The 70,151-nt window shown below is 54.6% G+C and overlaps 1 protein-coding gene and 1 long non-coding RNA gene across 33 annotated transcripts; one reads left to right on the top strand and one right to left on the bottom strand.

The window, feature by feature from the left end:
- Window positions 1–14,766: 14,766 nt before the first annotated feature.
- Window positions 14,767–67,535, bottom strand: BIN1 (bridging integrator 1). 32 transcript variants are annotated; one of them, XM_072788789.1, is made up of 21 exons: window positions 67,377–67,512; window positions 46,381–46,459; window positions 39,628–39,708; window positions 35,996–36,050; window positions 35,671–35,765; window positions 35,190–35,285; window positions 34,174–34,281; window positions 33,295–33,387; window positions 29,483–29,568; window positions 29,213–29,288; window positions 28,073–28,155; window positions 26,718–26,762; window positions 25,001–25,142; window positions 23,633–23,761; window positions 20,299–20,406; window positions 19,809–19,832; window positions 18,741–18,848; window positions 17,743–17,832; window positions 17,388–17,498; window positions 16,965–17,066; window positions 14,767–15,395 (listed from the first exon to the last, which is right to left on the bottom strand). In XM_072788789.1, exons 5-21 carry the CDS (start codon window positions 35,761–35,763, stop codon window positions 15,288–15,290), a joined length of 1,602 nt encoding a protein of 533 aa, XP_072644890.1. In that variant the 5' UTR covers window positions 35,764–35,765; window positions 35,996–36,050; window positions 39,628–39,708; window positions 46,381–46,459; window positions 67,377–67,512; the 3' UTR covers window positions 14,767–15,287. The 32 variants fall into 32 exon arrangements, with proteins under 32 accessions (XP_072644890.1, XP_072644878.1, XP_072644883.1 ...); XM_072788777.1 differs by lacking the exon at window positions 46,381–46,459 and having other exon boundaries at window positions 67,377–67,535; XM_072788782.1 differs by lacking the exons at window positions 46,381–46,459; window positions 67,377–67,512 and adding an exon at window positions 45,134–45,196.
- Window positions 35,700–48,688, top strand: LOC140611827 (uncharacterized). Its single transcript, XR_012013074.1, has 3 exons — window positions 35,700–35,835; window positions 43,094–43,298; window positions 48,463–48,688. It is a non-coding gene; the product is annotated as an uncharacterized lncRNA (long non-coding RNA).
- Window positions 67,536–70,151: the final 2,616 nt, after the last annotated feature.

The raw sequence follows: 70,151 nt of genomic DNA, 5'->3' as shown, positions 1-70,151 counted from the left end.
TAATCTCTGTAAATCCAGTTATCATTTGAACTGGCTCCCTTGTTCACTAGTAGCTAAATAAAATCTTCAGCGTGTTTATATTTGTATGATCATAATTTTAACTCTTTGCAAATTATCCTTTAATAGTTTCAGAGATCCCATGAGATACCCCATGGACTCACTGGACAAAGCCAGGTAAACAGCACGCTGGAGAGGATACTTCCCAGGCTGCAGAGCTCTCATATAGCCCTTCAAGGCACCCAGAGTGAGCCCCAACCAGCAACAGAACTTAGGCTTTGCTCACCCTCTGCTCTTCTGGTTCTGTTTTACTAATCTTTACTGAATTTGTGTTTGTGTTTTTAGTTCTGGTTCTTAGACGACTGTTAAGTTATTCTCCTTTCTTGGGAATGGTGGTTAAAAAATTGGTTTTACAGTTTGACCATGTGGTAATCTCTGTAGGCAGATGATCTATCCCCTTCTACATGGGAAACAACAGAAAACACAGCTTGTTAGTCTTCGATTGTCTATTTGTTATTCAAGTCAATTAGTCTTTGTGTATCTATTTGGGGCTCAAATCCATTAAGAATTTAGTGCCCTGGGAAGAATATCTCTTTGAGATCTAGGACTGGTCGTATTTTGTGTTTATTTTTGGCCTGTGGCTGAAACTGTGGAACTGAAGTCAAAATCTCTTGATATATCTGTGCATTCATGTGGGCATGAGTCTACTGTGAGAAAGGCCTTTACCTCTTGGTGTATGAGTGTAAAATACATTAGGTTATTAAATCTCTTAAATCAAAGGAACCCTATTCTAATTAGTGTAGAGGAAAAAAAGCACTTAATAAATCTAATATTCCTAACTTGTAATACTTACAAGTGTTAGGCTTTTAAAAAACTATTCTTCATAAAGAAACTGCTAACTTAAAAAATGTTTTAAAAATCCAAGTTCACATGTGTACACATGTGTAATGTGTAAAATCACATTAGCTTAATAATTTTGGTTTTAAAAAAAGAGATATGTCTTTTCTTCAATTTGTCATTGTCAAATTGTGCAAATACACATTTCTTTTGGTATGCTTTATCATGAAGAAAATAGTTCCTTTGAACTTCCTAAATAGTTTACCGATGAAAGATTAAAAAGCTAGCCTTACTCTTACATTATACAATGAAAACCATAAGTTGATGTTCTTCTAAATTGAATTATCATTCAGACAAACTTACCATATGTTTTGCAGTGCATCCAGTTGAGTAAATTTCCAGTATCTTCAGATAACTGAAAACCCTAAACTGATATTGAATGTATCTAATTAATGGATAATCATTGGCTACCTAGGTAATTTCTATGATACTAAAACATAATTACTAAACATAACTTTGTTTATATTACTTTGTTCTTATTGTTATATGCTACAGAAAGACTATTTAGGTCATGTTGATAAATGTATTCACGTTTGCTGATGCATGTGGCTGCACAAATGTGTGCATGTGTATTTGTGCACACTGCTCATCTGCTCATAGGCTGGCCAGAGATGGTTCTCAATTTTCCACCCACATCCTGGATTTTTTCCATATAATAGAAGTTGGTTACTTTGGATAAAAGTTACCACTAATATGGGTAGTTGATGCTATTCATGGAAAAAAAGAAATATAACAAAGAAATATACAAAGAAAATATAACAAAGAAATATACAAAGAAATATAACTGTGTATGTGCTTTTGTTTTGTGAGGCAGTAAAGAACAGTTTTGTTCCTGAATGTAAGAGAGAACAGTGAAGGACAAAACTGAAAAAGTATGTTTTATTTACCTTGGTTTATAATACCTGAGTCTGAAATGAAACCATGAAATACGTTAAAGATCTGGCAAAACTCATTCATTGTTGATGGGTTTGCTGCCTTGGTTTATTGGTAAGTACCTTTGTCTACAATGAGGAGGTGATTTTTCACTTGTGTGTAATCTGTCCCCATCGTGGATAGTTTGTGTCCTACTATAAAAATTTCTGTGCTTTATGTTGACTTTATTACATTCCCTGATTATTAAATGACAAAATACACACAAAACCTCACTTGTGAAAGAGATGATGGTCTTCAAAATCATATTACCTTCTACATTCACTATAATTTTCATTTTTCTTTTTGTATTTTTTTTAAGTTTTTGTTTCAATTCCAGTTAGTTAACATAAGGTGTTATATTAGTTTCAGGTGTGCAACATAGTGATTCAACACTTGCATACATCACCAGGTGCTCATCACAGCAAGTGCCCTCCTTAGTACCCATCACCTATTTCACCCATCCCCCACCCACCCACTTTCCCTTTGGTAACCATCAGTGGATTTTCTTTTCTTTTTTTTTTTAGATTTTCTTTATTTATTTGAGAGAGAGCGCGCGCACACAAGTGGGGGGAAGGGTAGAGGGAGAGGGAGAAGCAGGCTCCTTACGGAGAAGGGAGCCCAACACAAGGCTCAATTCCAGGACCCTGGGATCACGACCTGAGACAAAGGAAGATGCTTAACAGACTAAGCCATCCAGGTGCCCCCACCGGTGTGTTTTCTATAGTTAAGAGTCTGTTTCTTGGTTTCTCTCTCTCTCTCTCTTATTTTTTCTGCTTGTTTTTTTTTTTTTTCTTAAATTCCACATATGAGTGATATATGGCATTTGTCTTTCTCTGACTTATTTTGCTTAGTGATATACTTTATCTCCATCCATGTCATTGACATGAAAATGATTTCATTCTTTTTTATAGCTAAGTAAGATTCTATTGTATTTATGTCCTACGTCTTCTTTATCCATTCATCAGTTGATGAACACTTGGGCTGCTTCCATATTGTGGCTATTGTAAATAATGCTGCTATAAACATAGGGTTGCATGTATCACTTTGAATTGATGCTCTTCTATTCTTCGGTTAAATACCCAGTAGTGTGATTGCTGGATCAAAAGGTAGTTCTATTCTAACTCTTTGAGGAACTGCCAAACTGTTTTCCCCACTTCCCACCAATGGGAAGGGTTCCTTTTACTCCATATCCTCATCAACACTTATTGTTTCTTATGTTTTTTGTTTTATCCATTCTGATAGGTGTCAGGTGATATCTCATTGTAGTTTTGATTTGTATTTCCCTGATGATAAGTGATGATGAGCAGCTTTGCATGTGTCTGTTGGCCATCTGGATGGCCAACAAGAGTTTAGATAAATGTTCATGTCTTCTGTTCATTTTTAAGCGTATTATTTGTTTTGGGGGTGTTGAGTTTGATAAATTCTTTATATATTTTGGAAACTAACCCTTTATCAGATATGTCATTTGCAAATATCTTCTCCCATTCCATAGGTTCTCTTTTAGTTTTGCTGTTTCCTTCACTGTGCAGAAGGTTTTTATCTTGATGAAGTCCCAATAGTTCATTTTTGCTTTTGTTTTCCTTGCTTTCTTTGTCTTACAAGAAGTTGGTGCCGCTGAGGTCAAAAAGGTTGCTGCCTTTGTTTTCCTCTAGGATTTTCATGGTTTCCTGTCTCACATTTAGGTCTTTCATACATTTTGAATTTATTTATGTGTATGGTGTAAGAAAGTGGTCCTGTTTCATTCCTCTGCATATTGCTGTCCAGTTTTCCCAACACCATTTGTTGACGAGACTGCCTTTTATTCATTGAATATTCTTTCCTGCTTTGTCAAAGATTAGTTGACCATATAATTGCGGGTTCACTTCTGGGATTTCTATGGTGCTGCATTGATTTACGTGTCTGTTTTTGTGCCAATACCATATGGTTTTGATGATTACAGCTTTGTAATATAACTTGAAGTCTGGAATTGTGATGTCTCCAGCTTTGATTTTCTTCTTCAAGATTGCCTTGGTTATTTGGAGTCCTTTGTGGTTCCACACAGAATTTTAGGATTGTTCTGATTCTCTGAAAAATGCTGTTGGCATTTTTTTTTTTTTTTTTTTTTTTGCCAACAAAGATTGCTTTGGGTAGTATAGACATTGTAACAATATTTGTTCTTCCAATCCATGAGCATGAAATGTCTTTCCATTTCTCTGCGTTGTCTTTAATTTCTTTCATTAGTGTTTCATAGCTTTCAGAGTACAAGTCTTTCACCTCTTTGGTTAGGTTTATTCCTAAGTATCTTACTGTTTTTGATGTGACTGTAGATGGGATTGTTTTCTTAATTTCTCTTTCTGCTGCTTCATTATTGGTGTATAAGAATGCAACAGATTTCTACACATCGATTTTATATCTTGCAACTTTACTGAATTCATTTATCAGTTCTAGCAGTTTTTTGGTGTAGTCTTTCAGGTTTTCTACAGATAGTATCATGTCATCTGCAGATAGTGAAAGTTTTACTTCTTCCTTGCCAATTTGGATGCTTTCTATTTCTTTTTGTTATCTGACTTCTATGGTTAGGACTTCCAAGACTATGTTGAATAAAAGTGGGGAGATGGGGCATCCTTGTCTTGTTCCTGATCTTAGGGGGAAATCTCTTGGTTTTTCCCCATTGAGGATGATGTTTGGTGTAGGTTTTTCATAATGGTCTTTGTTATGTTGGAGTATGTTCCCTCCAGATCTACTTTACTGAGGATTTTTATCATGAATGGATGTTGTACTTTGTCAAATACTTTTTCTGCATCTATTGAGAGGATCCTATGGTCCTTATCCTTTCTTTTATTAACACGATATAACACATTGATTGATTTGCAAATACTGTACCACCCTTGTGACTCTACAACAATTTCCTTTAGTACTAAATAGTACTAAAAAGTACTAAATAGGTGAGCCAGGATTGTTTCTGGGGACCCATGATACTTTCTTTCTTTTTTTTTTTTTTTTTTAAGATCTTATTTATTTATTCATGAGAGACACGAGAGAGAGGCAGAGACACAGGCAGAGAGGGAGAAGCAGGCTCCAGGCAGGGAGCCCGATGTGGGACTCAATCCCAGGTCTCCAGGATCACACCCTGGACCAAAGGCAAGCGCTAAACCACTGAGCCACCCAGGCTGCCCCCATAATACTTTCTTAATCAAGCACCCAAATATTCTCTGATAGCTCTTTTGATTTCTCCTTAAGACCAGATCCTAAACACAGAAACAGTAAAAAACCTTTTCAGATATCTTCAACTAAAACATTCTTTGAAACTTCCCAGAAAGCCCCTAGAAACTCACAAAGATTTGTTCCTTTACCTTATAAAATGAGGATGAGAGATGCTAAGTCATTATGTTTGTTTAATGGGTTCCATCTTCTTTCATCAGAGCTGCATTGGAAGCATCACATCAGAAGAAACCCTCAGCCTTCCCTGGGTTAAGTTTGTCCCTGTAAATGTCATCAGTATGACTATTACAGATGCTGTGTGCTTTATGGAAAGGCACTGAAGGTGTGTCAGTGCCTCGAGGTCCATCATATCCTTTATCCTTGGGGGAAGTCTCATCAAAACTCTAGTAAAATAGTTATTTCCAGTAGAGTATTTTACTCTCTTCCATCTTTGTATCTATCATGGGCTGCTGTAATAAATTAACCAAAGTTTTGTCACCAGTTGTTCTTGGTTAACTCTGTTGGTCTGGAAGCATTGCTATCAGCTGTAGGCCAGGCACTGTGTCCAGCACAGAAAGGAAGCCTGAGATCCTCATGAAGAGACTGTATCAGTAGCTCTGACCACCAACACTTGAGTGAGTCACCTCTGGGAACAGACTGCCTAGCTGACCTCACCTGGACAAACTTCAGACCACATCAACAGACAGATTAGGATTTCTAGGACACAGTTCAGGCAGAAGCTTTCTGAAAGCCAACAATGAATGAGAATTAATGACTTCAGATTGAAAAAGGTCATTTTACTATGATTATTATTTTTTAGAACATTCTTGATGTTGTGTTATCTTTCATAGATCTGTGAGGAAGCCCTTTCTCTTCCTTCTTAACCTACAATTTAATAGACTTTGCTTTTGTAAATTGAAAAAAAATCCTTGTTTTTTTTTCCCCCCAGAAATGACTTAAGTCTCTGGGTGCTTTTTCTCTCATGTACCTCCCTCCTCAGAGGTGACTACTCCTCTAAATTTGATATATATTATCCCCATGCATTTTAAAACACTTTGTTATATATAGCTTTCCATCAGTGATATATGGCATAGTTTTCAAGCTCTTAATCTTCATAAAATGGGAAGCATGTTATAACTCTCCCTCTGCAGTTTTCTCTTCTGGGGAGTTTTTTAGATTTGTCCGTATTGATATATGTAGTTCTCACTCATTCATTCTCCCATTGTGTGACTATACTTTGTCCATTTCCTGTCAGCGGACATTTAGGTTTTTGCCATTGTTTGTCTATACAAATGGTGATGCACTAAACATTTTGTACAGGTCCGATGACCTATTTACTGAGTAGAAGAACCTCCAGTAGAAAACTGGCACTGTTTCAAACAGCTGATAGCCGGGTATGAAAAGAAACACTTTCATGTGATTCCCACTGATCCCCAGAACTCAGCTCTTAGTTCTTTCAACTTTTCATGGAAGTGTAGGTTCAATGAGAAACTGTCCTCCTTTTTACTGAAATATAATTGGATTGTGCATTAGGGATGCACCTGGGGATAATTCTCATTTAGCCAGGTATGATCAGCAACTTTATGTACAGAATCAATGCTGCAAGGCCCTCCCCAGAGAGCACACCCAGTGCCAGCCTCACGAGTGGCAAATAAGGTAGCTTCCTGCAGGCCAGGAGCATGCCCCAGTCTCAGGAACTTTGAAAAGAGAGGAAATCATCTAGTCACCTGGTGTTGACAGCTACTTGGGCTCCATTTCCTAGCAAATAATAGAAATGTTCCTAAATCCAGGCTGAGAGCCCTTATGAAAACTTCCAGACAGACAATAATTCCAGGGCCTTTGCAGTTGCTTGATGCTGCATGGTTCTCTAGATTTGAAAGCGAACTCAAGGGGGCCTGTAAATTAATGGACATTAATTTACTTACTACACCTGTGTAAATAATCATGCCAAGCCTGATTAGACCCATTGTTTGGGGAACAAGAATACATTTTGAAGATTATTATGACCCTGGAGGGATTGGAGACTGCTTATAAAAAATGTGAAAGACTTTAAATAGGCAAAAGAATGACCGTGTGTCTCTTTGCTGGAAATTTGGCATGACCTAGTGGACCTCAGGCTTGTCTGATTTTGTGGGGTACACATCTTTGACTGTCTGGGGCTGGGCTGTTTTGTAGCTCTGTAGAGGAAACAGAGTTAGCTCCTGGAGGCTAGCAGAGATGCACATATGTCTTGTTCAGGAGAAACTATAAATCTCTATAAATCCAGTTCTCATGTAGACTGCCTGTAACAGCTCACTGACTCCTCATTAATTAAATAAAATGTGTTGCATTTCTATTTGCATAAGACATATGTGGATACATATGCATGGTTTTACTTTTTTAATATATTTGGTGCCTGGGTGGCTCAATGGGCTAAGCATCTGACTTTGGCTCAGGTCATGATCTCAGGGTCCTGCGATTAAGCCCTGGCTCCTGCTCTCTGCTCAGCGGGAAATCTGCTTGTTCCCCCACCCCTCCTGCTGCTCATGCTCCTGCTCTCTTTCCCTTTTTCTCTCTCTCAAATAAATACAATTTAAATAAATAAATAAAATATTCTGTAATACTTATTAATTCCCACAACCACTCTGTGAATTAAGTGTTGTCACTACTATTTGATAGGAAACAAACTGAGACCCAAGGCTGGGCCACACCATCAAGACTTGATGCCTCCAGTTCCAGAGCCCAGTTCTCAAGCAGCCCCACACCTGCTTACAGATGCCTGGACACAGTCCAGACATCTACCTTGTCAGTGCCCTGCACCCCTGTTCTCTCTAGGATCACCATTTCCTCTGCTTCTGAGGCAAACAACTTACTGTCCCTTCCCTGCCCTATCTCCTATGGCTTCCTCTGGGCTGTGGGCAAGTGGTTTTTTTTCCATGCACTGCTCTGTCCATCCTCTGCTCTGAGCAAGTCCTCTGTCCCTGGCTGTTCCCCTCTCAGCTGTGGGTCAGTTCTTTTTTTTTTTTTTTTCCTTTAGAGATTTTATTTATTTATTTATTTATTTATTCATGAGAGACACAGAAAAAGAGGCAGAGACATAGGGAGAAGGAGAAGCAGGCTCCCTGCAGGCAGCCCAATGCAGGACTTAATCCCAGGACCCTGGGATCACAACCTGAGCCCAAGGCAAATAGGCATTCAACCACTGAGCCACCCAGGTGCCACCTAGGTCAGTTCTTGCATGCAACTCAGCTCTGCTCCCTGGTTTCCTCAAAGCAACATTGACCCAACCAAAGATATAGGACTGGGCACCTGGGTGGCTCAGTGGTTGTGATCCTGGAGTCCTAGGATCGAGTTCCACGTCAGGTTCCCTGCAGGGACCTGCTTCTCCCTTTGCCTATGTCTCTGCCTCTCTCTGTTATCTCTCATGAATAAATAAAATATGTAAAAAAAAAAAAAAGGTATAAGATTAAAGGTGGGATTTTCAGCCCACCACAGAATTAAAAACAACTTAAACTGAGTATTAGTCTTTAATTCTTACAAATACAGGTGTTTGCCTCTGAAGCTCTTTCTTGGCCATTGGTCCTTCCTCAGGACTGTCTCATTGCCACCTCCTCAGGCCCCTGTCTTCTTCTAGACTCCTCATTCTCTCCCCACCCTGCCCCTCATGGGCTCCTCACACCCTCCTTGCTAATCCCCCACAGGCAGAGGCAAAATTACTTTATTAAGAAGAACAACTCACCTCTCTGGCTTCCGCTATCCAGGCCATGTGGGAAAGAGAGGAAGAATCATATTTCAGAAGGAAATATGATCTTAGGGCTGTTCCCACACACACACACACACACAAATGACCTTTTGACTCTGTTGGAGGAATTTATGGTTTCCTGCTGGCCCAATCCGTTTCAACTTCAAACTGTAGGCAACTTTTCTAATAGAAATTGTTTTCTCCCTATTACACAAAAATCGAATTCCCCGACAGAAGGTGATAATCTGTCAGCATGGAATGCACCCAAACGTTGCCACTGGCCTGCAGATGCTTCCCAGAGAGGAAATTCTAGAATGTGCTGAGCAACTGCAGTCTTTTGTTCAAATAAGGACACATTTACACAGCACATGGGTTCACAAGGTGATGTTCGTTTGCATGAATTGTTGGCTGGAAAACTTATAGATACACATCTTAAATGTAAATCTTGCCTATGGTCTCCCCAAAAATTCTTGTGAACAAAATAAAGATTTGCCGCTCACAGGACAATGGGGCAGGGGTCAAACTGGGGAAACCAACATTTTAAAAGAGAACACGTGAGCAAGCATGAGTCTATAGTGATGGGCCTCAAGGCTCTGCAGGTAGTGGTTCTGTGGAGTTCAGTGATTTTATTACAACTGATCGTGTCATCAACCTCCTTATTTAAAGATGGGGAAGCTGGGTTTGGGCCTCTAAGTTGACTGTGGGAGGTCCCACAGAGGGCTCTGAGCAGAGTCGGGACTTGTTCTCCTACTCATCGGTCAACCACCCTGGGTGCTGGGCTTCACCCAAGTTAGGAGGACACAGGCTGAGATGGAAGCTGGCTGTGACACACTCAGAGCCTACAGACTGCTGACAAGGCTCCATTGTTGGGTCAAACTGATCAGGTAAAGTGCAGCCGGGAGAAGTGCCAGTCTACCTTAAGTATGTAAAAACCACAGTTCAAAATAGGCAAAAACTAACCAGGTTACTGCATAGGGGTGATGGGATTGGCACTCCTTTGTTCCAGTTTTTAGCGAACAATGCCCCCAGGCTTCTGCAATAAGGTTTGGTGGCCACACGGCGGGGCCAAAGCAGAGCATGGTGGCCTACAGCACTCTCAGCGCCCGAAGCAGGACCTTGACGCCGATGGAGGCAGGGGACACAGAAGGCTCCTGCTGTTGGGTGGGGGGAAGATCTGTGGAGGGAGCAGATAATCTCAGCCCACTGCACGCAGCACAACAAATGCCAGGACAGACAGATGGACTAGTGGGAGTGCGCTCAGAAGAGGTGGCCGACTCCTGGGGCTGGGCACTTGGGTCTGAAGAGGATGGGTGTCAGTAGGATCTCTGAGGACACTTGGCCACAGCACAGCAGAGAATAGTGGGACAGTAGGAAGGGGCCAGGCAGCTCAGGTATGTCATAGAGACAGTAGATTCAAGGCAGGGAGTGGAGGAAGACGGAGTAGAGAGATGGTCAGGGCCCAGCTCCTGAAGGGTCTGGATGAGGGATTTGGGCTTGTGTGGGAAACAGGACCGTCTGGTCAGGAATGAGCCTCTGAAGATTTGCCTTGGCAGCCACGGTACACTCCAGGGATGGACAGGAGGGAGATGGCACAACACTGTCATGTTAGTGCAGGAGGAGAGGACAGGACCTGAACCAGGAGGAAGAGAAAATGGGTAGAAAGAAACCAATTCAGAACTCCTTAGGAGGCCCATCAGAGGACTCTGTGACAGACAGGGACGTGGAACCATGGAGAACACTCAGGTCACAAAAACCCCCACAGATGTGATGGGCTCATTTGTTTCACAGGCAAAGTTAGGAGATGGCAAGCAGGTGGGAATGAACACAGCTCTGGGATGCTATCCTGCCACCTTTCCACTCTGCCCTGCTCAGTGAGTGGTTTTCTGTGCTAAAGTCCTTACGAGGCCTCAGGGTCACAAGACAGCCACTGTACCTCCAGCCTTCATTCCAGGCAGGGAAGGTGGCAAGGACCTTTCTCTTGAAAAGGCTTTGAGTTTTCCTTTGGGATGCCCTCCTTCATCTCATTGGCCAGGACTCTGTCATAAAGCCACCCTAATTGCAAGGAAGGCTGAGTGATTTTAGTGGAGTTCATTGGTTCCCTGAACAAAATCAGAGTTTGGTCAGGGAAGAGAAACAGATGAGTATTGGCTGGGTACCAAGCAGTGTCTGCCCCAGGGGGATGTGGGAGATGGGGATGTCTCGGAAATACCCCAAGTCTGACAAGCCCAGCTTAGAGTCATAAACAGTTTGAGGTGCCCACTGGCCTCCAGAGAAGATGGGCAATTAGATACACCCACTGAAGTTCCAGTGAGGACACTCACCTGAAGCCAGAGATTTGGAGTCGTCAGCTCATAATGAAGGATAACCTTCCAGAAGTTCCCAGCCCGTTCCAGAACTCTGCTCTACAGAGAGCACACAGCCTCCAGAACCACTAAGTACGAACGGCGGTGCTGTATCAGGCTTCCAGAGGAAAGCATCCCGTTGCCTGAGCTCTGGGATGGTTTCTGCGTATGAACCTTGGCCCACCGCGAGCTCAGCATCTCCTTGGGGAAGAACCGCGCCTTCTCCCTGGTCGTTGCACACGCACAGAGGGCGGGAGCGTGGAGGGCAGGAGCTAGACAGGCCGGGCCGGACGTCGGCCGTCCTGGGACTCTAACAAAGCAGTTCCTTAAGCAAGACTCAGTGTCCCTCTTTGCCACCGTGTGTCGACCTTGGCTGACTGGGACAAGGGACTTTTCGCCCCTCTCCCGCCGCAGCTGGGTCCTCATCCGTAACCAGGAGCTTCAGGAGGCTGCGAGGAAGCCCGTTAATTATCCTCCGTGTGCTGAGAGGGGCCCGTCCTCAGGGATTTGCAGGGATTTGCTCTTCCGCATCCAGAGCCAGGCCTGCCCACCGGGGCCATCGTCGTCGTGTCCCAACAATCCCCGCCTGAGAGCAGGAGGAGCCCCCGAGGGAGGAGCTTTTCCGAAAGTCCGGGGTCTCTCGCCACCTCAGCAGTCCTGCCTCCAAATCCTGCCTCCCCGACGTCGGCGGTCAAGCTGCCCCGAGGCCGACCTCTGCCCCCGCCACAAATCCCGCAAGTGCCCGCATCCCCTCCCCACCCTCAGCGTCGACCTCAGAGCCCCTCAGCCTCAACCTGGAGACGCCTGTCGCCTCCACAGGCTCCTCCCTTGTGAAGGCAGGGTACTGACTCTTTTTTTTTTTTTTAAGATTTTTTTTTTATTTATTCATGAGAGACACAGAGAGAGAGAGGCAGAGACACAGGCAGGGGAGAAGCAGGCTCCATGCAGGGAGCCCGACGCGGGACTCGATCCCTGGACTCCAGGATCACGCCCTGGGCGCCTTAGGCACTAAACCGCTGAGCCGCTGAGCCACCCCGGTGTCCCACTGGCTCCGTTGGTCTGTAGAGCCTTGAACACACAACCATGATAGGTCCTGCTGTGCCTTTCTTGCCCGCTCTCCCCCAACTGTGAGTGCATCAGGGGTAGGAACCATACCTGAATCTTCTCTGTCATCGCAGGGATTCTGTGGGAGATGCCTGGTGAGTGAATGAATGAATGAATGAATGAGCAAGTGAATGAATGCCTAGGGGACTGGAACTGTGCAGACCCAGTGTACCCCCAACCACACAGGATGAGGAAGATAGCACACTGTCTATACTCGCTCTCGTGGTGGGACAAGTTCTGGGGGGAGGGGGGTATCAGATGACCATTCCTCCTAGAACACAGAGCCCTACATGGGTTATGTTCCCTGGTCACACACCAATCCTCTTGAGATGAGTAAAATAAGAGTCTCACACACACTCGTACTCACAAACACCTACTTGTAGCCTCCATCCAGTCACATTCTCTGGTCACATGGCCCCTCTGGAAGACACCATGCAGTGCACATTCACTGGTGTGAGCTCCTAGAACCCATCCCCCATTTCTGTGGAAGCCACGCCCTAATTTGTGTTCAGATGTCCACCCTCCTCCTCTCGGCCTAGCCCCACCTCCAGCTCAGGGCCTTGTAATTTTGGGACAATCAGAGGTCCCCACCCCCAGCCACAGAAACTGACTGGGCACTGGGGACTCAGGCCAATGAGACAAAGGAGATTTGCTGAAGGGCTTCTGCGAAGGAAGACTTATGTCCCTCTGCAGAAGTTTCTTTCCGCACAGTGCAGAGCACAGATGTCAAACCTGAAACTGATGGGAACCCTGTCCAAAGATGAAGCTAACACCCAGGGAACAGGGGGCCAAGAACATCATGGAAGGCCTGAGCTCTAGCTTGAGTGCCCATCTACTTTAGATGCTAAGAACGCCCAGCCAAGGCTTGATGAGCAAAGGAACCCAATGTTTGGTCACAATGTCCCAGTTCATACCCAGTGTTTGGGAGTGGGTGACACTTAGAGGTGTGAATACTTAAATTCCCAGAGTGTCAGGGCCAGTGGGACCAAGAGAAGCAATGCCAGTGTGGTTTCCAAATCCAACCAAGGATGAAGAACAAGAGGCCAGACAGGGCTGGCTAGTATCAGAGTCACCGTGGAAGGGCTTGGGAGCGAACAGAAGGGAGGGGAGCTGGCTGGAGGGAAGGGGAGTTCCCAGAGATGGGCTGGGGCCTTCTGAAATAGTCTGGTCACTGCTTGTGCAGAGTCTATGGCTTTGGGCAAGGAGAGGGAGGGACCATTAGCACTGACAAGGTATGTTCCGCTCACCTCTGAATTTCAATTTCCCTCAGACAGACAAGAACCTGGTAGTGTCCCAGCTCCCAGACACTACCCAGCTCAGGCTGCCGGCCAACTGCCTACCCTCTTGAGCAGGGGCGCTACACCCAGGCTCCCTACCTCTGGGGGCCCTCTGCGTAGGGTCAGCTCCCTCCCACTGCCTGCATGGAACTCCCTGCAGGCCCCACCCTGTGACACACAGCAGAGCTTTTCCTCCAAATTTAGCCCCACTGTAAAGCAGGACCTCCTTGAGGGTCAGAGGGTACAGCTCAAAGCCACCATTCAATACATCCATGAATCTCACATTGTGATTAAGCCTAAGGCAAATAAATGTTTCCTTAGGAAAATGTATTTACATTTTCCATCCCGAAATAAAAGTGAGGATTCTCATGGCACACCCCCATAGCCCAGGGCACACACCCGAGGTTCTAAAGCACAGTGGAGCTGACCAAGTCTGGGCTTCAAGCCCAGCCCCAGCAGCAATTAACTGTCACTGTGGAATGAATGAATGAACGAACGAACGAATGAAAAGCTAAAGCTTTCAAAGCAGAGGTAAGTGGAAATGAGCTCCGCGTGCCTCCATGTGCTCAAGGAAAGTGTGGTTGGCAGAGCCAATGCTGTCACAGCCAGACAAGGCAGGGCCACAGCAGTGGCCGTTCTGCCACCTGAAGCAAAGCCCAGGGGTTTTACAAAAAAATAAAGCTAAGATTCTGACATTCACCTCCTTCACCAGCTTTTTACCACTTTTTACCACTGTACAGAGTTATGTGGAGACAAGTTATGTGGAGACAAGGAGCTGCCTGCAGTGGGGACCTTCCTGCTGGAAAAGGAGGGAAAAGACAGGCCAGCTGAGCCCATCCCTCCTGGCACCAGGTCAGGCCTTCCCAGGCACCCGAGGGCAAACATTCAGGTTCAAAAGCCTGTCCCGAGAATCACCAGCAAGCCACTGACCCTCCTTGGGCCTCGGGTTCCTCATCTGGGAAATGGAGTCCTGGCTCCTGACCCTGGAGTTTTCACCCATATTAAATAATGTCACTTAGGCGGCACCTAGCTGGCTGGCACCCTTCCCTTCCCATCACTCACCCCCCATCACCTGAACCCCAACCAACCATCAGTCAGAACACCAGGGGGCTGGGGCTGAAGCTATCAATCGGATCCAGAGGAGCTCAAGAGGAGGTGGCCAGCACACCACAGCTGGTGGGGAAACTGCAAGAGTGTAGTCTACTGACCAGCAGCACCTGTCCTGGCAGGTCCGGGGGTGGACTGTCTCCATAGAAGTGCCGCAGATAATCACAGTGTACTCATACTGCGGACAGAGGTGGAGTGAGAGCAAATAAATGAACATAGGCTTTCTGAGTGGTTTCGCCAGTTTGTTTCATTTTGCTTGGAACACTAAGATTTATTTTCAAACGGCACACAGACGGTCTGCAGGGTGGGGCCAGGCCGGGCTGATGTCTGGGCCCTGAGCTCTCTGGAGAGACCCAACCCCACCCACAGCAGCTGCCAGGAGAGAGGACCCTCACCCAGGCTGCTCGGCCAAAGCTTCAGGCAAGCAAGGTGGCTTGGCAGCCCCTAGCCCCGCCCTGTGGCCAGGCACACATGCGGGGCGCAGGGTGGGTGGCCAGAACCTAACTAGGGGACACAGCAGCTTCAGGAACACTGGTGATTCCACTGGACTTGCTGAAACCAGGCTCTTTGGAAAACCACCTAATCTTTGGGAGAACACCTCGTGGCTTAGGCCTCTCCTCTCAGTTTCCCTTTGCTTTTCAAAAGTTTAAAAACAAAAATCAAAAAAAAAAAAAAAAAAAAAACCAAAACACACATTTTTCGGGAAAAGGTGTTCTTCACACGCCCAGAGAGCTGCACCAGCCGTGGCCCTCACTGAACCCGCTCTGTGAAGTTCTCAGGGAAGACGCCCCGGCATTTCTCCAGCTCCTTGTGCTGGTTCCAGTCACTCTCCTTCACGCCCATGAGCCAGCCTTCATCCTGAGAGTGAAGCAGAGCACCCAGGTCACACAGGGATGGGGGCAGAGGGCACTGGAACCCTGCAGGGCATGGGTCTTAAGGGAGATCTGCTGGAAAGATGTCCCCTCCTTGGTCTTGATCAGTTCCTCCAGCCCATCACACCCACTTAAAGAATGCCTCCTCCAGGCAGCATTCCCTGCTACCCCAGACCCAAACCTGCCCAAGCTAGGAGCCATCTGCCCTTCACCAGTGGATTTAACTCTGGCATTTGTGTGATTCCTCCTCTCTCTAGAAAGGCAGCCAAACTGCTGCACTGGTCTGAATGTGTCTAAACGCCATCCCAGGCCAGGAGCTTCCCACTATCAGGTGCCCACAGAGCATATCAGTTGTCCTTCCAGACTTCTACAAACAATACCAGAAATTTCTGGTGAGCACTGACCAGTTAAAGTTTCTCAGTGACTCAAAGCCCCTCATGAAGCCCTCCAGCTCAAATCCAGCCTTTGCTTTCACCCTGACAGTTCACCAGGACCACCCACCCAAGCCCTGACAAAGTCCTTAGCCCCAGACCCTGACCCCTGGGCCTGCAAGGCTCATTCATCCCTGCCCACAGTGGAGGCCATCACTGACCCTGCTATGCCTGGGATCTCCCTCAGTCCGTCACAGAGCCTACGTATGTCCTCTCTGACCCAAGTCCACCCACCTACATGACTCCCCCTGGTAGCCCGCCCAGTCCAGGGCTGGCCGAGGGAGGATGTGAGTAGAGACCCAGGGGTTGACAGGAATCTGCCAATTTAGCACCAGGCTCAGGAAATCCTTGTTATTGAAACCTCCCAGACCTGTGGCCTCAGTCCATCCCTGCTGCCCTCAAGTCTCAGCTCACTCAGCACCCCCAGCAAGCCTGCTGCTAAGAAGCCTTAGAGACCTGAACCAGGCAGCCTGTCAGGATTTGGGGGTGCAGTCCCCACTCTACACCAGCCCCAGGCTCCATGGGGAGCTCACGGTGAGACCAACTGACATGGAGAAGCCACAGCAGGGGGTGCTCTAGGAGGTATCTGGCCTGGGGAACAGCTGGGGACACAGCTGGGATGTTGGGGGTCCTGCCAGAAGCCATACTCTGTCCCTGTGGGCAGGGCGCAAGGGCAGCCTGGAGGAGGCAGCCCAATGGGAGGCCGCAGAGTGGGCATCTTGCCCTCTCACTGCCGGGCAGGAGGGCTCATGGAGAGGTGGCCAGGGATCCTGTCCTAGGAGGAAGGATGCCTTGAGGGGCAGCGAAGGGAGGAGGGGAGAAAGACCTTTAGCTGCAAAAAACTGAGAGAAAGGCAGTGCCAAGAAAGGAGGAAAGCTGACAGTCCGCGGAAGCAGACAGAGGGGACACGGGGACAGGGAGAGAGACTCAGGGAGATGGGATGGCATAAAGGGAAGGGGGAGAGGTGAATGGAGGGAAAATGCGTGAGGGAAGCAGGGTACAGAGACAGAAGAGCAAAGAGGAGGAGGTGGGGAGCGCATCTTCACGCCCGGCTGTGGGTCCGCAGCTGGTGGGGCTCTGCTGCCCCCTGCTGCCTCCTCCCGCCACAGCGGCCAGGGCCTCACCTGCTCCTCCGGGTTCTGGAAGGGGATCACCAGCACCACGTCACCCGCCTTGAGCTGCAGCTCATCGGTGTCGGTGGCCACGTAGTCGTGCTGGGCCTGCACCTATGGAAGTTTGGGGAGAGCTCAACCCCCCCGCCCTCATAGGCTCCGGTCCCACCCGCAGCCAAGCATGGTGCACCAGGCTTTGTAGGGCTTCAGGCTGCCCTGGCAGCATGGTGACTGGGAGCCCGCCAAGGCAGCAGGACCAGCGCTCGAGCCGCCACCCTGCCCGCTGGGCAGCCAGGGGAGTGGGGGCCAGGGGCCGGGGGGCCGGGGTGCTTTGGGCCAACCCACACAGCTTCGCAGCTCAGTGTCCTCGTCTGTAAAAGGGCAACGTCGGCTCAGATAGCAGCCCAGGCTGTGGGGCCAGCAGCCCATGCTTACCTTGAACATGAAGCCTGGGGGCAGGTCCAAGCGTCCCGCCCCACCGCCACCCTCCACGGTGCCATTCACAGTTGCTGAGAAGGTCTCTACCACCACCGCAGGGAGAGAGCTCTGCAAGGAGGAAGCACAGTCAGCGTGGGCAGGGAGCTGGTCCCGGGAGGGCAGGGGCCATGAGGGCAAGGGGAGGGGAAGGTCTCTGTGACGGATGCCAGACTGGTCTGCCTCCCCTGTGGAACTGCCACCTGGACCAGCACAGAGCAAGGAGCACAGGCAAGACGGGGCTGGGGAGCCATGAGTGGGAGGGCAGGTGGACAGCAGGAAAGAAAAGACAGGGCCTTGGTCCCTGTCATCTTACGGAGGCCGCTTCACTTGCTGCTGTTTCCCCGGGCTCCTGGGCTCCAGCCGCAGGTGGGGTCCCACCCGCCACCTCCGAGGCCTCCGCTGGCTGCAACATAAATGCCGGCATGGGGTCAGACACGGGACAGACACCGTTCCCAAGACAAGGAGAGAGGCCATGGACGGCAGCACTGAAGGGGCATCTAGAGCCCACCAGTGCCTCTGAGGGTACAGGAAGCCCCTAAAAGAAAGGTCAGGTCCCTGCAATGGGAAGCAGCTGGAGAAGCACCTGGAAAAGGTGCTGGCAGCACAGAGATGCCAAGTGACATGCTGCACAGGCCTCTGGGTGCCACCAGGACCCTCCCCCATAGGCCCTATCTTCTAGGCCCAAAACCTGACCAAGCCTCAGCTTCTTCTCACCTGCCTGGCCTGGTGGCTGAGCCAGCAGACCCCATGCTTGGGGACAGCAGCCAGCCCCTGTCCCAGTCCAAACAACTCAAGGCAGGCCCAGCAGCCCCTGCCTGGCCCTGGACACCTGCTCTCCAAGGAGGGGGCAGCACAGTGCTGGGCACCATGGTAGGGGCCTGGCCGAGGCAGAGTGCACACGGCCCAGACTCAGTGAGGCTGACCTGGCCAGCACTCACTCAGCCACTTCCGAGCTCTGGGAGCAATCACTCAAGCTTCCTAGCCCCTACTTCCTCGCCTGTAAAAAGAGCAAATGTCTAGGTTAGAGTGAAAATTAAATGAGAAGATTCTGGAACGTGCCTGCCATAAACCAGGAGATGCCCTGACCACTCCTCCCTCCCTCTGCAGGAAGCCTGAGCTGGGAGGCTGGGGTAGGGCTGGCGAGGTGGGAGGGGCCTATCTGGCCTGAATCACGGCAGGCAGGAGCGGCCTGGCCTCACCCTCAGGCTCACAGCAGCTTTGTCCATCCTGTGCCCCCTCCTCCGGGCTCTTCCTTTGCTGCTACACCCCCAGAGACTGGGGACAGGTGGGGGCTGGCAGGTGGACACTTACTTGGGCAGGCCCCGGCTCGGCCGTCTGGCTGGGCCAGGCCACAGCAAAGGTGCCCTCGGTAGCGCTGGGCTCCCCGGGAGGCAGGCTGCCAGCTGGACTCTCTGTGGGCTAGTGATGGGCCACCAGGGAGAACGGGGCGGAAGGGATGGGAGGCCAGGGAGGAAAGGGTGTCGGGCAAGGGCACGAGACAAGAGAAGAGAGTTGTGAGCAGCCTGGTGTCGGCAGAACAGAGAGCGGGTGCCTGCAGCAGGCAGCCTGGCCCAGGGGGGACAGAACCCTTAAAGGGAAAGCCACTCCCACCTCCTGGCTCCTACCACTGCCAAAGGGATGAGCAGGTGCAAATGAGCCACACACAGCTCAGCACCCACAGTCCACTCAACAAACTGGTGGCCCACACCAGGCTTTCACTGGCCTCCTCCAGAGTAAGACTATCCGGAGCTTCGAGCTCCCAGGAGGATATGCTGCCAGCACTTCCACACCAACTGCTGCTGCTGCTCCTCCTGCTGCTGCTCCTGCTCCTGCTCCTGCTCCTGCAGAAGCTACACTGTGGTTGTTGATGAAGTCCCACGCCCTCCCTGAGCCTCATGCCCCAGCCACCAGGTGGTGCTGACACCTGCCCGGCATGCTCACATTAGGGCACCTGGCCTCACCCTGCTTCCTCTGTCCCAACAGCTCCCTGATGCCACTACCCTGTAGGGCCCCCACAGACAGAAAACTCCTCAAGGACGAAGACCCTCCACCCCACGGGCCCCCTTGCAGGCCTCAGCAGGGGACCACTCACAGAGCCTGACAACTGAGCCGAACCACAGAGGACCCTCTTCTCTGGCTAAACTGAGGAGCCCCCTCCCGACAGGGCCTGCTGAGGGGCAGATTCTCCACAGACGGGAAGCAGTGGGACAGCTGGGGACAAGCAGTAACAACCAGCTCCCTGTGTGCATGAGCACCGGCCCATGCGTGCAAGTGCATGCACCTGTGAACAGGCTAGGTGCAGGAACAGGCAGGGTGGGCCGGGACCACGCAGAGGAGCAGCTCCCCCCCGGGGGTGGGCACAGAGCAAACACGGCTTACCTCCCAGAGGTCCCACGGAATTGACTAAGCGCAGCAGAGAGGGAGAAGGACAGAGTTAGTACAGAGGTTAGTGACAGGGTTGGGCGAGCAGTCCCCAGCGACCCCCATCCTAGGGCCCCAGAGCCCCCCAGGCACTGGGCAGCACAGAGCCAGGCTCCAGGGTCTCCAGAGAGCCAAGTCCTGGACATCTGCCAGGGCGCTGAGGCCACAGCTGCTGCCAGGAGAGGGCAGGATGCTGATGGGGGGCCTTATTTTTACCGAGTGGGTATTCAGCTGACCCTCCTCCTGAGGGTCTTCACCCTGACCTGTGTCTGCTCCTCCCTTCCTCACGTTCAGGGCTAGAGGAGGTGACAAGAGCTGGGGCCAGGGGGCTGACAGCCTGGTGACCCCAGAGGCCCGGCGTAGGTGGGCACACATGGCCAGACGTGAGCCCATGCCCCGGTGCCCCAGAGACCCACGGGCCTGCAGGCGGTGGTGGGCCCAGACCAACCTGACCAGAGGGCGTGGGTGCCTTCACTGGGCTCGCCACAGGCGGGAGGGGGTCAAAGTCCAGGTCCAGCAGACTGGCCTGCTCCGAGAAAGGCCCCGGGACCTCAAACTTTGCAGCAGTGGCAGAGGAGGAAGGCAGTTAGTGACAGGCCGGGAACATTCCGCAGGGTGCACACACTCACAGACACGTCCGCCTCACTAACAAGGGAGCACTGCCCACGCCACAAGCCCGGCATAAGTTCCACGCATACAAAGACAGCCCCTGCCACCCACCTCAGACACCAGCGGCAGGCTCACCGGGGCAACCACCCAGCGGCCCAACGCCAGCCCCGACTGCCTGCTGTCCCTGCCCCCCAGGCCGCAGGTCTCCCAGGGCCTGCTCCTCCTCCCTGCACCCCGCTCTCCTAGCCGCCCGCTCCGCCCACCCCTCAGAAGCAGCACAGTCCATCGCCCAGGCTGACAAGAGCACACGCACTCCCTCTAACCAAGAGGGCCCTAGGACAGGCACTGACCTCACCTCGCCACCCCACAGACACGCCTGTGGTGACACCCAACCAGCAGCCAGCGCCACTGGGTTAAGGACAGGCTGAGGTGGCACACACCACCCAGGAGCTCAATCTTAAGTGTGGGTCCCCCAACACCAGGGCTCAAGTGCAGGTCCCACCCCAGCCACCCCAAGATTCCCCTTCAGTGGGCCTGAGTGCTTGTGACAGGCATGACCCCAGGAGACTGTCCACACTGTAGGAAGCCAGCCCCGTGGTACACTGGGCCAGACAGTCAAAGGAGAGCTGCCCTTGAGGATGAGCTGGGTATGTGCCAGCACTAAGGACTCCCTACCCTCTGAGGAGGTGGGGCTTGCTCAGTGGCACCTCCAACTCACACACAGAGTTTCCCTTTGGGGGCCAGGGAACACTTCGCTGGAGAGGAAAGGCCCTGGCTTGGCCCTGGGTCCTCCTGCCCTCCTTCATGCAGTGCTAGGAGGGCCATAGCCCCAGCAGCCCACGCCAGCCTCTCATGTCTACTTGCTCCTGATGGCACCTAATGCTGACCTATATCCACCTAGTCTTCCATCAAGAAGGACCCAAGGCTTGGGTCCTGGGGAGTGGTCTCCCCAGAAAGGACTTTATAGCTGCACCTATCAAGAGAGACTCAAGACTCAATTCTGAGAAGACGAGGTGCCAGCTGTCTCACAGCTCAGAGGACAAAGTATCCACTCTGGGCAAGCCACAGACTTCAGAGAGCCCCAGCCAAGTGGTCTCACTTCCTGGACACTGCCCCAATGCTCAAGCCCCTGCCTCAGGCTCATCCTCAGCCACTAACTTTCACTGCTCTGTCCCCATAACCCTGCCTCTCAGCGAGGGAGTGCTCAAGACACCAGGGGTGCATGGCTTTTAGGCTCCCTGCCAGCAGCTCGCAGCAGCATTTCTCTCCCCCAGGTAGCTTCCCCACCATCAGAAGTCCATCAAGCCCAGACAGCCACCCTCTCATGCTCCAAGGGCACAGGGTCACCAGGCCAAAGGGCAGACCACGTCCTCCCTCCCTGCCTCCCAGCAGGCCAGCCTCCCCACCATGCAGGATCAGAACTGTGCTTTGGTGCAGGGACGCAGGCTACTCACCTCAGCCCTGCAGAGCAGCCCTGTTAGCACAGCATCACGGACAGCCCACCCCAGCCCTGGCAACAGCACCCACGGAGTACGCTTCCCACCCTCGGGGCAGAGACCTGGCTCCCTGGAGTGGGCAGATGGGGTAGCAAGGAAGGCATGCGGTGAGTGTGAGTGTGGAGAGGCCGACACACTTGGTGCAGGCAGTCTGGCTGCAAGTCAGGCCCATAGGCTCCTCACCTGTTCAATGAGGGCAATAACCCCCTCCCATGCGTAGGTGAAAACCCAACAAGGTCACATAGATAAGCGGCTGGCACCACGCCCTACTTGGTGTTTACCAGCGCTCTGTGTCACCCTGTCTCCCTCATGTGCACTGCCACAGTTGAGACATACTCCAGCTGGCAAGCGTTCCAGCAGCCAGCTGCCCCAGAGCTCGTGCCTCCCGGCTTTGTCACCATGTAGGAGGACCCCTGGACCAGCTTTGGCCTCCTTCTACAGAGAGGGGCTCCCCTGCCTCCCAGGGCCCTGAGCCAGGGGATCACCCACCTGTATTGCACCCTGTATTGCCACCCTGTATTGCACCCTGTATTGCCACCCTGTATTGCAACCCACCTGTATTGCACCCTGTATTGCCACCCTGTATTGCACCCTGTATAGCCACCCTGTATTGCAAGTTCCTAGTTCTCACTTGGAGTCCTCCTGTTGGGGCTTGTTGCCCACTTGCTCCAGGCCCCTCTCAGCAGAGACCACCGTCCTCATTTCCCAACTGCTTCTCCCTCCACACTTATACCCTCTGGCCCTGCCCCTCCCTCTTCCCTTCAGGCCTCTGAGCTTGGGCAAAGGAACCTTCAGGAGGCAGAGCCCAGAGGCCCTGGGCAGAGCAACTCTATGGCAGCACTCCAGAGCAGGCTGGCCCGCAGCATGGGATTAGCCAGTCTGCATGACAGGCCAGCCCCTAGTGGCTGCAAGGCCCAGACACCAGGCTTAGAGGGGTGAGGACACTGTGGCCTCTGTACGCGGATCTGACAGTGTGCACCCACTCCCGTGCCACCATGGTTACCCTCCTGCTCAGCTCTCCATCTATCCATCTGTGGATGGGCATTACATACCTTCTCAGGGCACTTACAGGCAGCAGCCCTGCTCTGTGGCCCAAGCACCGGCCCCCCTCCAAAGCCTGGGAGCTAAAGTCTAGGTGCCTTGGTCAGACATTCCAGGGCCTTCTGAATGGTGTTCCCATGGTCTCCTCTTGCTGCCCCACTGCAGTACCCTGCAGACACTCTGAACTCCCAGAAGCTCCTGAGCCCATGTCTTATCCCTCCCGGCCTACACACATGCTGCCATCTCTGGCTGAAGCAATGTGTCTGTTTGCAGGCACCTGGCAAATGTCACCGGCTCCAAGCAGCCTTTTCTGACTGGCCCGAGTCCTCCCCCCTTCCCGCTCTCCCCTTTGGCCATTGCATCAGCATAGGCACGAGGTCACTCCTGAGCGGACCAGCTCAGGACCACCCACCTGTGTCCCTGCATCTGGCCACAGTACGTGCTCAGAGATGGATGAGGGAGGATGGATGGAGGGATGGAGTGATGGATGAATGAGCAAGGCAGAGGCTCTGGGCCAACCTCTAGGGCCAGATTCTGGCTCTTGAGGTAGAGACATAGCCCATAGGATGAAGGAAGAAGGCCATGCACACCCCCAAAAGAACAAGAGAGAGCTGGGCCGCGGTGGCCGCGGCTGACCTGGGAGGGGGTGGTCACGCTGATCTCAGGGACAAACGTGTCATCAAACAGGCTGAGGATCTGCTCCTGCTTGACCTCCTTGGACGGGGTGTGTTTGGGAGGCGGAGGGACTGGTGGCCCTTTCCGGAGCTGTGGGTCGGAGGGTGAGGGGCCACACAGGGAGGCGCAGCAGAGCATGGAGGGCAGGGCAGACAGACAGAGACAAAGCCACAGTTAGTCACACCCCAGGCTGTGCCCCCCACCAGGCAACTGAAGACACAAACCAAGAGGAATCACTGCTGCCCAAGGCACAGACACCAGGACCACAAGGCCACCCTTAGAGGGAGACTGAGGAAGGAGGTCCAGAAACACTGTGCCTAGAGAGAGAGAGAGAGAGACAGAGAGAGAACGACAGAGGGGGGAGGAAGTGAAAGAGAAAGACAGGGAGAAGACAGAAAAGAAGAGGAGAAAAAAGGGAGAGCATGCGAACTGCCCAGGGGCCGCTGGAGGAGTTGGGCTGACACCCAACTGGGTAAGACCCTATAGAGAGAAGCAGTAGCTGAGGAACAGCCTCCCTCCCCACCTGGGCTCTCTGCCCCTCAGGGACTCTCTCTGCACCTCCTGCTGGAGGAACTCTGGCCCACCTGTCACCTGTGGAGGCTGGCACAGGTGGAGCCAGCGCTCGGCACAGGGCTGGGCAGGATGGCCACACACTTGCCCACTTGGGGGCCTCAGGCAACTCGGGAAACCCCGGCAAGTCTGGGTTTCCTCAGATGTCAAGCTGGGGTGGGCATCTGCCTCAGAGTGGTTGTGAGGATTTAATGTATGAAAACGTAGAAAGTGCTGGCATCGTGTCGGGCCCAGAGCAAGTGCTATTCAGGTGTGGGCTCTTGTCACACTCAGCATTGTTATCCTAATCAGCCGCAGGACCAGAGTGCTGCTGCCGGGAACTGATGCTTCGGGAAGCCTGACAGCTCAGACAGGGCCGCAGGCCAGCGCCTGGCGACCACCCGTGGAAGGGATGCTGGGCTTTTGGAAGCCCAGCGTCAGTCTCCTTCGGCCACCTCACACTCCCCTCACTGAGCCCTGCTGACCATGTAAAGGTCCCATGTGGCCCCACGCCAAGAAAGAAGGTGAGGAGGAGGACATGCAGCCACCTCTGCAGATCCAGATGCTCTGGGGCTGAGGGCCCCGGAGCCTGTATCAGAAGGAAAGGAGGATGGAGGAAGTAACAGCCCCGAGGAGAGGATGCTGTGGGGACAGAGGGAGATACACAGCCACAGGTGCCCTGAGAGAAGACAGGACCATGAGCCCAGTGTTGCGGACAGAGGACCGAGAAAGTGGGGGACACCAGCAATGCAGGAGGATGGGGGCGGGGAGGGTGCCTACCTGAGATGGGGACTTGGGGAGGGCTGCCCCGGCTGCTGCCGAGGGCTCAGGCTCGTGGTTGACTCTGATCTCCGGGGTGGCGGCTGGGGAGCCGTCTGGCGGAGGCGAAGGGCTCTTGTTCCCTTTTGCAGGGGCGTTGTCACTGTGGAGGTAAGACCAAGAGGAAGCCCAATGGAGGGAGATCATTGCTTACAAGACGGACCATGCGCATCCACAGGTGTGCACGTGCACATGACCCCAGGAATCGCCGTGTGAAAATGCGTAGGCATGTGTGTATGAGGGTGTGTCCATCAAGAAGGGTGTGTGTGAAAAGGAGGGTGTGGGTGTGTCCACACAGACTCACCGTGAAAATGTGATGTCCGTGTGTGCATGAGGGGTGCCGCAGTGCTTGCATGTGAGAAATGCACGTGTGTGTACCAGAATGGGTGGAAACCAAGGGGCCTGGGCACAGCCCCTGCCCTACAGACCGTGGTAGCCTGGGCGGAACTCCAAGCTGGAGGCCTTCGATCTCCAGGCAGGCCACCCCCCAGGTCGCTGCCAGGCTCCACCGGGGAGCCCAGCTCCACAGCAGGAGAAAGCCAAACATCCTAGAGGCAGATGAGTTTCGTCCCACCCGTCACGCAGCAGCCTCGGGGCCCAGGCTGGGCCCCACTCCTCGGCCGGCCCCCCTTCCGTCTACTCACTCACACCAGGACACCCCCCTCCGCCCTGCTTCCAGGCTCCACACGCCTCAGCAACCCCCGCACCCCGCAGTCACCATCTCCACACTTTGCTCCCACATGCCCTTCTCCTGCTCAGAGGAGAAGGAAAAAAGCCAACCAGAGGCCACAGGCAGAGTGGCTGCCGGGGACGAGAAGGCGAGGTCTCCCAGCCTCGTCATGAGGTACAGAGAGCAAGAGCGATGGTGGGCCTAACCAGCCCCTCGGGGGCAAGGGGGCAGAAAATAAAAGCACGCATTTGTTCCTGCATCAGGAAACTAGAACCGGTGAAGACAGCCACTGGCCACAGGCAGCTGTTTACATTTATATCTGAATTAAGGGGAAATAAAAGTGCAGCTGCTCAGTCACACCGACCACATTTCAAGTGCTCACCAGCCTCCTAAGGTGAGTGTGTGATGGGGCAGCTCTGGAAGGATGCAAAGAAGCTACTGACCACATCACCCGGGGGTGGGCAGGGGCAGGCTTGTGAGGGACACCGTGCTCCCTCCTCATCTCTACTGAATTTGTGTTTCATGGGAATGTGTTTGCCTCCCTAAGGCATACAATAAACACAGTACGAGCACACACACGCACACGCATACACACGCACATGCACACGCACGCACACGCACGCACACACACGCACACACACACACGCACCATTTTTTAAAAACTACCGCTGTGCTAACAGAGCCCATCCTCTGAGCCTTCCTGGCTACATTCCCCTGTTCCCCTTCTGGCCTGGGCCACAGCCAGGTGGATACACTGTGGCACAGAGAGAATATGCTCAGCTGAGCTCAGGCCATCTGCCCCCTTATCCTTCCCCTGACAGCCCCTGAGCCCCCAGTCCCCCCAACACACACGTGACACAGCACAGCCCTCCCCGCAGCACCACACACGGGAAGACAGGTTAGGGGTTAGTGGCACCCTCAGAGCAGGGCACCAGGCGCATGCACAGGGGCGGCCGGCCAGGCTGCTGGCCTCAGACACCCCCACAATGCAGCACGCAGTGCTGGTACCTGTTCTTCTTTCTGAGCAGCCGGGAGAGCAGTTTAGTTTTCTTTCTGTGGGAACGGACGGGACGCAGAGGCCTTCATTTTGGGGAAATGCCTGATTCAAGGCTGGCCTGTTCCCTCATCAGCAGCCCCTCTGCTCAGAGGAGTGCAAAGGGGCAAAGCCTCCCTTAATCCTCAAAGGCCATGAAGAGGGCCTGACCCTGCTCTGAGAACTCCATTGCCCAGTCCCGGGGACCCCACCAGCCTTGGCATGCTGTCAGGTACCCCCGGATGGATGGAGCTGACAAAAGAAGCAAAAGCAGCAGCCCCCAAACAAGGCCTGAGGAGCTGGGGGAGGACTGCAGGCAGCCCACCCGGCCTGCAGCTTGGCACACAAGGGCTCTGGGACCCTAGGGTACCACCGGAGGTGGGGGCAGCCGGCCAGCGTGGGGCCTGGGAGACAGAGGCAATCAGAGCCTCTCCTTGGTGTAAAGGCCGTTCACGAAGTTCCACTTTCTTCCCTGTGGGCTCGACCGGCCCCTCCCACAGGAAGGATCCAGCCCCTGCACTGCCTAGGAGGGCGGCTGCTTGCCCATCCTGAAGAGGGGCAGCACCATTCACAAAATACTTTCTTAGTGCCAGGTAACATCCCAATCACCCCAGGACACAGATATATTCACCAGTTGTACAGAGAGGAAAAGTGAGGTTCATCCACGCTCTCCACATGGTATCGCCACAGGTGCAAGCCAAAAAGGAAGGGAAATCCCAGACTCGCTATTGTTTCCCCTGAGGGCAGTCAGAGGGCCAGGCACTTTCCCCCCTCCCTCCTGGTTTCCCCTCAGGAAGCAGGAATCTCCTTGCAGCTGGAGAGACCCTGGGAGGCCAGGCCTGGCCAAGGAACAAGGATGCTTTTGTGGGTGTGCACAATGCCAGCCTCCAGGGACTCAGGCTTCCCAAGAGCTGGAGAGGGTGAAGGCGGCACTGCATCCTGCTCGAGGAGCAAGGCTCACCTTCCAGGGGGCTCTGCACCAGCACTGAGTCATCCAGTCCCCAGGGCCCACCTCCAGAGCTACACAGGCACCCTGGCTGTTCTGGTTTCCCAGGCAGGGAAGCCAGGCCCAGGGCCCAGGGATCCACAGACTACCCAGGAGTGCTGTGCTCCTTCCCTGATGGGACAACACCAGAGGAATGTGGGGTGCCCCTACCTGTCCCCCTGATCACAGAAAGGCCAAGCCAGAAAGGGCAAACCCCCAGGGGTAGGAACTCGAGTCTTGCCCCGGTCTGGCCCTGGCCTGGCAGGAATGAACGAACCCCAGGATCCTGCCCCAGACCACACCTCCCCCTACCCACCTACAGCCAGGGCAGTAGGCAGCACACACCTGGGCTGGGCCTTGACTGTGAAGGTGTTGCTCCCATGCTGCTTCTCCAGGCTGACCAGCACATCGTTGAGGTTCTGGTTGAGCTGCAGGAGGGACAGCCAGTAGGTGGGGAACAGCCCCACTCTCCCCAGTAACATCCATGCTTCTCCCCACATCTTAGCCCCTTCCTTGCACCCCTGTCCCCTACCAAGAACAGGCTTTCCAGACTGCCAGAGGTTTCACCAAAAGCACAGGCAAGACAAGAGGTTTATCCCATGTATACAGTGATTCTCATTACTGAGAAAATTTTCCTCTTTCGCTTTGGCCATCAGGAAGCTCAGAACTGAATTTTCTTCTTACTTTACATAAATGTTTCCTTCCCTCAAATGCCTCTGTTTTGTTTTGTTGTTTTAATTTTTCATAAGTTGTCTCAAATCTTTAAAGGGAGGAAGGAAAAGAAAGGGAAGACCTGAAAGGCAGGAAACTATAGTCAAGGTGGTGACTCAGGAGTGCCCCAAGCTGCTTTTCCTCCTCCAGCCCTGAGCCTGGAATCCACTACCATCACTTCATTCCTCAGGGCCCAGGAGACAGACTCAGACCCACCGACCATACAGCACGGGGGCTGCCAACACTGGGTTTCTCCAAGTCTGCTTTGCAGCTTAACTGTCAGTTAAGTTAAAATGGAAATAATACAGGAATTTAAGCTAATTCAGACTCCTTCTTATACCAGATTCTGGCAGGTAAAGCAGACGTGTTTCATTGTCTTAAGAAATATAAGAAAAAAATTGAGAAAATTCTAGTATTTTATTGATTATTTGCCTATGAACTAAGAAAGGGTGTCACCATTCTCTGATGCCCAGCTCCCTGGGCCACCATTGCCTGAGAACACGTTGGCCACTTGAGAGGGGCTGGCTCTGTCCAGGCAGGAGGGGTAAGATGGGGGCAGGGAGGGGGCAGGGACTGGGCCCCAGTGGGTCTGGACACTCTAGAACAAGAGCTCCTGGAGGGCAGGGCTCAGTGGCTCCTCCCCAGGGCCCGGAGGTAGCACTGTGGCCACTAGTGTGTACCAAACCCCAGCCGGAAAGAGGGAGCTTGGCCCTGGCCCTTGGCAGCAGAGCATGGCCCAAGGGTCTGAGTCCCATAAGGGTCACCAGGACCTACCTTACTCATCTCCTTGTGGAAGTTCTCCTCCAGGCCTGCAATGCTCTGAAACGTGTTGACATAGAAACCTACCCGGCTACGGGAGGAGGAAGGGAAGTGAACACAGGTCAGTGCAGGCAGCCCAGGTGAGCCACACACGCACTGATACACCTCCACCCTCACCAGAGACACACACCGTGGGAGGGCATGGGGCACAAGGCACGTGAGACACCTTGGGCAGCCTCAGGAGGGAGGCCGAGGCTCTCAGCCCCACTGCCTCCCGAGACTCACCTGTTCCACAGGGATGGCAGCTCTTCCTGCAGATCCACGTTCATCTCCTCAAACACTTTCTGGGCTTTGATGAGCTCCTCCTCTGCCTGAGGGGCAGGACTGGTCATTCCCCTCTGCTCGGCCTCGGCCTCGGCCCCAGCTTAGGCCTAGCCAAGTCTACCCCACAAGACCTGCTCCCCCTAACCTCCCACCCCATGTGCTAGGACCAGGGCTCTGGACATAATGGGGGTGGACCAGATGAGGATGCTCAGGGGGACTTCCCCATGTAGCTCCTTGTTCACCTATAGCCAGGTCTGTAGAATCTGCTACAGGAAGGGGAAAGCAGAGAGCACCCATGGCCAAAGGAAGAGCCCCACCTCCTATCAGGCCCAGATGGGCCAAGAGGGAGATGAGCAGGGCACAAGAAGGCTTGAGACAAGGGGCCCGGGAGCCAGGGCACCGGAGGGGGCAGAGGCAGAGCCCAGCCCCAGCCCCAGACCAGCAGGGACCCTGCCCACTTACAATTGAACCCCTCTCAGGCTGAGTGTTAGTCTACTGCCCAGCCCCCTTGGCCTTGGCCTTGCTGTCCCTGCCTGAAGACCCCTTTCTCAAAGCCAGTCCCACTCAGCCTCAGCCTCCTCCCTATAGGATATGGCAGCAGTATGTCCTATCCCTCCCCCTCTTTCCTCTGTGACCTGTCCCCACCAGCTGGAAGCCAGAGGCAGCAGATCAGACACATCCAGGAAAGACGGGGAAGGATAGGGAGAGGGCAAGGCCAGGGGAGAAGGGAGCTAGGCTGTTGCGCAGGATGCCTGTGCTCACCCCCAAAGCCCTCACCCTACCCCTACCCAGGCAGGCCCAGCACCCTCCAGGCCTACTCACAGCCACCAACAGGTGTCGCTAAGGCCCCATCTCACCACTGAAGACTAGGGAATAAGACCTCAGGCCCCAGGAAAGGCAAGCAGTGAGTCACAGACAGAGAAGGGGCTCAGCTAGCTCATTTGGAGGGTGCTGCTGGAAACAGTGACTCAGTGGGTGACTTGGAATCAGGGTCTGAGTCACAACCCAGGAACGTGGCAGGCCTCTCCCTGGAGAACACTTCCTGCCTTCCTGCCAGCAGCCTTACATTTTCAGGCCTTCTGGCAAAGGCAGCCAACCGGCCAGAACTCCAAACTGCCACAAAGCCCACAATTTCCCCAGCCCACCCAGCTGTCCTGTCTGACTTCAGGCACCAGGTCAGCCCCAGGCAGCCTCATATCCCTGCTGTTCCTGGCCAGCCCAACCTCAGTGATGCGGGCGGGGCTAGAGGAGAGAGGGGCCACCTGACTCCTAACTACAATTACCTTCAGGTTGTTGGAACTTGCTAGAGTGAACATAAGCTCCTTGCCTAATTTTTTAAAATCTAATTTAAAACTTAAAGATAGAAAAGGAAGAAAAAATAAAAGAAAAAAAAAAAAAAAAAAGAGAAACGTCTGTGAACATGCATGTCTTAGGCAGCTCCTGAAGAGGATCAGATCCAGCAGGCCATCCCTGCCTTACCCCACTGGGCATCCCAGTACTGACTGGAGGCCACTAACATGAGTCTGTAGCACCCACAGAATCAGTGACTCTCACAGATCGAACCACAAGTGTCGGCACTGTCACATACCCCTCCGACCCAACTGCCAAGGGTCTGGCTCAAGGCTCATGTTCCCCAGAAACCTGCTTTGGTCCAGCTGCCGTACCCCAGAGACCACTTCTTAATGGCGATTCAGCCACTGCCCCGTGATGCTGGTCCTAACCCCTCAAATGAACATCAGTGACAATGACAGTGACAATGGCATAGCAGCTCACGGCTATAGGCCAAGCCTGATTCTCGAGCCCAGCAATGCTGCAAAGAACAGAGTAGCTCAGGTTTCAGCTTTCCTGGAACTCAGGGTCTGTTCATTATTCCCTTTGGATCACATTCTTCATGTTCTGGCTGTTTCAGGAGAACCTGAGGTGGTAGGAAGTGGGGGGGGAGAGCTGTCCATTGTTGGAGCCCCAGTGGCTTGGCTACATGCTGATGGACACATAGAGCAGCGCCCAAAACCAGACTGCTTATGATGCCCAGGGCACCAGGATCCTGCAGGCAGGTTTTAGGGGACTGTGACCAGTGCAAAGAGCAGTTTAGAACAAGCCCAGGGGATATGTGGTGCTGATCAGCTTGAGAGATCACAGCTTCACCAGGTCACACTCTCTCCCCAAAGTCAAATCTGCCAGCAGGGCAGTGCGAGGACCCTAACACCCCAGCTCACAGCCAGCCAGCTGCCCATGGGAACTCAGAAGGCTCCCCAGCTTCCAGCCAGGTGCGAGGCAGGGTGGGAGCAGAAAGACGATATATGCCAATAAAAATTGGGTCCAAATGGGAAAGCCAATTTGGCCAAAAGGCTAAACATCTGCAGTCCAACATTCAAAAAATGAGATCATGTGCTTTAGCCTCCCTAGTGGCTCCCCTGAGGTGCGGGTGTGGGGCCCTCCCAGCAGGATCCCTCACCCACATCCAACTCAGGAGTCCGAAAACAGCCATAGGCATTACCCACCAGCTTCACAGTCTCCCAGGGGCAACAAAAATTTTCACCTGGTCTCTCACCAAACCCATTTCAGGGAAAATTATGCAGAAACCCTAGCTTAGGGTCAATGGCCCCATCCTCTAGCCAGAAGTCCTGAACTCTACAGGCAGAGCTGGTGCTCCAGTCTCTAGCTCCTCCTTCACCTCCCGCAGACCATCTCCCCCAGACCTTGGAGATCCAGGGTCACCCCAGCCTCAGAGTGGGGCTGCACCGACTCTAAAGTCAGCTCATAACTTTGGCCTAAAAGAAATCAGGCAGCAAGTCAGGTAAGAAATTGGGCCGTGAGCCCATGCTGAGCCCAGAGCTCCCCTACCACAGGCATTCAACACATGTGGGTTGAAGGTGATGAAATCAGGAGATGGCCTAGAAGAAAAAGGGGCAGCTGCCCAAAGAGAAACCCAACCTTGTGGGTCAGGGCTCCGTTGTCCACCCCTACCTCAGGGCCATGATGGGGTACTAGAGTCCTATCAGCTTCACTGGAGACCATGAGGCCACCTCTCCCAGGGTGTATCTGGTGATCCCTGGCCACACTGCTCACCCAGAACCCAGCCCATCCCCAGGGCAGAAGGCTGAGAAGAGTGTATTGCCAGGGTATTAGATCAATCAGGAGTTTTGTACAAAGAGCCTCCTCTGAGAAGCCCTCTAGAAGCACTGTGGTGAATAGTCTGCCCTTTATGAAACTCCCAAAGAGCAGACCCTCTAGGCCCCAGGTCTCAGCATCCCAGCCATGCCGGAAGAGCTCAGCCACAGTTCCCCGTCCAAGCGCACCACGAGGGCCCACAAGGGTCCCTATGAGCTGAAGATTCTGCCTCTCTGAGCAGGTTTGTCTCTTCAGTAAATTCTGGATAGCCTCACAGCTTTTATGAGGCCTGAAGGACAACACATGTCGGGACAGGAGCCCTCCTGAGAGGACAAGCGGCTCGGAGGCTTTCCTGTGTTCCCAGAGGCTAGGATTTCAGAGAGTCTCAGGGCTCCAGAGACCCAGGCACAAAGCAACAGACTAGGACCCACCCCTGCTTAACCGGGGCCCCAAGCTCTCTCAGCCCCCCTCATTTGGCCTCGGGTCTCTTCCAAAGCAGGAGCTCTCTCAGCAGAGACCTTTGAAAACGGCCCTGCCCCCCAACCCAGGAAAGAGACTGAGCCCTCCCCCACCCTGGGCAACGCAAGACAGGCGCCCAGCGCCAAGGACAGGACAACAGACCAGAAGGCGCCAGCACGTGCAAGGTTAGATGCCAGTGTCACCTGATTTCGGAGCAGGTTAGTTTGAGCTACGAGATGAGCCTGCAGTTTGCCTTGGCACCACTGGGGGGCGGCTTTCTCAAGCAGCGAGACAGGCTGGGGGTGGGGAGAGGAGGTCACGGCAAAGGAGAGTGGAGAAACAGGAGGGAGATGGGGAGAGAGAAACAGAGACACAGATATTAAACAAGTCCAAGTCCAAACGTCCCAAATGCAGTGACAGACAAGCCGGTCACCCCTCCAGGGGGCCAGCCCCCAGCAGGTAAGGCCCTTGAGGCTAAGAGGATTAACGGGATTCCTGGGTAAGGGGCAGAGAAGGGGTGAACTCCAACTGCAAAGCAAAATGCAAGAATGTTAGCAGGGACAGTGGGGCTCAGCAAGCTTGGTCCTGCCACACGGCGGGGTGGGGAGGGGATCCACTCTCGGCCCCTCAATGTGAACAGTGTGACCAGCTCAAGCCCTGTGCCCTCTGGCTTGTTCCAGCAGAGACAGGGTCACATCAGATCCCATGACAGAATTCCACTCAGAGCATGCCAGGTCGGGTGGGGCTGTTCCCGTTAAACCCAAGCCAGGCCTGTTCTCATCCTGGAAAGTGGCCGCAGAGCAGGGTGGAGGGCCCAGGGCCCAGGGCAAGCACCAGACGGTGGGTGGGTGGGCGGGTGGGCGGTGCGCCTTCAGCCAGCTGCTCACAGGGGCCTTTCCCCGACCCCGCTCTGCTACCTGGGCACATCACCAGCGGTACACCCACCTGCAAGGGGCTTGAGGATTCCAGCCACAGGGGAGCAGCGATAACCCACAGGGCAAAGGGGTACAGTGGGCACAGCACAAGAGGAAGGTCCCTACCCCTCTGAAGACTCTCCCCCAGCCCCGCCCCCCAGCTCTTACCTTGGCGATCTTGGCTTCATCCTTCTTTTTGGCGGTTTGGAGGGACTCATAATGGTGCCGGGCACTGTCATAGTCCACCAGCTTCCGCCCTCGCTTGGCAATGCGTGACTGGAAGACAGGGAGGTGGGAGAGGGGGGCTGAACAGGGCCTGGCACCCAGGCTGAGATGTCGAGATGTCGAGATGTTCAGAGAAACTGGGTTGTGGGCACTGGGAACTGGATAAAGCCGAAGGGCCAGGGCAGCTGACCCAGGCTCATGAAGTGCATCTGATGCATGCTTGAAACAGGCTCCCACATGTCTGGTGGCCAAGAGCTTGCCCCTTCCAGGCAGCCCATGCCCTCAGGAGTCCTTTCTTATACAGAGGCCAAACCAGTTCCTTCAATACTCAGCCATGTTTGCCAGTGCCCACCAGCCAGTATTGTATGGGACAAGCCTCTTCCCTGGCCTGGCCCTCGGCTCCTGGACCCAGGCTTCTCTTCTCCAGGCTACCACCATCAGCCTCCCTTGCGCACTCCCCATCAGGCATCTTGAGGAGCCCAAGGCACCTGCACTGGGTGGACACACTGCAGCATTGAGCCAGACCCCCAGCGTACAAGAACTAGCATCACAGTCACCACCTGGCCTCAACACCTCTACTTCCATGTCTGAAGCACCTGGGCCCATCGGCTGCAGGGGAGGGCACCCATTAGGCACACGTGCTTAGGCTTTACGTCCCCTTAAAATACCTTATATGACCCTATAGTCACTCCACAGTGACGCAGCCATGCAGACATACATGCACCATGGGGTCTCTTCCTACAGTCTGGAGACCCAAAGGTACAGGGCCCCAGAGCTCTCTGCGCAGAAAGGCTCAGGCTGGGGGGCTGGTCTCAGAGGGAGCAGCCCTGGAGGGACGAATTGCCAGTGCCTGAGCCAGCCCTCGGCTGACCCCTTCCCCCCATCCCTCTGTCCCTGCTTCACCTCCAGTGCACAGGCTATCAAGCCAGAACAGGACAGATCTACAGAGTGCCTCTCACCTTGATGTCAGGGAACTGGCCCAGGTATGTGTCCATAGTCAACAGCGCCTGGTCCACCAGCTTCTGGTGGTAATCCAGCCAGAGGAGGTCGTTGTTCTGAAGGAGGTGAGAGCTCATGAGTATACAGCCAGGGGGGACTGGGCCACACCCAGTCCCCAGCTCTCTCCCCCCAGAGACCTGGGGTCCACTTGAGCCCCACTGCTTCCCAGCACAGAAGCTTCTCAGAACCTCAGGTTCCTTGGCTGTGAAGTAGAGGTGATAATTCCTGCCCTATAGCCTCTCCCAGGGCAACTATAAGGAACAGATAAGCCCAGGGTTGGTAGGGTCAGGAAGGGGAGGGGACTTGCCCAAGAGCACACAGCCTGTGAATGCCCAAAAACCAGATGGGCTTGTCCAAGAAGGTGAGGCAGGGCAGGATGGGCCAGCAGCTGAGACCAGAGGGTCCTCTGGGAAGGACGGAGGTCACCTGCCTCACGCTCACCTCAGCTATCTTGTTTGCTTCATCCCTGCCAGGCCAGTCGGGCTCGTACACCTCCTGCAGACATTCATTCAGTTTCTTGGAGGCTTCGTGCATGGCTGTGGGGCAGAAGGGCCATGCTGCAGCCAGGGCCATGGGCGACGAAGACGGGGCAGGAGGGCCCAGGAGGTATGTGGTCCCCAATGCCAGCGTTCACCCTCCACCACAAACCCTGGTCTCCATCCCAGCTCTGCACCCATCAGCTTTAGGTGGGGCAAAGGCCCCTCAGTGTCCCATGAAGCCCACCTACCCAGACCAGGTCTGCCCCAGGAGCCTGCCTGCCCCTTACCCTTGACTGAGGCCAGGTAGGTCCGGAGGTCCTTCTGTAGTCGAGTGCCCTCAGTCTGCAAAGAGAAAGACAAGGCCAGGGTGAGGGCCTACTTGTACATGACCCTGTCCTTCCTGTACTCTCAGGTGGACAAACGCAGGCTGCTCCCAATAGCCACCACAGATCAGCTGTCCTCATCAGGGCTCTGGCAGGACTAGAGAAGACAAGACATGTGCAACAGCTCCTGGGCACAGCCTGGCCCAGAGCGCCCCTCAGAGCACAGCAGCTACTGCCTCTCTTGCCACAAACATGTACTAAGCATCCAACACTTCTCAGCACCATCCCTGCCTCAGGAGCCAAGGGATATTCATCCAGAGATTGTCAGCACCTGTCTCTTCCAGGAACAGTTCTCAGCCCTATAAGGAAGGTAGGAAAATAGTGGGCCCCCCACACACCCTAAATAACACACTGGGGGCGCAGGCTGAATGACACACATGTACAGTGGGATGGGCATACGCCAGGTCTGCCCTCAGGCAACCACGGGCCAGGTGGCCAATGAGCACAGGACACAGGACTAGAACACCCTGCCCCAAAAGCTTAGGCCAGCAGGCTCCCAGTGCATCATGCCAGGGACAGAGGACGGCCTGCAGAGGAGGCTGCAGAAGGTGGAAGGGAATTGCTTAGCCAGGCTGCAGAGAAGTGAGGAGTGCATGCCCAGAACTCTCAGGACACTGGCCCAGTCAAGAGGGCGGATTTGGATGTAGGAAGAAAAGATTGGCCAGGGGACTGGGCCAAACGGTGAAGGCCCTGAGCTCGGGAGGTAGCTCCAGGGACTTGCTGAGACAGCAGGACCAGCAGAAAGGATGGACCCATGGGCAAAGCCTCAGTCCCTCTGTGTTATCAATACCATACAAGGCAGGAATTGGAAAACTGAGCCCCAGGTGAGAGAGGGGGTAAATAGGGTGAGATAACAGGTGATAGATATATGAGACCACCAATGGTGAGACCCTGGAGTTTCCAGAAGCCATGTGCAGAGGGGGACAGAGCACACACAGGCTTTGGGGTTATGAAGACCCAGCTCTCTAGCTCTGACCCTCACTAGACATGTGACCCTAAGCAAGAGACTGAACCTCTCTCTTCATCTGTCAGCTGGGGTGAATGACTCCCACGGCAGACCACAACCTAATGTGTGCTCAGGGAACAGCACACGTGAGCCAGCCCAGGCCCCTAGCCTTGCAGGCCAGTTTCAGGAGATGAGCTTTATGCTGAGGATGGTGATGTGAGGCAGTAGGGGGACATGAGGAGAGAGGGCTTCTGGACGTCAAAGGATGGCAGTGCCAGAAGCTGACTTCTACAGGGGAAGAGCACCCTCCTGGTGTCTCCCTGCCTACTGTTGCTCACATCCTTATTTTAGATCCCCTTGCCCTTGCCCTGGTGGAGGGCCAGATAGACACAGACCCAGCAAGCAGCCGTAGTCCCACTCCTGGCCAGCCTGGTGCCTCTGCAGGAGACAGGCGGTCTCCACTCCAGCTGAGGGCAAGCAGGGACACACCAGCCTTCTAGGCTCACCCCAGGTACCCTCAAACCTCTCCTGTACCCCCCATCATCAGACTCTCCCTCCTCACAGCCAGGGCCTGCTCCTCCCCTCCCAGTGTCCTCAGAGCATCACACACCAGCTGTCCGCCGGGGCTGGCTCTTTCCCTGCACATCTCTCTAGCATCACTGTCCTCACCTGATAAATGAGGGAGCAGAGACGTTCAGGGACTTGCCCAGTGTTACACAGACTGGTAGAACTGGTGGGAATCCCCACAGCCCCTGTTTATGATGATGAATGCTTCCAGAAGACAGTAGAGGTGTTGTGCAGGGAGGGTTTCAGGGCAGTGCATGAGATATATAATTAGAAAGAACAAAAACAAAAAACAAAAAAACAAGCGGTGGCGGAAAGGAAAAAAAAACCCTCTCCAAAATTCCTTCAATCCCCACAGACCACAGAGTAGCCTATAGAACCCTGACCACACAGGACTCTGAGGAACTTCAAAGTTTAAGGCCTACTGATTAGAGATTAAAGGAAGAAACAAAGGCCAATCCACAGCATCCAGATCTCTCTGGAATTCCACCAGGGATCGGATGTGGACCGTGTAGGCCTGGGAATGAGGAAGGGCCTGTCCTACTCTTTCAGTGATAGAGATGAGGATTCAAACATGTTCATGATGTGATGCTATCACATTCATCTGATGCCACAGAATCCTCCAAACTTGGTTTCCCTTCCTGCCAACCGTCCGTCATCTCACTCCCCTCCCCACCATCCTTTGAGCGCCTGTCTACACTGCACCCCGAGGAACGGGTCTCCCGTGGGGCGGGTTTCTGTGCTTGCCCAGGCCTCAGGCCGTACCAGGGCCCCTTGTGCCTCCCAAACAAGGCCACACTGTGAGCCGGCACACTGGACACAGACGAGCAAGGGGCCGCGCAGAGCTCTGCCTCACTCCTGTGCCAACTGCAGCTGGGCCCCTCAGCCGAACTCCGAGTCAGTGCCTAGGATCAGACATAGCCCTGCCCCACGCAGCTGCCTCCTGCAGGGCAGCATCCAGGCGGCCAACACAGAAGCTGTGTGTTTGCTCCAAGCCGGCTCCCTTGGCACCCCCACCCAAATAAGGCGCCCGAAAGAAAACTCTCTGGAGGTTCCTGGGGCTTTAACACACTCCTAGCAGAGCAACTAGGGGAAAACTAAAGTTCTGGAGCACAGTCTGGTCTGGACTCAGGGGTCTGGAAGGATACCACAACCCAATACCAACACTTAGTATCACTCCACGGAGGTGGTTTGGCCAGCACCCCGCATCCTCGCTCTACATCCCTTCAAAGGGTGCTCCCTGCCTCCTCTGACATCATGGTCTGAAGACCCAAGCCCCCATCTTCCCAGTGGGTGTAGGGGCAGGAACATCCCTCCCGCATGGACTCCCTCTGGCTATAGCTGACTCTTGCCCCGCTGCAGTCAATTCCAGAGGATGTTCACTCAATAGCCAGGGATGCCCTCTTTGAGCAGGCAGGCCCTAAGAACAAGAAAGAATCAGACCTGGCCCACATCAGCAACACAAGCCAACAGCAGTAATGTCCCAGGAGGAAGAGCCTGGCTCACACCTCCCTCGCACTGCCCCACAGCTCACCATCCTGGATCCTCTGAGGGGGCCAAGCTCTGTTTCTCAGTGCAGGGCAGGAGAGCCAAGGCTAGTGCTGGGGGGGACCAGGAAGGGCCATGAAACCTACCCCTGTGAGAGCCGGTGACAGCTGGCTGCCCCAGGTTCCATTCCAGCTGCAGAGGCATCATGGGCACCTTCAGTGCTCTTGGAGGCCTTGGACATGAATGAGGAGTAGGGAAAGACCTGGTCCTTCCCAGCCCCAAGTCTGGGCCTATTTGGCCCTCTCCTAGCACAGCAAAGAGCCTGACTCTACCCTCCAGCCCTCCTTCCTATTTCCCTTGGTCTATGCCCCGAGCCAGAGCTCCCTCTTCCAGGAAGTCTTCTGTGACCTTGCCAGCCCACACCAGCCCCTTCTTCCAGCTCGCTTACTCCACAAATTCAGCTCTTGACATTTTCTACCTGGCAGCCACACTTCCATTTTGCACAAGCTCCCTAAGGCCAAAGGCCACCCCCACTCACCAGCTGCTTGTTGAAATTCTGGACACACTGTTCAAACTGCTCATCCTTTGTCTCATCCGCCTTCCCCAGTTTCTGGAGGACCTGCCAAGGCAGCAAGAGAAGGGAAGTGTTACCATGAGAAAGGGGGTGGCCAAACCAAAAGTGCCCAGTCACCAATACCACAGATGGCTCCCACCCAGCCAGGATCCTGGAGGCCCTCAGCCAGGATAATGCAGCCCAGGGCACTGGGACCATCAGAAGGTCTCCTGGCTGCTGTAATCCCCAAAAGCAACCTCGAGTCCATCAAGTCTTGAGACCTCCTCATTGTCTATGGGGCTTGCCCATCGGCCAAGCAGAGGAGTTCAGGTCAGGCTTGCTGCAATAACTGAAACCAGGAGGGGGGGGCTCCAAAGACAGCTTGAAGGGTCAAGTGCCCCTCCTTGTTGATCTCACATTGCACCCCTGAGGGTTCCACCCCAACTCCGGCAGCTAAAAAGTGAGCTGAGCACAAGAGCAGCCAGGTGGGACAGCCCCACCTCCCTACATGACTCCATTTCCTGGGGTCAAGACTCATGAAGACCAGAGGGAGGAGCAGAGCAGCCCTGAGCTGGGAGGTAATCACCCCAGGACACAGAGGGCACCAAGAGGAGGCAGGGATCAGGCTCTTAGTGTCACTAGGAGCCAGCTCGCAATCTGAATAGATTCTCAGATGTGACCTTTTCCAGCCACCCTGCTTCCTTCTCTACGGCTCAGCAGACCATGCTGGGCCCTCTCTTGGCGTGCGCGCGCGCACACGCGCACACACACAAACACACACACACACGGGCTCATGGACACCTGCTCTACTCCCAACTAGAAATCTCAGGGGTGGACTCTCCCTCTGATTAGTCCCAACTGTGCTTTCTCAGCTGTGTGGGGGGAGCGGGAGAGGAGGGCACAGGTGGGGAGATGGTTGGGTAGAGACAGAGAGACCCCGAGGCCAGAAGAGAGAGAAAGACCTAGAAGAAGGAGGAGCTGGATCAGAAGCCTGAGAGGAAGTATGATGAAAGAGAGAGGAGGTGGAGGCAAGGAGGGGTGAGGGCAACAGGGGAGTAGGAGGGTGGGGAAGGAGAAAGATGAGAGATCGGGTGCAGAGAGGGGAAGCTGAGGCAGACATGGGGTGGGTTTGCAGGAAGAGAGGGTGGCAGAGACCAAAATGGAGACAGTGATCCCCCACCTAGAGCACCCCACAGGAAGCAGGAGGATGACACCGAGGTGCTCAGCAGAGGCAGTGGCCAAAACCCAAAAAGAATGAGGAAAGGGGGCAGTGGGTGGGGGTGGCAGGTGGAGGGAAAAGTGGTGGATCCTTCCCAGCCCTGACTGGCTCTAGGAGGGCCTATCCTGCCCTGTCAGCTCTCAAACCTTCTCTGGGCGTGGGGTACATTTGGCCACCTCACCAAGTGCCCTCTCCATACACGGCCATGGGCACCTCTGCTGGGACAGCAGACATCAATCAGACATGGATCCAGCCAGACAGAGGGAAGCACATGGCACTGTGGGGGCCTGGGGCGGAGAGCCCAGGCAGCCTGGGCAATCAGGAAAGGTTTCCTGGGGGAGGTTGCAGCTCAAGTGGCAGAGAGAGCATGCAGCAAAGGTGAGAAGACCAGGGAGATGAGGTATGCTACCAGGGAATTTTTTTTTTTATAAAGGTTTTATTTATGTATTCATGAGAGACAGAGAGAGAGAGAGAGAGGCAGAAACACAGGCAGAGGGAGAAGCAGGCTCCACGCAGCGAGCCTGACATGGGACTCGATCCTGGGTCTCCAGGATCACACCCTAGGCCAAAGGCGGTGCTAAACCACTGAGCCACCTGGGTTGCCCTTACCAGGGAATTTCGAATAGCTCAAGGGGTGGCAGGAGGAGCAGGGGTAGGGGTGGGAGAGCAGCCCACCAACAACTTTGTGCTATAATGGTCACAACACAGTTTATTGGGCAAGTGCACTTGCAGGCCAAGGGCTGACACTGAGGTGAGAGGCGAAGAGCAAAATAAAACCACTGTGAACAAGAGAATTAGCACTTCCCACCAGCCACGGGCCCCCACACCTCCCCCTCGACAACCATACCCAGCTGGTCCCATGGAAACAGGGTAGAGCTGTGGGGGTGCCTGGCCCACTCTGCACTGAGCTTGAGTAGGTGACTCACCCCTATCAGACGCCAGCCCCTTGGCCCCACCACCTCCAAAGACAGAAATGGAACACCAGGTGGGAAAGAACTTCCAGAAGTCAACAGAGGCTAATGGTTGGAGCAAGAGGCTCCCAGCAAGGTCAAGGCCTGGTTACCCCTCAAGATAGGAGGACTGGGAAAGTGGCCCTGTCTACCCCTTTCCTCTCTTCTCCCCAAGGAGATGTACTCTATTGGCCAAAGGTCCCTCATCCCTGTCCTGCCACCAGAGCTCCAGAGGGCTCTAAGCCCCCGGATTTGCACCCAGACATGCACACCTGACCTCAGTTCCCCAATTGGGCTCTGTGCTCCACCCAGACAGCTGAAGCCACCAGGGAGATAGATGTTCAGGCCAGCCACAGTGAGCTGTGTCAGGCAGTGAAAAGACCATTGAGAAAAGGGACTTTCTCTCTGAGCCTCAAATGCATTGTCTGGAAAATAAAGAGAACATTAGCACCCACCTTAAGGCTTGTGTCTGCGAAATGTGTCTCCATACCTGGCATACTCGAGTAGCAACAACAATCTCCTAAAAAGCCTTCACAGCAGCTTTCCCACAATGGGGAGCCAGGCCCGACCCCAACGAAACCCCATGCCAGGTCTAGTCTGACAGCATCCGGAAGACAATGCACACATACTAGACATATACGCATGGGCAAGTGTGCACACAGTCAACTCCTTCAAAACTTTGCTCAGATTACACCTCCGTGAAGCTGGCCCCCGCCCTCTCTCTCCCCGACCCCATCCCACTTAGGACCAGGCCCTATTTTCCTCACTGCTGCACCATGTGCCCAAGGGTCTGCCTCTAGCTCTGCCCCAGCCATATGAACAGCCTGAGGTCTGAGACCTCAGCTCCTGCACAGGGCTGGGTCCAGGGCAGACACACAATGTGCTCTTGGTGGCTGCTGACTAATGTAGGCCGTGAGCTCTGAGGACAGCGTCAAGACCTGGAAGAAAACATCCTATCTCTCAGGCTAAGTATCCTCTTATCCTCTTATGTCCCCCTTAGAACCAGGGTTAGAACTAGCACTCACATTAATCTGAGGTCTGGGCTTGGGCAAGGCGGCCTGGCTCCACTGGGTCCCAGGCCTGAAGAGGCAGCACGCCGGGAAGCGAGCAGCACGGGAAGGTAGGCCAGGCTCCCAGCTCCACGTGACCTCAGGTTAACTGCTGACCCTCTCCACACCTCAAACAGCAACCACCGCAGCGGCCAAGGTTTGAGAAAAGGCCCGGGGAGTGTATGCTGGCCTTGGCCCCATTAATCTTCACTGTCCCCACCCCAATTTTATAGATGACAGAAGGAGGGCACACAGCCTGGGTCCTGACCTCAAGGTGCTGCGGGAGTGGCTCTAAGAGGGAAAAACAAGCTGGGCGTGCCTGCCTCAGGACAGGGACCAGGACGAAATTTGGTCCAGTAAAATCCCACAGCCTCCTGCTACCGGCTTCTGTTTTTCTACCTTCTGGAACTGGAACTCCTGCCACGGCCCAGCCACTGGGTAAGAGGCCTTTATGACCAGCTACTGGGGAGCTCAGACCATGGCCAATCCTGTCCCTACCACCTAAAAGCTATTCAGCCCTGCCTTCATCTGTCCCCATCCCCAGGATATGCCCCAAGGCTACTCTCTGGCCCCCACTGGCTTCACCTAGGTCTCTCTCTCTCTCACACACACACACGCACACACACACACACACACACTCAGTCCTCTACTCACCAAGAGGGAAGCCATAGCCACGGCCATGGGCCTTAGGGGCACAGGTGCTCCACCCATTCAACACAAGGTTAGTGGGGCTTCCTCATGCCAAGGTCACACATGGACCCTGAGAGCAGCAGGGGGACTCTGGGTGTCCAGAGAGGCCTGCTCCGCAAGATTCCCACTGTCTGTCCAGGGTTATGTACGGGGAGAGCCCGAGACCCTCTGGTGTCACACATCTCCCTTTGTAACAAACACAGGGAGCCTTTCTGATGATGGGACAGGCCCTGCCACACCTTGGTGTTAGCCCAGGGGGAGGGCATGGGGACAGTTCAGCGGCCCAAGGGCCAGCAGACCAGAAAGCCTCATCAGTGCTACCGCCTCTTCTCAACACTTCATCAGCCCAGCCAGATAGCAGTGGAGCGGACATGCCTCCGAAGGGGCAGTCCAGGGCAGGGCAGAGAGGACAGTTCTGCAGCTGGTGGCAGAAACAAACCTCCTTTTGACAACATCCACTGTTCAGCCTCACTGAGCCTGGGCTGTGAACCAGGCCAGCAGCCCCCCGCTGCGCAGGGCAGGAGGCTCACCGGGGCTCAGGGGGAAGGAGATGCCCTTCCAGCCCCTCTGCTGTGACCTTTCTCACAGCCCAGAGCATCCCACTCCCACCGCCAGCATGGGGTCGTGGGGTGTCCTGCCAAACCCTCACTTCTCCTCCTCCCAGGCAGCGAATGGCCCCCTGGGGCAAGACACATGTGCCTCTGCACAGCCATGCTTGCGTGACCACCAACCCAAGCAACAGGAAGGCCCTTTGGGGCCAGTCTTCTGAACCAGGAGCAGTTTATTGCTTACTTCTCAACAAGCACTGAACAAAGCAATTTACAGACACCAAGCACTCTCTCCTACAGGTGAGTGTCTTCACCTCCATGTGACAGATGGCAGGTGAGGACAGATAAATCAGGACACATAGCCTAAGGCTTTACAGTCCGGAGTAAACTCTGAGCTTTTCGCTGCTTCCAATCTCCAAAACTGGAGGAGGGGCACCTGGTAGCCCTCACCCAGCACCCAGGCCAGCCCAGCAGATAAAGTGTAGATAAGCACATCTGCAGACCCTCGCTCACTGAACTGACACTGGGTGGCCCTGCTTAGAGCCCTGAACTCACGGCAATCCCCTCCTGGGGGCTCTAACCCCTCCTTCCTCCAGAGAGCGGTGGGTTCCCTTGCATTGAGGGGGCACACGCTCACATCTGAATGGCATGGCACAGGGCAGGAATAAATGCTTTCTAGAACCCAAGGCTGGGCTAGGGAGAAGAGGGACGCCAAGGGGCCCAAGAGGGAAGCCCAAGGAAGGCAGGGCCCGTGTTCCCAATCAGCCCTGGTCCCTAAGCTCAGGGCCAGGCAGGAAAGCTGGGGGTTCCTCCAACGGCTACAGCGCCCCTGGTCATGGCTGCAGCAGAAGCATCTCACAAAGCCAGCAGCCAAGATGAGGACGACCCGCACCTCAATCCAAGTATCCCCAGAACCCCAACACACACACACACACACACACACACACACACACACACGAGGTGGGGAGGGGCTCCACCCAGCCCCCCTCCAAGGACCCAACCTCCAGCTGCTGAGACCCACTCTCAAACCTTCACCTTCCTCATCATCTCCTGCCAGCACCTGTCCAGTTGCTGCCTCTGTCAGGGTTGGTGGAGAAGTGAGCTGTACCCCAGGGGGCGGGGGCTGGGTGTTGCCACCTCACTGCTTCCTCCCAGGAGAGCTTATGGTTGGTGGGACCACAGCAACAGGATGCACATCCTCACACCTCGCACAGAGGCTCCCATACAGGCAGGACAGGCAGACAGACAGACAGACAGACATATGGGCAGGCAGGTGTCAGGGCAGGTTTTCCCAAAGATTGCTCAGCACACACAGCTGGGCCCTGTTCCGAGGAAGACCCACTAAGAGGGGAAAGGCCAGAGCAGCCCCCTCCCCGAAGGCAGACATACCAGTTTGGCAGATTCTCTCCACCCTGCCCACGGGCCTCTGGGTTTCTGGCTCCCTCCCTGTCCCCCTGGGGCTTTCTTTCTGAGATCAGCTCTGGCTGCCTCCTTCTCCACCATGCTAGGGAGCTCTATAGGCACCGCAGAGCCCTGTTCGTCCTGTTACTATGCCGCAGGGCCCCTCAACCTGTGTGATGGGCTCTGACGCTAGTGGCCTGAGCCTGCTCCCACACAATTCTAAGACCCTCTGGCAACCCAGGAGATGGGCAGGACGCCAGCAGCACCCACAAGAGAGGACAGAAGGGGGGCCCCAAGCCCACCACTCACTGCCACATTGCCTGTGCCCCGAGAGCCAGCCATTTCTCCAAGCGGCCCTGGTTGTCTTCAGGGGGAGATGTGTTCATGGCTACCGGGTATACTTTCTCCTGAGTATCTCACTTAATCTTTAGGTCACATCCTGAGCCACATATTCTTACCCTCACTTAAGAGATAAGAAAAGTAAGGCTGAAGACATTAAGCAATTCAGCCTCATGGCCAAGAAGGAGCAAAGCCAGGACTTTGCGGCTCTGTGGTGGCCATGAGCAAGTGTGGCTCAGATCTCATCTGCTGTGGCAAATGAGCTAGGCCTCTGGGTCCACCACTCTATCCCAGCCGAGGCCACACTGCCCATGGGCTGCTCCACTGAGGGTGCTGAGGCGGCAGAGGTTAACGGGTTCCAACAAGCGAGTCTGACCTGGGATACCCACTAGCCTCGCTGAGCCTCTCTCGCCTCTGTGCTGCAGGCTGAGCCCCTGGCCCAGGACCCTCCTCCCCTGGCCCCTTCTTCTGAAGTGGGTGTCTGGTACTCTCACTAAATGAGAAAGAAGACAGAAGTAAAGAGTGCTGAGATAGCCCGTCACCTGGCCAAGGCTAGATCCAGGGCTCCTGATTCTTGGGTCCTTTCTCCTGGGTGTCACTCTTAGGGTATGGCTCCTGCACCTGGACAAAAGGAAGTAGCTTCATCTTCTCAGCTGGCACCCAGGCCCTGAAGAGTCTGCCCCTCCTTCCACAGAGCCCTGTGAACCCGCTCACTGAGCAATCAGGTGGCTCTGCCTTCAGACCAGGCAGCAGGGCTTCACCCAAAGGCCCAGGGTCTCCCAGTGGCCAGTTTTCCCTGGTCAGTGGCCCCAGAGCTGCTGCCATGCCTCTGGGTTGGGCAGGGACCAAGGGGAGAGGGGGAGGAATAGGGGCCTGCCCTCTCTGGGAAGGAGTCTGGCCCTGCTCCAAGCCAGCTGTGGCCAGCAGCAGGAGAAACCAACGAGGTCCTGCCTAGGAGCAGAGCCCAGGGTCCCAGAAAGCAAGTCCAGAAGACACAGCAGGGCAGCCCTTCGCCCTCCTGCAGTGCCAGGCTTTTCCTTACGCCTTCCCAAAGGCTCAGAGACTTTTGAAGAAAGATAAATGTTGAAACACGAGCCTTGGGCAAGAGCCAGGAACAGCAAGCATTCCATCTCCGGAGGCAAGAATGCTCCCCAGCACCAAGGCCCCCCACGCCACGGCCACGCACAGGCAGGAGGCACACCCAATCCCCGCATGTTCACGTGCTGATGCTCGTGTCTGTACACACACTCACACACACTTCCTGGTGGGACTCCTACCCACGACCCTTCTGTACCCCCCACCCGCCCCGCACGGCAGGAAGGCAGCGGGAAAGACAAGGAGGCCACAGAGCCAGGCAAAAGGCAGAGCAGAGACCAGGAGGTGCTGTGCAAGGAGAACCCAAAATGAGGAAGGGGAAACAGAGAGAAAACCAGAGAAAGGGAAACCAACAGTAGCTGAGAGCTTGAGCTGGGATCTAGCCAAGGAAACGCCCAGCAGCCCCAGGCAGGTGGGTCTCAGGGAGAACAGAAGAGCCTACACACACACACACACACACACACACACACACACACACACACATTTCTCCTCCCAAAAGACAAGGTTGGCCAAGGGGCCCTGGTCCCTTCTCTTGGTCTCTCTGCAGTCTCCTATTAGGAACCCTATTTCCACAGGGTGGCTGCGAGGTGGTGGCAGGAGAGGCTGGCATCTGACGTCCTGCCTTCCTCCCGGGGGAAAAATACTGCCAGCTCCCCCTCATGCTCAAGAGGGGTTCCTTCACCGCCAGACCCCAGCCCAGCCAGGGTCCCCGAAGGCTCCAGCCAAGCGCACTGCAACAGCCCCTCCTCCTGAGCTCCACCAAGATCACACCAAGGCATGACCCCAGGGACCCATGTCCAAGGACCCTCCCTGAGGGAGGCCCACCACTTCTGAAACTTCCCCTTCGGTTTGGCTCACACAAGCAGGACATCCTGAGGTGGGGACTGTCGTCTCATTTTACAGATGAAAGAACTCATCTTCTGAGGCTCAGAGAGGTCACTCGGCTGATGAGTGGCAGAGTCGGGCCCGCAAACCTGATGGACTCCAACGTGTAATTCTGCAGTAGGGAGTGGGGACAGCCAGCAGTCACAGGCATCACGGAGGTTTTACTACAAAGATGAATCTTTGCTGCTACTCCATCTTGCTGCATTCCAAAAATTTAACTGGTAAAGAAAGCATGTTTGAAGGGGCGCCTGGCTGGCTTAGTTGGTTAAACATCCAACTCTTGATTTCGCCTCAGATCCTGATCTCAGGGTTGTGAGATTAAGCTCCATGCGGCATGGTGCCTGCTTAAGATTCTCTCTCTCCCTCTCCCTTTGTCCCTCTCTCTCCCCCCCATCTAAGGAAAAAAAAAAGGCACTTTGTGACATAACCAACATATAAAGACAGATTGTGTAGCAGAATGCAAAGTTTGCAAAGATTTTTGCAATGAAATAGAAAACTAAAAAAACATTTCCAAGGTTCCAACTGGCCAACTGAGGCTGGGCTGAGCACTACTCCCCCCTCAGCCCCCGCACACCCCTCTCCCAACCCAGGAAGTTCCTCACTTCACCCCACCCCCACTTGGTGATCTTTTTTTTTTTTTTTAGCAAGTCCTCGTGTTCTGGAAGTCACTGTCCCCTGATACCAGTCCACAAAGACTCATCATCTTTTTCTGTGGGTTCCTGGTAAGATCCGCTGACTGGCTAAGGAAGCCAACTGGCCTTGCTTGGGAGACGGTCACTCTAAAATTATCTCCTTCCTCTTTTAGCGATTTTCCCTTTCCTTTATGAAACACTGGTGAGAGTAAAGAGTGATGTTTGGTTTTCTTTTTTACATCCTTAACTGGATATATATAAACTTGGCCACCACCGATATCAGCCCACAATGCCTTGAAATGTGACTCGCTGGTCAAAAGTCAGAGTGCAGAAGCTTCTGTGGCCCCCATCAATCCATCAGTCCCAGGGCTGGAAGCCTAACCCCTGAGACAGTGGGGGGCCGGGGGTCTGTTCCTCCTCCATACCCATCTCTCCAGGTGGAAGCGAAGGCTTCCCCCCACAGATGACTGCAGGCCAGAAAGCCCGTCCCCCTCTCCCTACCCTTTCCCTTCCCAGGAGGCCTGAAATTCCAGTCTGTTCAGCAGATAAGCCTGTGGCCAGAGGCCAGGGTAAGACCACCCAGAGCCCAGGGGAGCAGAGGCAGCAGAGATGAATATCGGGATGAGGTAGGGGTTAGGGAGAGTCCAGAAGGGCCCAGCTGAGCTGGGGGAGCAGGGGTGACGTGGAAGCCACAAAACAGCAGCAGTCACTCATCTAAAGACATCCGAAAGGTTTACAAGTGTCTCCAAAGCCCAGGGGAAGAGGGAGGTGATCCATAGACAAGGAAACTGAGGCTGAAAGCCCGTGATCTCAGGGCCACATCAGCCAAAAGGAGGTTTAGGCTGAAAGAAGCACTGGACCCCCAAGACAGTGCTGGAGGGGCCCAGGCTTGGGGCAGGCTCCCCTCCTCTCAGGGACCACCCACCAGGCTGAGCCCTCCCTAGTCAGAATCAGACTTCCACAGCAGAATCAGGCTTCCCCGTGAGTAGGAGGGCTTCTGGAAAGACCAAAACCACCCCGACCAAGGCCGGCCACCCTCTCCCACACTCAGAAGCACCTAACTATCCAGACCTCCCCAAATAGCCCTCCACTCCTCCCAACCCACACTCCAGTGGGAGAAAGGAAATTTTTACCAATTTTTCCAGGAGGGCTCAAGCTGCTCCATCCTCAGGACCTTCCACTTGATTTTGCCCGTCTCAAACTATCCACAGTGAGGAGTCCCTACCCCTGGACTCCGGGGGCTGGGAGAGCTGCAGGGGGAGGGGAGACCTCATCTTGGACACCCACCCCCAGCCAGCCACCCCCAAAGCAAGATCCCTGAGCCAACACTCCACAGAGGAGGCATGACTGGTGGTAATACAAGTCTTTAAAACAAAAATACAGGGACACCTGGATGGCTCAGTGGTTAAGCATCTGCCTTCGGCTCAGGTTGTAATCCCAGAGTGCCAGGATCGAGTCCCACATCAGGCTTCCTGCATGGAGCCTGCTTCTCTCTCCACCTGTCTCTGCCTCTCTCTGTATTTCATAAATAAATAAATAAAATGTTTAAAAATAAACAAACAAAAATACAGCGGTTCACAGACTGGGTAAGGCAAGGGAGGTCCGTTCTTAGGAAATACCTCAGAGAAATGACATCTGAGACCTGATGGAGAGAGAGGACAAGCAAGTGCAAAGGCCCTGAGGTGGGAAGAGCAAGGCCAGCGCAAAGGGAAGGTAAGAGGGTGGGGCGAAGGAGGAAGAAGTCCTAAAATACCGGTGCTGAGCACTTCACATGATTCATCTATCCATCCCCCCAAATCACAAAGGAATTACTAGTACTTTATCCCAACTTTGCAGATAAAGAAACTGAGGCACTGATTTAAAATCTCCCAGGGTCACACAGCCAGTCAGCAGGGTGGTTGGAATCCAAACCCCAAGGCTGGATCCAGAGGCCATGTGCTCTAACTACTGCACAAACTGCCCTGGCAGCCAGGGCCAGACCACGGGGCTTACCTGGAGACCCTGGAACACCCTGGTTTGAAGCTGTGCATGAAATAGGAAGCCTCGGGGAGCTCTGATCTGACTCACAGCATTAGAACACCCAGGCTGCTGTGTGGGGACAGACTAAAGAGCAGGGTAAAGCAGGGAGCCCATTTAAAAGTGTCTGTAATGACCCCGGCAGAGCTAAAGGTGGTTTGGCAAGGGCAGGAAATGGTGAGAAGGTCGAATCTGCGGTGACAGAGAGAAGCGAAGGAGACTCCAGAATTTGAGCAACAAGAGGGAAGGAGCAGTCATCACCCACGACAGGGACAGCTGAGGGTCATGGTAAGTCATGGTGAGGTGCTCAGAAACGTCAGGGAGGGATGTGGAGACACAGCAGCCAGGGCCGACCCCACCATCAGGCTCCTGTATTTCCCCACCTCGGTCTCCTGGGTCTCCTGCCCTGGGACTCCCAGCTCAGAGTGTCTGGTCTGGACAAGCTGCTAAAGGGAAGAGAAGGGAGGAAGAGAGGGTGGGAGGAGCCTGTCCCGGCTCCAGGCCTCTCTGCAGTGAGGCCCCATGGCAGAAGGTTCAGGGAGTGGGCCGGCTGTGCAACCCTGGACAGGGTGTACACCTTCCTGGGTCCCGAGCCTCATCAGGAAAATGGAGCCGAGACCTCTCCCTCAAGGCAGGATTAAGGATGAAGGATGACCGAGTAGGTAAAGAGGGCCCAGCACAAGAAGCTGGCTGGTTTCCGTTCTGTCCTTTTACCCCTATCTCGATCTGGAATTCCTTATACCCAAGCCAGAAAGTTCAGGCAGCCTCTCCTACCCAGTCCCCACCCTGCCCCACCCTCTCACCCCCCAACCCACACATGCCTTCCTTGGTGCCTGCCACCGAGTGGACCTACTCCCGGTGACTCACTCAGGCTGAGTGAGTGGTGGACGGCAAACAGCAACCCACGCCACTCCCCTCAGCAGCCTCCCCCACCCCACAGCTCTGCAGGGACCCTGCAAGCCACCTCCTTACCCCTGCCGGCCAGCTTTTTTATTTTTTTATTTTTTTTTTTATAAATATTTTTTAAATTTATTTATGATAGTCACAGAGAGAGAGAGAGAAAGAGAGGCAGAGACACAGGCAGAGGGAGAAGCAGGCTCCATGCACCGGGAGCCCAACATGGGACTCGATCCCGGGTCTCCAGGATCGCGCCCTGGGCCAAAGGCAGGCGCCAAACCACTGCGCCACCCAGGGATCCCGGGCCAGCTTTTTTAGTTAAGAGGGGGAAATGTTAGATCCCGCAGAAACCAAACAGCAGCTAAGGTTACAGTTCCTCTTAGGAACAGCAGCCACCATCAAGAGCCCTGACATTCCTGGCATGGAGCCTGGAATACAGCCCCCTCCACGAAGAGGTCCAGAGAAGGCTCCCAGGAGGGGCGTATGAGCAACACAGGGCCTCCTGTCGTGCTGGGTGGGGCCTGCAGAGGGCAGGAACAATCCCTCACCCTTGGCCCAGCACCCAACACCACCTGTTCCGAGATGTCAGCACAACCACCTCCAGAGCCACTATCCACCCCACCTGTCTCCTCCATGCAAGTGTGGGTGTTATTCTCAGCCCTGGGCTCAAGGACGGAGGCCATCAACGGAGGGGTGGGATCTGCCCCTCCAGTGGGTTGCCTCCCACAGGCCCCTCATTAGCTGCTTCCTTACCTCAGTGGGCGAGCAGTCTGTGTAGAAGAGCAACAAAGCACAGGCCCAGCCCACAGCCCAGCAGGGCACACAGCCGGGGCCAGGAGAAAAGGTGAAGGCCTTGCCAGAACCCACCACCATTTGGACCAAGAAAGGCCAGCCTGGAGCATCCACAGTCTCCACCAGGAAACCCTACTTCCTTAATAATGCCAGCCCACGCTGGCCTTTCACATCACCTCTTCCAGGCAGCCTTCCTTCCCTGACTCCATCCCAGCCACAGGGACTCTCACTTGCCCGACTGATGCCCCTTTGCATATGTCTGTTCCTTTCAGAGAAGTTGGACCTAACTATGCCAACAGGTCATTCATTTGTTTCACCAACTGGAATCCTCCATGTCCACATCTGTGAAACTGTTAACTATTAAAGAGTACTTAGGGGCACCTGGGTGTCTCAGTAGTTGAGCATCTGCCTTTGGCCCAGCGCCTGATCCTGGAGTCCCAGGTCTGAGTTCCACATCGGGCTCCCTGCATGGAGCCTGCTTCTCTCTCTGCCTTTGTCTCTGCCTCTTTCTGTGTGTCTCTCATGAATAAATAAATCAAATATTTTAAAAAATAAAACAAAGAGTACTTAAAGGAGATAAGATATGGGATATTTTTTCCAAATACAGTATCACCACTATTTTGGCTATCGTTGTTATTTTGTTACTCAGAGGAGTCAATGCCCACAATCACCTTTCAATAGTTCCCACCCAGTCTGGCCCAACAAAGTGCAGACAAGTACACACAGCCCAGCAGTCCCGGCCCCCACACTCACTCCCAGCTCTCATCTGCCTGAGAGCTGTGCTCACCTCCCTGCCTCCGCCCTGGACTGTCCACAAGTCCCCAGGACCTGTAAGGGCACCCCACAGGGACCCCCAACTTCACAGACAGGGGATCAATGGGTAAGGACCAGCTGGTTGAGTGCTCCCCAGCGTACCAGGGCTAGTTCCACTGCATTTCACTAGTGGAGGCAGGGGGAGATTTGGGAAGGCACTGGAGGGGAAGGGGTATCTGACCACCTGGTAACCCGGTCATCCGGTCGAGAGTGAGAGCTGGGGGAGGGGAAATAAGTGGGACCACCATCCATCACATGTCTGCCTCTGGCAGATGGAATGAATATTCAGGGGCCAGGACAGGCTTTTCCAGGCTTCCTTCTGCTGATCCTGCATCCTGTTTTTCTGTGCATCTGGAGGGGGAGGTTAGAGAAAGAGGGTGGGCGAGGGGCAGACTGAAGGGGAAGGCACCTCCCCCCCAAGCTCGGCAGACAGAGGAGGTCAGTGCACAGGAGCAGAGGCCTGGAGGCCTCACTGGCTCGGGAACAGCTCAGGGGAATGATGTGGGGCCACCAGAGGCCTGGCAGGTCAGCACTTTTCAGGTCTCAGGGTCCTACCTCTACCATCAAAGGAGGGAGGTGAGGACCAGGTGAGCAGGAAAGGCCTGTCCTTCTGGGCTTCCCAGGCCTCATGCAGACATCAGCCCTGGAGCCCCTGTCTCACCACCTAAGGAGGGACCCAGGGATCTGGCCCACACTCCTCCACATAACACATTCAGGCTCCCACCAAAGGCTGTTAACAGTGAGGGCAAGGAAGGGTCGCAGAAACTCCCAAAATCACAGCAAACACCAGAACACCTTGTATGCCTGCTGGGGAGGAGTTCATGCCTACCTGCCCTTCTTCCCCTGGGGCCTTCTTACCCAGGAAACAATTCAACATGAAGGGGAAGCTGAACGGCCAGACAGTTACCAATTCTTTTTAGAAAAAAAATTTTTAAATCATGGTAATGTGCCAAATGAGGCACACAGGAAAGATCAGAGTGGGACAAAGCGTGGGGATGGACACCTCACCCCAGATTCTGAAGGTCAGCCCCTGACCATCCCATGCTACAGCTCTGGACACTTCTGGATCATCTAAAAGCTGCTAAGAGATTCTGTTGCCTGCAGGGAAAGGCGAGCAGGGTGAGAGAGCTGAAAGGGTGGGAAGTGAAGGGGGGTCCATGTTGTCACCCAGCCCCCACCCCCATGAGCCCTCTCCAGGAATGCCTCCTCCCTTCCTCCTCGGAGACCTCAGGCTCATTATCTAGATTAGATTACAAGCTGGGCCTGGACTACTGTATCATCAGTGGGCTAGGGCTGGCCTAGACTTGGCCGGAACAACAGGACACACACAGAGTGCAGGGTGCAGTCAAACACCCTATTCCCACCTAAGGCACCTTGGCCACCCCCACTCCAGAGCACAGCTGGGTCTGTGAGCTGACACCCCAACATTTAGCGTCTTGGTGTGAAGTGGAGACACCATCCTCCCATTTAATCCTCACGAATAGGAGAACCGAGGCTCCAGAGAGGATAAGTAACTTGCTCAAGGTCAAGGGCTTGGGAGGAGCAAAGCTGTGATTTGAACCCAGGCCTTCCACCTTGCCACACTAGTTAAGGCACTTTGCAAAACCTTTACCATTGCTTCTGCACTGGAGCCTCACACTCCAACCCACTTAGCATTACACGTCTACTATGTGCAGGTGCCAGGCACAGACTCACCATGGGACCAGCCTCCACCCTCAAAGACTATGGGTCTAACAGGGAAGATAGCTACCCCATTCTATGGAGGAGGAAACCAAAGCAGGAAGGGTTAAGTAGCTGGCTGAAGTCCCAGATAAAAGGCCAGGAGAACAGGAGCTAGAATCCCAGGTCTCGGGGTGTGCTGAGAGCACCTGACTGCCTGGAGGTTTCTCTCTCTGCTGCATTGCTCAGGAGTGGCACTGCGCTGGCTGCAGAATGTGGTGGCAGCCTCCCCATGTCTGTTAGGGTGCACAGCGGGCAGTGTGACCTGTGAGTGCAGTGGCACAAAGTAGGGATGAAGGCTCCGGGTTCTGTCCTGCCACTGACCACGGGCTTCCCAAGGTGCTGACTCAGCTGTTCCTCAAGGTGGCTTCTGCAGTGTCCTGGACCAGCAGTGCCAGGATCAAACATGAAGATGGGGCCCCCCACAGTCCACCAGATCCAGGGCAGGGCCACCCCCAATATCTCCGTGAAGGGCCTGGGGCCCCATTTGGTCGTGGCTTCCTCCAGACCCATGGTCCACCCAACTAGGAGGGCTAAGGGGTCAACATGGGGAAGGCGGGGACATTCTAGCTCAGCCAAGCCACTGCCAGAACAGATTGCTAGAATGTCTTGTGGGGTGGGGAGGGGGAGCAAATAAATAACCCCCGGGCTCAGTTTATGTTTAAGTTTCAAAAAAACAACAGTATTTGGGTCCTGTCCCAGGTTCAGCAAATGCCTCCAATTAATTGTGGATTTTGTTTCTCATTTTAGATCAGTGCTCAGCTCACGCCCTCTGCCATTAGCTCATCCTTAAGTCTCTCCTGTCAGAGGACCCCCAACTCTTTCTTTGTGGGAGGCAGGAGCTATGGTGCCCAAGCTCAGCCCCCTCTTCTACCTTTGGGCTCCCTGAGGAGTACAGATCAGACCAGCTCTGTCCAAATCTGACCCTCTGGGGTCCCTTCACTCCTGGGGACAACCAGGTTCCCCCTTCTCTCATGGAGTTCGTTGGTGGATGCCAGGCTATGAGGAAACCCCAGTACAGTGAATGGCCAGTTCTGCAGCTTCACCTTCTACTCTGACATGCCAGTCTCCTGGGGCAACCACCGGCCAGCTTCATCTTCCCCAACACACACACACACACACCAGGCACAGGCATGTACATGGTCACTTCAGTAGACTCGCCCTAAGAGAGCCTTGCTGGCCTGGCTGGCTCAGTGGGAAGAGCAAGGGACTCCCGACTTCAGGGAGCTGAGTTTAAGCCCCAAGCTGGATGTGGAAATTACTTTAAAAAAAAGAAAAAAGAAAAAGTATCCCCCAACTCTGGATTCAGTGATGGGGGTGGCAGCATCTGTGAACGGCCAACCTATGGCTAAGTCTGAAGACTGGAAGGGAGGAAATCCCAAAGATTCCTGAGCTTCAGTGCTCTCATCTGCCAAATGGAACCATAACCCAGATCTGCCTACCTCACAGGTCAGCGAGACAATGAATCAAATGAAAAAAGGTGGGTGTAGGGGTTGTTCATAAATTGCACAATGCTGCAGAGATAAGATGACTGTTCCCCTGCAGAATCCTCTAGACCCAGCAGGGACACATTTCTGCCACTAGCACTTATAAGAGTCCCAGAGCTCACCTTATCTCACTGAGAGGAGGATCTCATCCTTCTCAATTCCCAGATGGGCACGCTGAGGCTCGGAGGCCCAGCCAGGCCCTTCTGTTGCAGCTCAGGCTCAAATGAATGAATGAATCATGGGAGACCCAGCATCTCTGTCCCATGCTCCATGCCCTTCATCTGGTCCCTGAAAGCACAGCGTACCTGGAACCACCTGTCCTTCCCCTACCTCATTCAATTGGGCTCTGGCTCAGGGGGCTCTGACTTCTGTCCTCCAGGAAATGATACCATTGCTTCCAATTTAGCTTTTTCAGCCAATACAGGAAAAAAGGGGTAGGGGGGAGGTACACCGCAGTTCAATTTCAAGAATCCTGTCATAAGCAAAACAAACAGCCCAAAACACAAAAGCCAGAATGGTCCATACCTGTGGGTTTTCAGGGGCTTCCCCAAGATGCTCCCAGGGAAAAAAAAGCCTGTGTATCAGCGCCCACCAGGGACCAGGCTCCGATCATATCACTTCCTCCTGGGTCCTCTCCACAAGCCCATGGGAACAGGAACCCTCATTCCCATTTACAGAGAAGGAAATGGGGGTGCAGCTTGCCCTGGACCGCAGAGTATGCAAGTGGTCACAGGGGCCACACTTCTTCCTCTCTGTTAGGGCCTGTCTTCCTCCCACACACATCTTTTTTTTTTTTTTTAAGATGTTTATTTATGTATTCATGAGAGACACAGAGAGAGAGGCAGAGACACAGGCAGAGGGAGAAGCAGGCTCCATGCCAGGAACCCGACGAAGAGACTCGACCCCAGGACCCCGGGGTCACAACCTGAGCCAAAGGCAGCTGCTCAACCACTGAGCCACCCAGGCGTCCCACACACATACCTCTTAACCCCTAATCAATCTGTCCTCTGCCTTTGCCCAGCTGCTAGTGTTCCAGGCTCCAGGTTAGCACCCGTATCCACCCACCACCTATATCTGGCCCCAAGATAGTTATCATGTCCTGGCAGAGTGGATGCTATCCCAGAGCACAGAAATAGGGGCGCCATGGTGGATGGGAGTGGGGAGCGGGGCTCCCCTTGAGGGGCCTCTCCCCGCCCAGGTCTCCTGTACCAGGTCTGTCCCTAGTAGCCATTGGTGGGCCCAGGCTCATCCAGGGCTCAGGCATGTTGGCGACAGTCCTGGGGAGAGGCTGAGCTGACCCAGGGTCCAAAGAAAGCAGCAGCAGCTGTTGGAAAAGGGGCTGGTCTGACAAAGGCTGTCCCGTCACCTGATCCCCCTTCTGGCCCCAAGGGCTCTGATGGCTCCTCCAGCCACAGGCCTGAGTGGAAATCCCAACCCGCCTCACCAGCCAGCACCACCCACTGAGCCTCCATTCTACAACATCACCAACATTACTATTCCTGTTGTCCACTCCTCTCCCAGCACTCTCCCAGCACAGCCAAAGGCCCCACCCGCAGGCATGACCCCTTCTCCCCTGAGGGCCCTCCTCCCCGGAGGACCCTCCTCCCCTGAGGGCCCTCTCCTGCTCTGACCAATGGCCTGGCCACAAAGGGCAGGACACAGGGGTACCTTCGAGAGGGGTGAACTGATGCATTGATGGCCTCTCCCAGCTGTTAAACTCTCTAAGCCTAGCAATCACCCCCCGAGTGTCACCTTGGGGCCCCCAAATAAAGAAGCATGTATATATATGAGGTGGGGAGTATAGGATGTTGTGCCTTTCTAGCAAGCCTGGGGAACAGTTATCACCAGCCCCTGTGATCCCAGCCTGAGAGACTGGACTTCAGGATGGCAGCCCTACCCCAGACCCCTAGTGGCACAGATGGATCCTAACCTGGCCAAGCCTGAGGTCATTCCCTCAGGGGACTGACCCTCACACCCAGATCTCCTCCTCTTCCCCAGAAAGCCAGGGGCTCCATCAGCCCTGGATAGTGAGACACCAGGTTCTCGGCTAAGCCCAGTCTAGAAGACAAATTGGCAAATGGCTCAGACAACACACGAGGAAGAAAGGTGAGCAGATTGAGGCACACAGGGGTCTGGGGTCCCTCACAGCCTCCAGGGTCTGCACTTCCCCACCTATCCTTTCAGTCTCGGGCCTCACCCCAACCACCCTCACTCACACACATTCTAGCCACCCCTGACAGGCTGCCAGAAACATCCTTCCCCAACCCCACAACCTATCTCCTCTGCCTTTCAAACCCAGCTCAGGTGCTTCCTCTGAGGAGACTTCCATGATTGGCCAGGCTGGATGAGAAGCTCTTCAGGCACTAGCGTCCCTGCCTCAATCCCTCCCCAGGGCTGTGATGAGCACTGGGAGTTCCCTGAGGACAGGAGCAGGTTCTCTCAGTACCCTCAGCACTTCCGCATGATGGCCCACGGTGGGCAAGCCACAAACAGGAGAATGACAGCCAGGACAAATAAGATCATCACAACCTGACCAAGCTAACTGAATGTAAGTGAGGCATCTGGGGGCACCTGGGTGGCTCAGTGGTTGATCTGCCTTTGGCTCAGGGCATGATCTCAAGGTCCGTATCGAGTCCCACATCGGGCTCCTGCATGGAGCCTGCTTCTCCCTCTGCCTGTGTCTCTGCCTCTCTCTGTCTCTCACGAATAAATAAATAACATCTTTTTTAAAAAAAGTAAGTTTAGCATCTAAAAGGGGCCAGCAGGGACATCCTTAGGAAGCTGCTCTGGGAGCCCCAGCACAGGGAGGCCGCAGGGGCCCAGCAGGAGCAGCTGCAGAGTCCCTCCCTGCAGCCCTGTGGTGGCTGCTGCTGGCAACCGCCCACTCACTCCCAGCCCGTGGGGCTCAGCCTAGAGATGCTGCGGCCTTCACCCTGCAGAGGCAGACACGTCTGCGGCTCACTGCCCTGCTGCAGGGCGGGGGCAGCTCCAGGGCCTGGCTGCCGCCCCAGGCTCAGACACAGCCTGGGAGGCACAAAGGCCCACCCCCAGGGCATCACAGATGGCTCTCTGTGTGCCCCACTGCCTGCAGCTCCAGTTCCCATTCTTGGCCCATGCTGGGGTCCCACTCCCACCCATCTGCTGGGCAGTGGGCATGAAGGTGAGGCCCAGGAAATGGAGGGAAGAAGCCCTGCAAACAGTGGAGCGGAAATGGGTATGAGGGCAATGGCTCACTGGCCGTAATGGTGAAGTCATGGTCCAGCAAACCACATAGACCCCAAGGTCAGCCATCCTGGCATTTCTGCCCCTAAACGCTGTCTCAGGCTGGAAGAAGACTCTGGCAGAGGGCTCAGGACAAGCCCTCTCTCGCATCTGGCCTAAAGCCAGGCAAGGCTGCCCAGCAGGGCCACAGCCCACTCCTGAGAACTGCAGTCTCTGCGCCCAGGCGCTGCAGCCCCAGGCTCAGGGAAGCTCCACCACAGTCCTGGACCATTCTCCTGTGGGAGGTGGTACCTTGCAGCAAGGCCTGAGTCCCTCAGAAAGGCCTATGGCAGGCAGGGATATGAAGGCCTTCCCTGAAGGGCTGAAATCCCACAGCTCCAGCTGCCCTACCCTGAAAACCATCCTGTACCCTGATATCCCAGGGGGTCTCCTGGGCCTCTACCAGCCCTGCCTAAAGAACCCATGTGAGCACTGTGCACTGAGCTGGAGAAGCCACAGCCACTGCAGGAGCAGGACTCAGCCTCACAGAACAGATATTTTAGGGGGCCTGCACCAGACGACCACGGGTCACACTCAAGCTGGACCCACAAGAGCTGCCTTCCCACTCCACAGAGCCAGTCCACAGGTGTGGGCAACAAGCTCCCCAGGGGCAGCGGGTCCCAGACTAGATTCCACTCCAGCAAAAGACTTCTGTGTTTGCCAGTGCATGTGTGTGTGTGGCCAGTTGCACGACTATTTCCTCCCCAAGAACATTTTTAAAAAATAGTAGTAACATCACTTTATAAAAGAAACACTGTTGCAACAACATAAACAAAAGGAGACAAACTCTCCTAATAAAGAGGGTTTCTTTATCCTGAATGAACTGGATGCAGCTTTTATTTTTGGGAAAACACACTCACATACACACCACATTACCTCATCTGTCCTCATTGGCTTGCACAAACTCTTGTGTTAGATGGCATCCAGAAACCTCTGGCTGTCCCCTCACCCTACACACCCCGAAAGGGTAAAGGTCACATCTAGGTAAGGATCCAGTGGGGGACAAGGGCCCTCAAATCTCATTTCATGGGGGAGGAAGGTCTTGGGGACCCAAATCTGTCAGTTGATCAGGAAGAGACAACACCTTCTTGGTCAGGAGGGATCAGGAGGGGTCATTAGAGATTCGCACTTCATTTGCATGGCTCCCCAAAGACACAGTAGGTAAGCCAGACAGTTGACCAGGAGAGCCCACGGGCAAGCCACACGACTGCTCAGCCTCAGTTTCTTCCAATTGTTCAGTGGGAATCATCATGACCTCACCTGGTTGCAGTGGGGATGAGAATTTCTGCTGAGCACCTGCACACAGAAGGTACACAATAAACCACGGCTGTGGGACACCTGATGGCTCAGCGGTTAAGCTTTCAGCTCACGGCATGATCCTAGAATTCAGGGATCGAGTCCCACAGCAGGCTCCCCTCAGGGGAGCCCCTGCTCCCTCTGCCTATGTCTCTGCCTCTCTCTCTCATGAATAAATAAATAAAGCCTTTAAAAAAACAACAAAACAAAACAATACCCACGGCGGTTATTATTAAGTTAATATTTGACAAAGGCTTCCCTTAGAGCAAGAAGAGTCTGCCTTTCCATTTTCACCTGCCCAGCCCTGACCCGTCAGCCCTCAGCATACAGCCAGCTTTGCTCCCCCATCCACAAGTGGGTGGCCTCTTTGGGAGGTGGTAGCCTCTTTGGGGAGGCCCCAGGAGCTCCAGGGCCAGCCAGTTCCCATGAGTACCCCTTCCAGGGCGCAAGACCAGCTCCTTTGGGGAATGATGAGCCCTGCTTGTGTCCACTTAACCTGCACAGCAGGCCGCATGGCACGTGCCACTTCTATCAGGTGAGGAAACAGGTTCAGAGAGGTCAACGAGACTTGCCCAAGGGCAGTAATGCCTGTGGAGCAATCCAAACCCAGCTTTCTAAAAAGTCTTACAAGTGCCTGTGCGCCATCTGCGGTGTCTCCCTCTTCCTCCTTCAGGGACCCTCCTGTCCTCCCCATCCTACATCCTACAACTGGAGCCCCTGCCCGGCCTCCTCCAAGCTGCCCGGGCCAGTCCTCTGTCAGTGCCTTGCTGGGTGGTTTTAGCATTGGCATCCTCTTCTTTGTACTTTTAATTCCAAAAGGAGACTTGTCAAAGAGGCTTTAGAAAAACACAACATATCAGGGTGACATCCAATAGCAAGCCTTCCTCCCCCAGGTGCCCTCTCACCTGGAGACCAGAAGCTGCCACTCAGAATCCATGGAGGAAAAGTGAAAGACCACCTCCTGCTTCATTACTGCCAGCATGGTTGTTTCTTTACCAGCTCCTCCCCACCCTCCCACCTAGAATGTCAGCTCCCTGAGGGTGGGGTTTGGTTTTGTTCAGCCCTGTACCCCGGTCCCTAGAATAGTGCCCAGCACATAGTGGGTATTTGGGGTTCATTTCATGGATAAAAAAATGAATAAGCAAACTCCCAACACTTAACTGATGGCCAAAGTAAAGAAGCCCAGAGAGAAGGGAGAAACTTACCCAGAGCCACTGGGTTTATGTGTAAGGTGAGTTAAGATTCACTCCAGAACTGTCTGATTCCCTCCCCTGCTACAGGTTGCCCCTGTACACACACACACACACACACCACCACCACCACCACCACCACTACCACCACCACTACCACCACAACCACCCGGGGACTGGGACATCATAAGCCCTGATCAGCTAAGGGCTCAGCAGGGATTAGCTGTCTATACAGGCCTGTAATGGACACTCACAGGGAGAGGGGTGGGAAAAAGGCCTAGGCAGGGACGGCGGGCTCCAGAGTGGCTTCATTGTACTGCCCTGCCCCACAGGGCTGGCATTTAGTGAGCACTGGCTGTGCGCTGGGCACTGTCCAAGGCTTTACTCCCCAAAACAAACACATGCAGAGGAAACATTATTGCCCCAATTTACACATGAAGGTCCTGCACCTTGCCCAAGGTTTTGGCTAGATGGGGAAACTGAGGACTGCCTGCCTGCCAAGAACATGTGTGTTGTCTCTCCAACATGACCTTGTAGTCGTTTCTCCTGTGGTGGGAAAGAGGCCTAATGCTGAGGGTAGGACCCAGGGATTCCAGAACATGATGGAAACAGAACCATGCAAGACTTGGTGTTGGGTTAAGGCAAGAGGGAGAGGCAAAAGCATTGTCTTCACATTGTCCAAGTCCCTTGCAAGGGACAAGCTGGATCAAGACTGCGTAGTCCAGGGATGCCTGGGTGGCTCAGTGGTTGAGCATCTACCATCAGCTCAGGTTGTGATCCTGGGGTCCTGGGATCAAGTTCCACATCAGGCTCCCCACCTGGAGCCTGTTCTCTCTCTGCCTGTGTCTTTGTCTCTGTGTTTCTCATGAAAAAATAAATAAAATAAAATAAAATAAAATAAAATAAAATAAAATAAAATAAAATAAAATACTGCCTAGTCCAGGGGTAGGGACCTGGCCGGCTGCCAGAAGTCGGAGATGGGAAAGGGGCTCCTGAAGGGGTCATCTGTGGGGAAGGGAGAAGAATCCAAACTGTGGCTTCTCTGAGAATCCAAGAGATATACAGATTTCCCCATACGACTTGATCAAATCTGGCCCAAAGCTACCACCCAGCCACCTCTTACCACTCCCAACACAGCCTGTTCCTTTTTTTCAAGTGAACAGGTGGTCTCCTGTGCTCATTCTCACCCCACATGTTGGCTCACATGGATCCTCCCAGAACACCTCCATGCCCCATGCAACCCAGTCAGCACACCCTTCTCTGCAGGCCCCTGGGCAAAACAGCCTTTGCCTCATTCTGAGTCCTGGCACAAGCCAGCAGACTCTACCGAGTGGGGATTCAGCTCATCCCTGGGCCCCAGCCCAGCCAGGGCCCACTGGAGCTCAGGGAAGTCTGGAGTCTATGTCTCCAACCTCTCCATGCCCACATTCCTTAGCCAAATGTCCCCTGAGTCCCCACAGACACCCTACCATTGATGATGCCTGGCTCAGAAACCTCCCCTCCAGCAGGCAAGGTGAACCATCTCTACCAATAACTCGGGTTCAAGGAGAAGCTGCTCTGGGGGTAGAGAGCACAAAAGCCATGTGCAAGCTCAGAGGAAAGAGACACGGATCAAGGAGATAGAGAGAGGCCAAGGAAAAGGTGCCATTGGGTGAGATGTGGGCACAGACAAGAGACAGGGACAGGAAGCATCCTCAGATGCCCAGGGACAGAGAGAGAGACACCAGGATGAGGAGAAATGCAGAATACAGGGGGAAAGGACCAACTTTTGGCTGCGGCCTGGGGAAGCAGGGAGGTAAGAGGAGCCTGGAGCCTCACAGGCCCTCCTGCAGACCCAGATGGGCCCCACTCCCAGGGCACCTGCTATTCTATGTGGTCGGCTCCTCTTAAGGCTGCTGTGAGGGTAAGGATTGGTTGTACAGGCCTGGCTCCAGCTGAGGCTGGTAGGGCTACTTTGTTAGGAGACCTTGACCACCCGACAAGCATGGTGCCATCAGGGCCATGTGTCAGGGTCCTATAAATAACTGCCATTGCACCTTTCTTCTGGTGAGCCCTGGGCCCTGCCCCCTCCCAGCTGGGCCTCCCCACTCCCAGCTGGCTCAGGGAGTCAGAAAGAGTACACACTCCCACCCTCCACGCTCCCCACTCCCCCCCACCCCCCCCACCCCCCCCCCCCCCCCGCCACCCCACGCCACAGCCTTCTTCCTTGTGCTTATCATCAGCCCAGCTTTGGCCTCCCTCAAGTACGCATGCTCCATGAGTGAGGACTCCTAAGCAGTAGGCCTCAGGCGCAAGGGCCAGCAGGCCAGATTCCACTCCCACCCAGCTGTCCCTTCTGCCCCACCTGCCCCTCCCCCAAGGGGCCCAGCAGGCCAACCTCTAATCCTCTGTCATCTGACCCAGGCTCCACCCTACATTGGCTCTGCCCAGCCACCCTACTGAGGCCCAAAAATGGACAGAGTCATTTACAGAGGGTCCAATGAGCCAAATGCAATAGGAAGATGACCTCATGACCCCCCCAGCCCCAGCTCCAGGCACACGCTCTGCACCCCAGGACTCTGAGGCAGCCAGGTACTAGGAGGCAAGCAGTGCTCAGACCCTGATGACCCTTCCAATACACTCTCATGCCTCCTCACAGCCAGAGGCCATGGGACCTTACAAAAGTAGGCTGCACAGCAATCAGAGCCATGCACACCCCGCTCCCCACTGCACCCTGGGCTCAGCCCAGGACCAGGCACACAGCACATGTCCAAGGCAGGATTTGCTGAACTTGGGGAAAAAAGAGAAGCATGCAGCACAAATCAGCCCACCCCCAGGCCTGCATCAGGGCTCCCAAAGCCAAGCCCCTAAATGCACTTGTTTGTCCATAAACAGTCACTCCACACCTGCACTGGCCGGGGCCACACACACAGACCTGCCCTCCCATCAGGGGGAGCACCCAGAAGAGGGATACAGGGGTGGGAGGAGGATGAGATGGGTATTGCCCAGCCAAGACCCACGGAGAGACGCGCTAGGCTGGGGACATAAGAGAACTGGCTCCACAGGCACCAGAGGGCAAGCCTTTCTTGACACAGTCACCCTCTGAACCCTGGTGGATATTTGGGCTGTGGGGAGACGCAGGTAACTGGGAAAGAAGAAAAGGAGAGACGAGGCCCCCCTACCTATGCGGATAATATCCAGGTCCTGCACCAAGGGTCCTGCTTGTCCCTGGTCAGGAAATGCCCTCCTGTGGCAACACAACTGGAATCGTCCTCATGACACACTGATCTGGCCGAGGCAGGGTGGGGACAGGGGCAGGGGTGCCCGTGAGACCGGTGGCAATGGGAATTAGATGGGGTCCTGAACACTGCCAGAAGATGCTGCAGGGGCAGCTCTCAATCCAGGCTGCACCAGACTCTGAACCATAGGAGGGCAAAGGGGAGAGGTTGGTGTGCACTGGGGCATCAGGCTTCCCCGAACGGGCTGCAGCAGGGTCCTGAAGGAAGCCTGCTCTCTGGCTTTGCGTACCCCTAAACAACCCGAGTCTGTTGGAGCCCAGGCTTGGGCAGGGCCAGCCCCGGACCAAGGCCAGCGTCCACGGCTGACCAGCTGTCAGCTAACTGCCCATGCCCTGGAACAGGAGCTGAAGAGGGAGGGGTGGCAGCTCTGTGGGGTCAGTGATGACACACTGCCACTTAAAAGGAAGAGACACAGCTCATGCCTACAGCCCCTGAAATGAGTGAAAGAGGCCACTGGAGAGACAAGGCAACCAGGGCAAAGGAGATACCCAAAGAGCAAAGGGGAGCAGGAGAGGAGTAGGACATCAGTGGAGTGGGGGCAGGGACTCGGCTAACCTTCTGCTTCCCATTCATCTTCCTCAGCTCCTGAGGAGCAGGAAGTCGGCTAAGCCCAGGGCTAAACCCAGAGCTGCCGGCTCCAGGCACCTAGATGGATTACCCAGTCCTGGGCGGGAGGGGGGTGGAGGAAGCAAGGGCAGCAGCACCGCCCCCCCCCCCCAACAGGGGCGCTTATTGAAGCCCTCCCAGCCCCCAGGCAGCAATCTGCGCTGCTCTAATCCCTCCTGCAGCCCGGGGCAGGGCGGGGGGGGGGGGGGGGGGGGGGCGGTGTACAGCTGCCGGGGCAGGCCAGGTCTGGAGCCTGGCGGAGGGTCCTACCCTCCACCACACCCACCCATCTCCTTAGCCTGGGACTTCAAGGATGAGCAGCTGGGCACTTAGGGAGGCTCTGAGGAAGCTCTGGTCGCTGCCCCCTCCCATCACGTGGCTGCATCCTTAGGGAGCCCGCAGGTCTCAGCTGCAAAAGTCCTTGTTTATCAACAGCCGCAGACGGGCAGGAGCAGGCTGGCCGGTCCCCGGGTTCCCACTCTCGGCCGAGCATCGCGCGACAGAGAGGGAGGCTCCGCTGGGGGGCCCAGGGGGGACCACCCGGCTGGAGCACAGATTCTGCAATCCTTGATTTCAGAGTCCGAGTCGGCAGGGGAAGTGGCGTCAGCGGCTGGCGTGATCCAATTCAATGAACCAGAGGTGGCAAGGGATGGAAAGCGGAGCCGTGCGCCCCCCGCCCCCACACTGCATTTCCTGCGCTGTCAGGGTGCCCCGCGAAGCCTGGCTCCATCCCCCACCCCTGCGCCCGCGGCCGCTGGCTCCGGGCACTGAGGGGTCGGGTTTCCTACGGCGCCCTCCGCGCCCCGGGGGGGCCTAGCTCCCCGCGCAGGTGGGGGGCTCCACCGCCGGAGCCTCCACCCCCTCCCCGGCCGCCGGAAACGCGAAGCCCCGGCTGGGACTAGGCACTTCCCCGAGGGGCGCGCGGTCTGCGCTCCCCGGGGGCCCGGCCGGAGTGTCCAGGCCGCGGGCACCTCTCAGGAAAGGAAACCCGATCCGTGCCGCGGCCGGCGGGGACGCGCGGTGGAGACACGGGCGGGGAGGGGCGGCGGCGCAGGACGCGCCCGGAGGCCTGGGGCGGGCGCGCTGGCCCCCGACGGCTGAGGGCAGCCTGGGGACTCCGGGGCGCGGCCGGCCCGGGGGCGCAGGGGCAGGCTCCGTCCGCCAGCGCCAGCGCCAGCGCCCGCCCCGCCTGCCGGGCCCGCCGGGCCGGGGGACTAGGGGCCCGCGTCGCCGCCCAGCTTCGGGGCCCTCGGCCTCGGGCGGGACTCGCCGGACCCGGCGCGGGGAGAGGAGCGGGGGCCGCCCCTTTTCTGCAGGCTGACGGGGCAGACACAGAGCCGGGGCGGGGGGTGACGCGACAGCTGCGCCCCGTCCTGCCCCGCTGGGGGTGGGGGCGCCGAAGACGCGGGCCGAGAGGCGCCCGGGCGCTGCGAGCGCAGGCCCCGGACCCCCGGAGGCCCCGGCAGCGGCCGGCCGAGGCGACAGCGCCTGGCCCCGGGGAGGCCCAGCCGCGGGGTCGGGGGTGCGCGAGGTGGCCCGGCCCGCCCGAGGCCGGGGATCGGCTCGCTCACCTTCTCCTGCGCGCGCGTGAGCTTCTTCTGCACGTTGCTGGCGATCTTCCCCGCCGTCACCCCCTTGCTGCCCATCTCGGCCATCGCGGCTCCGGCCTCGCCCGGCGGCGGGCGCCGATCTGCCAGCCCCGACCCCGGCCCCGGCCCCGGCCCCGGCCCCGGCCCCTGCCCCGGTCCCTGCCCCGGCCCCGGCCCCCGCCCCGGCCCGGCCCGGCTCTCGTCCACACCGCGCGCCCGGCAGCCGAGCGGACCGACTGAGGCGGAGCGTGCGCCCAGCCAGCGAGCGTGCGGCCGAGCGACGCGGGGACCCGGAGGGGCGGGCCGGGGGCGGGGCAGGGAGGCGGGGCCGGGCCTCGGGCTGGGTCGGCGCCCCCCGCCCGCCCCCTGGAGCGGACTCTGCCTTTTAAAGGGCCCTCGCGCGTGCGGGAGGCCTCGGCTGCGGACGCGGGCGGTGCGCGCGGGGCGAGAGCTGCGGCCACTGGGACTCCTGGGACGCCGCGGTGACACCGCCCCGGGGCGGAGACTGACGTGCGGGTCCTCCTGGGAGGGGAGACCTGTCTGGAGGCCGCTGCGCTCAAACACTGGCGGCTCGGAGCTGAGATTGGTGCGCGCCCCTGGAATCGAGGAGCCCCAGCTGCGAGCGCGCGGGGCTGGGGCTGGGGCTGGGGCTGGGGCCGGGGCTGGGGCCGGGGCTGGCGCTGGGGCTGGGGCTGGGGCTGGGGCTGGGGCTGGCCTCACGCTGGACGCTCCGCCGCCGCCTGGCCGGCAGACTCACAGGTTTCCACTAGGGTCCCCTGGGACACCTTCAGAGCTCTGTCCCTGGCTCCTAGTTTCCTGCCCACCCTGCGCTCCATCTTCCCACGCGCTGGCAATAATTATTATTATAACAACGACGTAACGTTACTGAGGGCTTACTACGTGCCTGGCACTCGGCTAAGTGCCACCACCACCGCCCTAGGAGGTAGGTGCGATTATCATTCCCATTTCACACATGAGGCATATAGAGGCCTGGAACCAAATCTCTGATTCTGCATTCCAGGATCTCAACCACTATACAGTGGGCTGTCTTCTCTTCCCTACGGGGGCGGGGGGGGGGGGGAAGTGATCGATGATCATTATTCAAAGAGAAGATAAGGTTACTGCTAACCAGCTTTTCAAAATTTATAAATCCCACTCACACCCCTCCCCCAAGTCATGTCAGAGGCTGTGAAGGATGCCACAGCCTTCTCTGTCCCGGAGGCCAGGGCACAGCCCTGGTAGGTTTCTCAGGGACTGTAGGTGGAGCTGAGTGAAGAGAGTACTCCTGGGGGCCCAGCTGAGGAGGGTGGACAGATCAGGGCAGGGGACCCTGGGAGGCTCCTGGGAGTCAGCAGGAAGGGCTTTGCAGACCAGACACCAAGCGCCCTCCTCATACAAATGGAGAAACTGAGAGCCAGGAATAAAAGGTTCTGGCTCCCCTCTGCCTGGAAGGTCCCCTGAACTCTGATTACTCCTGCAGGTTCTTCCCATTACTGCTCAGGACCCATAGGAGATGATCTTAACTAGTCCTCCCTCCTGGCATATTATTACTCCTGTTTTGCAGAAAGATAGAGGCTTGCTGAAGGTCACAAGAGATAAACAGATCTCCAAACCCAGGTTTTCCTGCCCTAAAGCCCTCAGCTGATAAACCAAACTGCTTCCCAGAAAAAAACACCAAGCACTGCACCAATGGAAAGCATTTTGTCAAAATTATTATTATAAACTCATGGCCAATTCGTGAGTTACAAAATCAAAACCTAAACAGTGCAGACTCAGTTGCTGAAGCAACTTTCTTCTAAAAGCTCAATTTCACTTCATGATCTCTTTTCCTAATTTTATAATTGTCATTTTTCTAACCATTCCCTAAGAGCTATTTCTCCCAACAGTCCTCTGAAGAAAGGAGGAAATGAGCAGAAGTCAAACTATTCCAGTTGACTCCCAGGGAACAGTGGGAGATTCTGCTTTGCTGTACTTTGGTGTTTCAAAATATCACCTGACAAAAAAATTTGAATCTTAGATGGTTATCAGCAGGATTGAGTCAGCTAGCTTGCACAGCGACCCAAGGGGCCATAGGGGGATCATTCTAAAAAACCATTACAGAGATGTAGCAACATGAAAATAAAGCTTACAATATAATTGTGAATGAAAAGGGGAAGAACAAAAACTGCATGCACTATCCTTGCAACCACTAAAAGTAAATACAAGTACTCATGTTCCAAGATTCAAAAGGACCATGCCCAAAGGAAATAGACGTGTATAAAATTAAAGCATTACAGGTGATTTTTTTTCCTCTTAATTTCCTAAATATTCCATATTATGCTATAATATGGCCTTCATAACTAAACACACACAGCTCTGTCCCTAAACATGGCAATTCTTAATGTGATCTCCAGATTAGAAAGGTTTTTTTATTTTTATTTTTATTTTTTTAGAAAGGCTTTTTTAAACACAAAAGCATTGGAAGATATTTTGAAATAAACAATGCTACTTTGAGGATACAAAAAACATTTTAATTTTTTAAACTTCAAAAAACACTGTTAACACATAAGGTTAAAAGTTTGGAAGGACATACTCCAAAAATGTTAGTTACAAGTCCAAGGGGTAAAAATGTAGGAGATTTTTACTTTCTTCTTTTTGATTTTCTATTGTATCTGATTTTTTATTTTGCCGTGATAGCCCTTTGTTTTCACTATCACACACACAAAAAATAAAGGTGTTTCCATTTTGAAAAGAAATTTGACATAAAAAGATTAAAGT

This window comes from Canis lupus, chromosome 20 (genome assembly GCF_048164855.1).
Source record: "Canis lupus baileyi chromosome 20, mCanLup2.hap1, whole genome shotgun sequence".
Classification (NCBI taxonomy): domain Eukaryota; kingdom Metazoa; phylum Chordata; class Mammalia; order Carnivora; family Canidae; genus Canis; species Canis lupus.
The sequence above is the reverse complement of the archived record's forward strand: the minus strand, read 5'-3'. Positions and strand labels throughout refer to the sequence as shown.

Coding starts and splice junctions, on each gene's coding strand:
- BIN1 (XM_072788777.1), bottom strand. CDS start 67,460: ATGGCCGAGATGGGCAGCAAGGGGGTGACGGCGGGGAAGATCGCCAGC. Junction 17,499..17,742: donor CAGCAAGTGAAGCGGCCTCC/GTAAGATGACAG, acceptor TCCTCCTTGCAG/AGCTCTCTCCCTGCGGTGGT. Junction 17,067..17,387: donor CCCCAGGCTTCATGTTCAAG/GTAAGCATGGGC, acceptor AAACTTCCATAG/GTGCAGGCCCAGCACGACTA.